At 42.7% G+C, this 71,225-nt stretch overlaps 3 protein-coding genes across 6 annotated transcripts in view; 2 read left to right on the top strand and 1 right to left on the bottom strand.

Annotated features, from left to right (window-relative positions):
• LOC311488833 (uncharacterized protein) overlaps positions 1-3,869 on the bottom strand; it is a 7,726-nt gene extending 3,857 nt beyond the window's left edge. For both annotated transcript variants that reach the window (XM_084545684.1, XM_084545685.1), the window contains exons 1-2: positions 2,522-3,869; positions 660-1,302 (exon numbers count right to left, since the gene is read on the bottom strand). In XM_084545684.1, the coding sequence (XP_084401810.1) occupies positions 763-1,302; positions 2,522-3,499 (1,518 nt within the window). In that variant the 5' untranslated portion in view covers positions 3,500-3,869 and the 3' untranslated portion in view covers positions 660-762. The remainder of the gene's footprint in view (positions 1-659; positions 1,303-2,521) is intronic.
• A 20,218-nt stretch (positions 3,870-24,087) lies between these two features.
• On the top strand, positions 24,088-51,067 carry LOC311489541 (myosin IXb). Of its 3 annotated transcripts, none has more exons than XM_084546667.1 (41): positions 24,088-24,645; positions 24,863-25,681; positions 30,387-30,481; positions 30,679-30,741; positions 30,941-31,040; positions 32,250-32,350; positions 33,926-34,049; positions 34,283-34,372; positions 34,783-34,899; positions 35,148-35,282; positions 35,563-35,684; positions 36,755-36,896; positions 37,238-37,427; positions 37,943-38,006; positions 38,124-38,216; positions 38,337-38,376; positions 38,493-38,615; positions 40,028-40,108; positions 40,205-40,315; positions 40,450-40,572; positions 40,921-41,070; positions 41,417-41,556; positions 42,478-42,816; positions 42,988-43,069; positions 43,306-43,503; positions 44,435-44,535; positions 44,629-44,702; positions 45,093-45,289; positions 46,052-46,159; positions 46,275-46,445; positions 46,526-46,558; positions 46,652-46,763; positions 46,860-46,933; positions 47,041-47,233; positions 47,779-47,907; positions 48,249-48,354; positions 48,431-48,562; positions 48,675-48,798; positions 49,351-49,442; positions 49,534-49,670; positions 50,034-50,172. In XM_084546667.1, the coding sequence occupies exons 2-40, from the start codon at positions 24,923-24,925 to the stop codon at positions 49,664-49,666; spliced, it is 5,361 nt and encodes a 1,786-aa protein (XP_084402793.1). In that variant the 5' UTR covers positions 24,088-24,645; positions 24,863-24,922; the 3' UTR covers positions 49,667-49,670; positions 50,034-50,172. The 3 variants fall into 3 exon arrangements, with proteins under 3 accessions (XP_084402793.1, XP_084402791.1, XP_084402792.1); XM_084546665.1 differs by having other exon boundaries at positions 24,089-24,645; positions 49,534-49,658; positions 50,034-51,067; XM_084546666.1 differs by lacking the exon at positions 43,306-43,503 and having other exon boundaries at positions 24,089-24,645; positions 49,534-49,658; positions 50,034-51,067.
• A 1,317-nt stretch (positions 51,068-52,384) lies between these two features.
• On the top strand, positions 52,385-69,278 carry mfsd14a2 (major facilitator superfamily domain containing 14A2). The gene is made up of 12 exons (XM_084546677.1): positions 52,385-52,983; positions 55,822-55,917; positions 58,414-58,476; positions 59,666-59,793; positions 59,977-60,091; positions 60,213-60,431; positions 60,832-60,945; positions 62,455-62,526; positions 63,023-63,135; positions 64,610-64,707; positions 66,014-66,171; positions 66,266-69,278. Exons 1-12 carry the CDS (start codon positions 52,900-52,902, stop codon positions 66,476-66,478), a joined length of 1,473 nt encoding a protein of 490 aa, XP_084402803.1. The 5' UTR covers positions 52,385-52,899; the 3' UTR covers positions 66,479-69,278.
• Positions 69,279-71,225: the final 1,947 nt, after the last annotated feature.

Raw genomic sequence — 71,225 nt, 5'->3', positions numbered from 1 at the left:
CCAAGTCTGAGTTCCCTCGAAGTGATGACTAAAGTTACACTGCAAAAAAAAAAAAAAAGTCTGTCTAGAAAATTTTATCTCTCTTCCTTTGGATTCAAGTGATTAAAACAAAAAAACAGATCAAATAAAAAGTTTTCATCTGTTTGAAATAAACTCGACTGATTCTGAGAGTTGCGTTTTTAAACGTGTAAAAGCCAGCGACTAGTTTTGCTTTGCATGATCAGAAATCCCCCCAAAAAGTTGCTGGTAAGAGTAGAGTTTCACTTCAGTGAATCAACTTCTCTCGCCCCGTTGGCTGATTATAACCACATGTGTTGCTAAACTGAAGAATGAACGCCGCTTTCCCCGTCTCCCAGACACATTTTGCAGTGTAGAGAAGACTGGGAAATCATGTGACATCAACAATAGCAGACACATCACGCCCCCTCACCGCCGCCCACACACAGACACACACACACACACACACACACATCAAACACATACAGCTTTCTTCTTCTTTTTTTTTAACTGGGAGGGACGCTGCAATCCATTTACTGACTTTGAACACTACGCTGCCAGTAAACAAAACAAACGTCATCAGCTGCAAGCACTGACGGAAACATCAACAGTGTAAAAGGAGTTAGAGGAGGGAAGGGGGGGGTAAGAGGAAAAGTCCATACCATGAGTTGTTCCCCTGCCTGGTTCCTCTCTGACCTCCACTCACTGCAGCAGGGTCTCATGTTTCAGGCCCCCATGGCACTGGGGCAGACCACCCCCCCTCCTTTACACCATGCTGGTGCTCTGGCGGCCTCTCCCAGCGTAAGCGGGGGTCCTCACGGGCTTCGGAGGCGGGTACGGGCCCTTCCCACACCGACCGTTTTGGGGATAAGGTGGAGGCTTTTGAGTTCTTGGATTGGAGGTGCTGTTCCCTATGATGACCTGAGGGTCCAGGGTCTGTGGGCGGGGTTCCGGTCGGGTTTGGCCCGTGTGGTTGGAGTCTCTGGGTTTGTACAGGTGAGGCGGGTGGCCGTTCACGCCCGGCCTTTCGTGATCCTTGATGAGGCTGGGCGGGGTGAAGCGGCTGGTTTTGACGACCGACGCCATGTGGACGGGCGAGGGAGAGTTCGTCCTGAGGATGATGCGGTCCTCGTGGACGTGTTGCGACGCCTGGACCGAAGCAGGCTTGTGATTTGACACAGGGGCCGCCGTGAGTTCTCCCGAATGAACCGAGTCGTGAAAGTTACTAGATGACCCCCGAGTGATGGAGGGTGCCTCCTCGCTGAGGTCGATGGTGGCTGTGAGGCGATCGATCTGCTCGACCACCTGAATGATAACAGAGAGAGCAGTTAATACCACACTGCAGGTACAGTAGAGGTGCTGCTTGCATAAATATTGCATTTAGTTCAACTTTCTCCTTCTACTCCTCTGCAGTTCAGACGAAAACTCTCTCTGAAACCATCTCCACATGCCGCTTCATTTAGCAAGTACATTAAAAAAATCGTACACAGAAAAAAAAGTGTGTAGTTCAGGTATCTGTGAGCCATTTGGATTGATTCACAAGACTCAGGGAAAGTTTCCAATATTTCACCAAGAGCAAATATTAGATGCACATTTCTGCGACAGGACTTTTGTCTTTCTAAACTTTCTTCTCACATTTATCTTTTGACCCATAGACGAGGACCTGGCCCCATCTAAAAGGAAGATAAACAGTAGCTCCACCTTCAATAATAATAGCATGCTACTTACGTACATCAGTATTAGGAATGAATTAGTGAAACACATGATAATGGCTTGAATGTAGTAAATTGAGACCATTACACTTTGAGCTCTGCTACTCTAATGTGTTATTGTGCTTTTTACATTAATACTTAATCATGGTGATCTGAGTAGTCTTTCATCAGAGTGAAACTATTTTTAGTCGCTGACTGAGGCATGAATCAACAATTTAACCACCAATCACTCACATCCAAGCTGTTTTATTTTTTGTTTCTCTTTTGTTTCCAACTGTCTCACTTCACAATCATGGAGGTTTTTATTTGTCACAGTAAAATGCCGGGTCCTCGCACAGAGGCATTCAGCCGTGAATCAAAGCCAGTTTACAGCTGCATGCAAAATGGATACTGTAAGAGCAAGGCATAATTTAGTAACAGTCTCAAGCCAGGCTTTTTAATGTGCCGGCCGGAACGCTGCCAATTTCGGCAGCGTTCTGCAAAAGGTCAGTGCAAACCGTTCTCAATCAGTAAGAGATGATGAGTGAGTCCCAAACAATGCAGTCAGCATACACACACACACACACACACACACGCGCGCGTACACACACACAGACACACGGCCTGTGTCAAACTGTTCTGCGCTGTCGCTCATTTTGTCAGCATCAGAGCTGCGTGTTAATCGTTATAAATGTCACGGTATCCGGGGCTGAACTGATTAAAAAAAAATAAAAAAATGTCTGGGACATCTGCACCAGAACCAGACCTCATGATCAGACACCTCCTCATGCACACGTTAGGATTAAATGTCTGTAATAACAGGCCGGGCCTACCTCTTTCATCTCGACGTGAACTTGCTTCAAACCCCCCAACACGTCCTCCAGATCTGTCACCACCTGTCGGATCTGATCCCTCACAGAATCCTGCCTCCTCTTCTGCGTCGCCACCTCCAGTCCCTGGCGCTGGTGGTCATCGCTGGCTGTCGGGTTGGAGCTCTCTGCACTGGTGATGCTGGAGGAAGGGACGATAGACGCCTTCCGTCTGCTCTGGCTCAAGTGCTTCTGTGGGACTTCAGTGGGGAAGAAGCCTTTATGAGAGCCACCGCATCCGTTAAATCCCTCCTGTGATCCACCCTTGGGTCTGCCCCAGTCCTGATGGCTATCTCTTTCCTCCCCACAGTGGCCGTTCGGCACGAGCAAATGCCCCGGCAGGATATTGTGCAGCTCCAAATGATATTTCTCAGAGGTGCATCCACAGCCTTCCTCCTCATCCACAGAGACGTACCTGACTGTCCTCTTGTGTCTGTAGCCCTGACCTTTGACCTGAAGATGAGGGAGAGGATGTGGTATCCCAGTGTTAAAGGGGTGTGCCCGGGTGTCGCTGGGCACCACACAGCCACACTGTTCTGTGACACATGAATAGTGTCTCACCCCAGGCTCCGGTGGGTAGTTCCACTGGGCAGGGTCCAGCTCCCAGGGGAAGACTTGGCTCAAGTCATCCGACTGGCCGTAAGGGCCCAACCCCGCAAACACAGGCCTCCTCTGTGGGCTGCGACGACCGCTTCTCTCGGCTCTGTCCACTGCGAAAGCTCTGCCTCCTGCGTCTTTAACCCGAGGAGCCTGGGTGTCTCTCCTGCCGTCCAGTGATGGGTGGTCCGTGTGTCTGGCTGATGCTGGTTCGTAACCCAGCCCACCATGATGGCCGTAGGGCTTCTGATAGTGGACGCAGTGCTGGCAGGGGCAGGGGCCGGTGGCGTTGCTGTGCTGAAGAAATCGGTGGTGTCCCGTTGTTTGTGCGCCTTCTGTGTACATGTCCAAAGACGTCCAGAGACTTGTGTAGAAAACGCCTTAGAAAACAACTGGTTTCCTCCCCTCCCAGCTCTCTCCAGCCCAGTCATTCACTCGCTCTGTTTTCCTCATCTGCTTCTTCCCACAAGAAAACTTTTCTCCGGTTCTTTTTTTTTTTTTTTTTTTTTGCTCTCTACCCAAGACTTCTCCCTCCCCTTCCTTCCTGTCTGTTGTTTCCCTTCTTCTTCTTCTTCCCTCCTGTAGTTGTTAATCTCTGCGTCCGTACTTTCCCCAGACCCTCTTTCTCCTACTTCTCCTAACTTTTCCCCTTCTCCCTCCTCACCCTGTAGCCCTCTCTCCTACACGGGGCCCCTCTCCACCTCCCTCCCTCTCTGTCTCTCTCTTTCTACCTCTCCCGCCTCGTTGTTCTGTCTCATTTGCTGCTGCAGGCTTCCACTCTCTCTCTCTCTCTCTCTCTCTCTCTCTCTCTCTCTGGCAGTGTACTTCCCGTTTCCTCCCCTACCCTCCCCTCCCCTCCCCTCTCCCGCTCTCCTCTCTTTCTCCACCTCTTACTCCGTCTCTTGCCTCTGGTATATTCTCTCACATAGTCGACTGTACCTGAATTTGAGAATTCCTTCTTTCCCCGCTACCTGTAAATCCAGCCGCTTTGAGAGACTCCTCCGATAAAGGACTCCATATGGGTTTTCTGTCTCTCAGAGAGTGCGTGAAAGAGTCCCGGCTCCAGTGCTGAGCTCATTAGCCCAACTCAAGCCTTTGCACTCTGCAATTAAACGCTGCCTGGGATTCCTCGGCCAGAGACTAAGAGAGAGGAGGGGAGGGGAGGAGAGAAGCACAGGGGGAGGAGGGGTTTCTAACAAACACAGACAGGGGAGTAGACAGCACTCTGAGTCAAGGAGACAGAGCCTATGCCTTTATACAACTCACTTTTCTCTACCTCTCGTTCCAACATTGTCCTCCCCTCTTTTGTCCTTTGTCACTCCTGTCATCGCCACTCCATCATTGTCTCACGTAAAGTGACTTCACCTCAACAGATGAGCACAGCGTCACTCTGCTGAGGAAACCACAGGCGGTATAGCAGCTCAGGAGGGAAGTACGAGTTCCTGTCAAGTCATACAATACCGTTTAAATGCCATTTGAATGGCACGCTGTCAGAAATGTGTCCAAACGATGTTATATTTGTCATCTGTTTTTATTTTAGATCAGTCCCTTCTCACCGCCGATAACCATAATCTCCAGATGAATGGGACCAAAGGGGGAAAAAAAAATAACAGAATAAAATTAGAAAGGCAGGATGAGCAATCAAGATCTCTTCCTCTCTCTCCAAAATAGCATAACGCGTCTCTTTGTCCGCAGCGGCTGAAGACAGCTGAGCGGTTATTTCCAACGAAAATAAATGGAGCGTTGGAAACAATGGGTTGTAAAAAAGAACTACTGAGAATAAAAGCAGAGTAAGATGAAGGGGATTCATCCGTCCCAGCAGGAGGATGAGCAGTCCATCCACAGCTGCCGGGAAGGATTGTTGTTTCTAGATGAAATGCAGCTAGGATGACTTTATCTTAATGTACATATACATAATCCTACAGGACGTGTCACTGCATGCACAAACTGTTTATATATTTACACCATGCACTATTTAAGATAAAGTTGTTAGAGTTGCTCTTGGTGCTGTAGCTGAGTAGTTGCTGGTGAGTAAGAAATCTTCTGGAAATCGCTTATTAAATTTTTAATGTGCTAAACCTGAAATCAAACCCAACACACAGCTTATAAACTTGACACGGTGGACAAACTAGAGGAAGCAGTACTTTATTTAAACATCCAGCATTTACAGAGCAACGTGTGTTTATTTGTTTGTGGCCACCTACTGAATATGAGTCCAGTAGTGGCTCTCATGTTTGCTCTGGTTTGGTCTCCACCAAGCAACGAATGGAGCCAACTCAAAGTGAAAGAAAACTACAGTTCCCCAAATAGCCCCTTGAGGCAACCACCATAGGCCACTATCTACCCAACTTTAGGTCTCTGTAGCCGTTCATTCATGACACGTTTAAAATTAATTATTATAGTGAAGGGCGAGCTACTTCGATTGACAGGTAGGTGCAAGTTGCTGGCTGTCACCTGCCTCTACGCCCATATTTGAATTTGTTCAGGCACCACTGTCTCCACCAAATCCTGGCTCAATAGTAAAATAAAGTGCTTTATTTTGTCATTATACAACGCACATGGTTACATTACATGGTTGGATGGAGGGTTAGTCCTGAGCCGCTGCGACCGCACACGCCGTCACTGTGGGCCAACTTCACCCGGCGCCTAGCACCCATGTTTTTGATGATGGGAGGAAACCGGAGTGCCCGGAGAAAACCCACGCAAACACGGGAGAACATGCAAACTCCACACAGAAAGGCCCTGAGAAACGAACCCTCTCCGTCCCTGTTAGGCACCAGCGCTACCCACTGTTCCCCTGTGCCATTTAGTGGCTAAATGTTCTGCTATATCCACCAGCTAGTTGCAAACATTGCCAGTCTCTTCACTGTGAGAACCCCCTCTCACATGCAAGTAACCTTGTTGATTATAAACCTTATTGATGAAATTTTAATAGCTGCATTAAATATCTAGAAGTATTGGTTTTTATGTTTTGGTTTCTATAACTAGTTACTGATTTGCACCATGTCCCACAGTGGCCCACTGCAGGATCTTGGCCTTTTCGCATCTATGCTCTCAAACTTTTTCTTTTTCACATTCTCCTCAACCACCCATATTAGCAAAGTCGCAATATTTACACCTGAGAGGCAGGTTTTGGGATGTTTTCCACGCACTGCACCTTCAGCTCTATCCGTCTCATACATATGCATCCGTGCAATCCAGACAGAAAAGACAGAAAAAGTCGATAAGGGGAGAAAGAGCAACATCTCTGCTTGTCATCTTAATCCCAGTATTTCTCAGGGGGCTCCTCGGGCAGATCCCCGTCTGTGAGCTGCAAAAGGAATATCAAAGCTTGTAGTTGTCACACTCTCTGCAACCGTACACATAGTAGGTAGGTGTAGTTTATGTGTGCGTGTTGCCTCGGAAAGTTCCCCAGCTTGTGCGGCTCTTACGTCACAGTGTTTTTTCTCAGGCGGCCTGTGACCGGAGGGCGACCACGGGGTGGAGAATAAGAGCAGCGCTTCACCAGCTCTTCCACTCTGAACTCTCCTGTCTTCGCCACGGTCAAGATGACCTAATTAGCCCATATGAATGCTTCTGACTGAGTCTATAACAAGAGCTCAATATGGTGTTGGGGAAGTGTCAGATGGCGTGTGGCCCATTTACCCTTCTGCTCGCGAACAGACCGAGATATTACCAGCGCACAATATGGGAAGTGTTTTTAATGCACTAGTGTGAGAAGAGAGGCTGTATGTGATATGATTAATGTTTTGTCTGTGTACTTGTACTCTACAGGACAGTTTTAGCCTCATTAAACTAGCTGCCAGTGTTTTGTATTGATTTCAAATTCTTTTTAATTACCTAAAAGCTCCAGAGTACATTGCTGAATGTTTAAAGCCTCATTGTCCCTCGGGAAGTTTTGCAATCATCAGAATACGGTCAATAACCAACCTCTAAATGAAGCCAGAGCAGAAGGAGATAGATCTTTTATGGGCCACCTTATCATATCGAGTAGAATAGCGAATCTCATTTGTGTAGTTTGGGCTTTTTCCTCGATCGATAGTTGATAAGTGTCTAAAAACATTCTCCTTTTATAAGTTGAGGCTGCAATGTGTGATTTCCTCATTATGGGGCTTCTGTGTACTTCCGTGTGTGAAATGCACTATAAAAATAATCACCCCTGCAGTCCTTATAATGTATATGTCAACAGTTCAACCCCATCTGAGGACACTGGCTACAAGTCACCTCCTGCTTTCATCCCTTAATTTCCAATCTATTCCTGTTATTAACAAAATAAATGGAAGCAAATGTTGAAATTAAATCAGTTTACTGCGTTTTAGCTTCCTAATATAAAGCCATGGACATGTTAGACTGCAGGAGAAAAAGGCTTCCCGCCCTCATGGTGCACACATATCTTCAAAGGCGATAGGTGAAAGTTTGTATACTCGTGCTGATATACGTTTCTGTATCGTGAAGCTTTTGACCGTATCACATCATCGGCAACAGCAGATGGAGTTCATCCCGTTCTCGTAAACGCACACACAAAAAAAATGAAATCTGAACGTTTCCGTGTCCGCAAGAAAACAAACTCCATCTGCAGAGGCGGCGATCACGGGTGCTCGAGCTCCGGCGCAGCTGCTAAATGGACCGTGTGGTTCCATTGTTTTCTCAATTGCCGTTCCCAAGGTCAGGAATGAACTTTGGACCTATTATTTCCATACCATACTTACTTTTACTTTTTCTTTTCATTTTAGCCCAAAGGAAATGCCGGAATGGCGGCAAATACCACAACACTGGCAACGTATCGAGTTAAATAAGGAATCTGACCAAACTAAATGAAAAGGAGATTCAATTTAAGCGTTTAAAGGTCAATGTCAAGCACTAGTTTTCCTCATTCAGTTACAATAAACCCCATAGTAACACAGAAATAGAAATTTTATAGTTTTAAGCTGATTTAACTCCATCTCTTCTCAGAGGAGTTAGAGTAGCACATCAGAGCTGTGAGGTTTTGACAGTGATGCGTGTCATTTTCTGAAAGCACCACTCCCTCACCTGTTATTGCTCCATCTGGATGCAGGTGTACATGAGTTCTATACAGATATCAGGATGTGTGAAGGCTTCAGAGGCAACATTTTCTAAATACAGACGTTCATTCATTCATTTTCTGTGACATCTTGTCCTCTGGAGGGTCACGGGGGAAAGGTTGGAGCCTATCCCAGCTGTCACAGGGCGAGAGGCGGGGTACACCCTGGACAGGTCGCCAGTCTATCGCAGGGCTAACACAGAGAGACAGACAACCATTCACACTCACAACTACGGCCAATTTAGAATCACCAGTTAACCTAATGAGCCTGACTTTGGACGGTGGGAGGAAGCTGGAGTACCTGGAGAGAACCAACACAGGGAGAACATGCAAACTCTAATCGATAATAATAATAATAATAAAAAAAGGTAGATATGGGTTGTTCCCTCTCTCTGAACAGACACAGCTGTGTGCCCTATTTAAGACTAAAATCAGTTCATTCATGCAGCAGCTTGAAACAGTGCTTCAATGTACACTGAATGTATAAAATATGAGGAGCAGCAGCGAGACATTGCAGTTTCGTGCTTTTTCTCTCCAACCACCTCCTCCTTCTGCTACAGCTTTAATAAAGATATTTGTTTTCGTGCTATTTAAAATGGGGAGAAAAAATAAAAGGCCGAGCCCACTGCGTGCTTTAATGAGGAAGAACAGTGCTCCTGCGTCTGCGGATGAGGTCAGTCTAATTTCTCTCCTATTGAGACAAGATTGTTGCGTTTTCAGAGGAGCCACCATCAGCATGAAAAAGAGAAAAAAAAAATCCCATCTAGCCTTGAAATGTGATTGAAATTTTTTATGGCAAGAAACTGAATAATGCGCGGCTAGTGACGTATGTAAAATGTCTAAAAATGGCACGATTCATTCTTAATCATGCAGCTTCCTCAAGGTGTCTAAGCGTCCAACAATCCTTTAAAGCAGGGCTGGATCCACTTAGACAAGAGAAAGTGGCCAAAAGAAACTAACGTCAGCTGAAGTCAGGAGTGATGTCTCCACCTCGAGACAGTGACTAGTGACGGTGTTGGAGCCTATTTTACAGAATGCCAAGTTAGATCTAAACATGGAGTGAGGTCATATCTTATATCAGCGTTCGCCGTGTTCGTGCACGTCCTGCTTTTAGGGAACACAATGGTTACGTTGTTCCAAAGAGGATTATAAAACAATTCCTATTTCCAAGCCAGGAAACCAAACTGCACCGTGGTGCCACTAAAACGCTGCGTCATCCTATTCATTCATGAGATAAGAAGTTATTCTCGGTTCTGGGATGACATTGAAAGCGGAGAGATACGGCGTTCTCGTTTTTAAAAGGACGAGAACGCAAATCCCTGATTCTTTGTCCAAGGCTGGAAAATTTAAACATTTATTTATGCATTTTCCCTTTTCCCTCATTAGAATAAGAATTCAATTCATAAGCTTTAAGTCCTTGAGATGAGTTCCCGTGTTCAGTTATTATTACATGTCACTTATTTCGCAATACACTGCACAGTCGGTGGATCTGTGCAGACCGTAAAAGACCTCAGGGTGCCGTGGCTAATTTGTCTTTATGTGCTGAGCATCAAGGACACCACACGGGAGTCAGCTGTTAAGACATGGCCTAAAAACCAAACGACAAAGGCAGAAAGAAGCACTAATGGACGGGATAATGACCGAGGAGAGCGAGGGTTGCCTTGAGAAGCACAGCTGAGGTGGCACACAGAAAGCTGTTGCCATGGCTGACGGTAAGAAAATGGGAACAAAATGACTAATTTTGCCCCGTTGGCGTGAGACTGCGCTTGCCGTGGGGACAAAGTGCAGAGTGGGAGAAAAGGGCTTGTGTTTACCTGGCTCTTAAATGGTGACGAGGGGGAAGAACAGACGGGGGTAGGGCACGGGAGGGGAGCTTTATCAGCTCTGCACTGGCAGCACATAAAGGACATGGTGCCGCAAAGACCAGTTCATATGAGGGGGTCAACCACACTAGACTACTTCCTCATAAATCTAAAATTAAAAACATTTTCATGGATGAGACAGAGATCACTCTGGAAATCCTTTTGCAGCAAGTATTTATAAATCTAATCCTTGCACTTTATGTTTGAGGACCACTACATGTAGATCATTTAATTGCCTAAGTTTAAAAAAAAAAAAAAAATATGCTCTAGGAGTGGATAAAGACACCCATGCTGGGAGGTTGATGAGGCTGTATGTGTCGCAGAGCCTCGAGCCAAATGACAATGTCAGCATGTTAATATGCTCCCAGTGACAATGCTGACTTTTGCAGAATGTTGAACCATGCCCACCAGCTTAATTTAACATGTTAGCACGGCCGGTAATTGACACTGATGGAGGCCGCTTGGTTGGTCGAACACGGGGACATTAAACTGCGCGGAGTGTGCCACCATCCCTAGAGTCTGCACCTCACATTATTACGAAAACACGTCACTAGTGCAGCTAAAAAAAATAAATCAACTCAAGATCCTCTCTGACATAAACAAGTTCAAAATGTCAAGAAGTGTTTACCAGTACAGACGCAAAGTCTGCAACCCTGTCTGTATAAAAAATTCAACAGTCTGGCTCTTAGCATCACAGTATTTTACATGGGAAGTAAACAGTGACATGAAAGCCTGGCCTGGCGTCGTCTCACAGACAGGGACTCTGAATCCAAAAAGAGGAGCGGGCTGTCGGACTTCTTTTCACTCAGATCCGACCAGCAGTAGTAACATACACCGACCCAGATAAGCCCGAATCACATTGTTCATTAAACGGTGCCACGCCGCAGCCTTTGGTCATTAGTCCGGTGCTGATAATTTTGAAATGAACCCCTGCCATAATCCATCAACTGCACGAGTACAACATTTAATTAAAGGCCGGCAGAAGCATTTGGATCCTTTACAAAAGACGAAGTTAGAAGTAAGAGCAGCCTATTGGCAGGCTTCCACATATTGAAATGGAAGATATCCAGGTATTGGGGGAATTAGAAGCTTGTAGAATGGATATAATTACTGCAAACATCCTTACTGTAATACACATTAAGCAGTCTCTAGTTCATGTGTAACTATTATTGTCTTCCAGGCCTCCCGCAGTTTTAACGTGGTTTCAGTTCACGGCCGTCCCTTCGCTCAAGAGTGATCTCTCACGACTGCCTGCAAACACTTGTTGACTCTATTTTTCCCAGAGCCGTTCAGAGGTTTGCATTTCAAAACAATCAAGATCCGGAGAAAAGTCAGAGTTGTTGGTGAAAAGAGGGAAGTGTGGAAAGCGCTAGCTTTTAACGCCAACTGTGAAGCCTCCAGAACTTCACATCCTCCCATTAAAGATGAACAGTAATGCACTTTAAAGCGGAGCACCGAGGGCGAAATCAAAGCTGAGCTCAGCTTGACAGCCTCTCATCTACTGTGTTTAGATTCACATGTGTTATGATAATACTTGAAGATAACGAGTTTATGTCACAATCATTTGTTTCTTCAGACTTAACAGGCATAAAAATAGTATATAACTCCATGTGAGTGCGGTTCAAGTGGCTTTTTTTTTTATTGTGCAGATAATGGGAATGTAGGGCAGATGGTGAACAAAACTCCTCTTGTGATGAACTGTGGAGCTATTGAGAGCAATAGTTTCTTGGTGAGACCATTCCTTGGTCCACGACTAATCTGAGGAGAAGCGTGCCAACATGGATCAGGGATCATTAAAAAGGGACGGTGACCTCTTTAGAGAAAGTTTTAAACACGTCCCCATCTAACCTCACAGCTATAAGCGCTACTGATGGTCAGTGACGGTGTTAAAAGAGCTTTAATTCTGAATAAAGACGGACGGTCTTTAGAGACAGGACCTCAGCTGAACCAGCTCCAGGAACAGCCAAGTCTGGGAGAGCGGTTTAACACACTGTGCTGACGCAACGTTCAGTCTTGGCTAGGGCTACGCGACCTCTCCTATTTTGCTAAGTGGCAGTGTCTCATTTAGAGCTGCAGCTCTCATATAGCATTGTCTGAGAGAGATGAGTCTGTTTTTGTCCTGTAAATCACTGTCAGAGCTGCAGAGGAGATCATACAGGGAGCTTTCAAGGCTCAGGTTCAGTTCCAGACTAATAAACTCCTTCAGATTGAAGCAGTAATTCTCTAGAAGCAAAGACAAGACTTTACTTGACAGCGTGGCGTGTCCTCAAAGAGCGGGTCTCATGTGATCACGTAGCAGGATTAGCCGATCAGAGGCTTTTTCAGAATAAGCCTTGTCCTACTGTTTATTTACTCTGTTCTCAGTGATCTGCAAATGCATATATGATTTTAATTTCATTTCACAGGGAATTTGTGAAAGCACCGATTAATGTGCAAAATGAAAATCAAACACAATTTCTCGCGGCGTAAGAAAATTGAAAGCGGTGGAAGTAATTCTGATCATCGTCGATGCGGGACACCAAAGAAAACACACAGTAAGCCTAATTTAGTGATTAACGGACGGTGTGGATATTAGGAAGAGTTGTGGTGTCAGGCCACACACAGTTTCTCCCAAATCAAATGACTTGTAGCTTGGACATATGCAAACATTGAATATTAAACTGTCTACTTGCGTATAAAAGAAAAAGAATAAAAATGCCAAAAGGAGAAAATTGTGCGTTTCGAGAGCGTCATTTCAAATGCATGAAAATCGTCTCTTTTTCTGTCATTGTGCACCAGCTGCTGGCTCCAGTCAGAACAATGCCTTTGCCAAGAGTTTCTGGATGAAATGGCTTGTAGTTAAGAGTCACATTTCCTGCAGCATATAGACCCATTTCAGCGCTGGTTTGAGAGATTTCAATCGTCCCAATCGTTCCTTCCTTTGCGGTAAATCTCTTTTTAAAATAGGTCTTTTGAGTGTTGACATCACAGGTCACAATACATCCAATGTTTGCTGTATTCTTGCTGAAAAAATGACTAAATGAGTTGGGAGAATTGAACACAGTGCAATGAAGCTACTGAGGAGGAACTCACTGCTACAAAAAAAAGGTGCAAACATCGATGAGACAGCTAAATAGCATATCGATCTCTAAAGACAATAATTGTCATTAAATGGTGCATAATAAGTATTTCTAGCACACCTTTACCTAGCTCCAAGGTGCATGGAGGAGGGAAAGAAATATGAAGTGGACAAAACATGGAACAACTTTATTAGAAAGGCGCTGACCATCTTTAAGGGTAATTACTGTTTTTTACAACCTGGACCTTATTTCTGGCATAAAATACAATTGTTTACTCACCCATATAACTTTGGTGTCATTTAGAGTCGTTCAGAAGATATTTAGATCCAGCGGAGCGACGCGTATATCCATATAGGGGGAGTGACTGGGGCACCGAAACGCTGCCTCTAAATAACGCATTATCTGCCGCGAAACTAGTTAATTTCACCAATATTTTGTTATGATACGCTAGTGCTATTCCACGTTGAGTCCGGAGTTACCTGTTATCATCATTCGGGGTCTGTAGATTGACCTACTAACTTCTGACCTGGATGATGTCATCTCTGAGCGCCGCGCTTGTTTACCTGTAAGTTGCTACTGCTAGTTTTTTGCAACATGGCTGAATATTTTTCCAATTCTGAGGTTGTGGACGACATCTTGTTTATGACAGGCGTCCTTACCGCTTTGAGCCAGAGTATACGGATGAGGAGCTCGTTGAAAGGAGGATGCAGAGGCAGGGAGAGGAACAGCTGGCCTAAGAACAACAAACTGCTGCACGTCCGTGAATAGATAACAGGTAGCTCCGGACTCAACGGGAAATAGCACTAGCTTATCATGACAAAATATTGGTGAAATGAACGAGTTTTGTGGCAGATAATGCGTTATTTAGAGGCAGCGTTTCGGTGCCCCAGTCACTCTCACTATATTGATATACGCGGCGCTCCGCTGGATCTAAATATCTTCCGAAAGGACTCCAAATGACACCAAAGTTATATGGGTGAGTAAATGACTGTATTTTATGCCAGAAATAAGGTCCAGGTTGTAAAAAACAGTAATTCCCTCTTAAAGGACAACTCTGGTGCAAAATAAACCTGGGGTTAATAACACATGTGTACCGAGTTCGACCGTTCTCTGGTATTTGTTTTCATGCATTTGTTTTGTTAGTCAAATGTGACCAGTTTTCTTGCAAACCGCTAATTAGCGTATAACGCTAGCCTTCGGGCACACTTACACATAAAAAGAAATCGCTATTTCTATACCACTAACAAGGCTCACAATATCACCACACTTACACGGTAGCATAACTAGGGTCTCTACATGTAAACCGAAGCATTGAGAACTTTGCAAGTATACAGGCAGTTTATTAAAAAAGGAACACAGTACCGTTCATGTCTGGCTCGCATATCCAGGCGGGCGCCATCTTGGGGAAACTGAACTCTCTTCGTTCAGTGCTTCTCTATGCTCTCAGTGCTTTCTTCCGGCAAACAGACAGTTCAGTTTCCCCCAGTGACAAACAACAAAATAAACACATTTAACTGTGAACGAACTGACAAAAGACTAAAGGATAGGCAGGACCGTATCTACGCATGAGAAATAATGTGGGAGCGAGACACAGGTGAGACCGAAAATCCAAACAAGATTACAGCAAAACTCGATCTCAGGCCTGGAGTTGTGTGCTTTATGATCTGTGGAGCTGCATACTACTCATCTGTGGTCATGGCCTTGTCAAGCAGCCCAGTCTTCATAGCCTGCAGATCCACCCTCCTACCTGAAGGCATCATTCTCCGACCTGCCTTCATTTGCAAACTACTTACATCAGCTATATCTTGTATTTGTGTGATGATCAGATACTTCATGTACACTTTAGTCAGATATATCTTTATCTCGTTCCTCTTGCTGCTCTCTTTTCTCTCGTTATCTGTCTCTACCGGCCCAGGCCTCAAGCAGATGGGTCCCTTCCATATGAGCTGGGTTCCCCTCAAGGTTTCTTCTTGTTAAAGGGGAGTTGTTCCTCGCTACTGTCGCCTTCGTACAGTTTCTGTTATTGTTGAAACTTAATGACATGTAATACTGTGACACAGTCGTCTGGATCTGGGGCGGAAACTCACGTATGTGTGTATGCGTGTTTCCTGCTGGTTTTAAATAGTAAAGGTCTTCGGTCTCTTGTACACAAATTGCAAAACAGGCACCAATAATGTTTGTCTAATGTTGCTTCTCGTCCTACAATAGACTGTCGACCAGTCCAGGGTGTACCGCGCCTCTCGCCCAATGACAGCTGGGATAGCGACCCCCGCGACCCTCCAGAGGACAAGTGGTTACAGAAAATGAATGAATGAATGAACATATGTGTCTCAGATATGAAAACTTTCCACGTAACACTTGACTTGATCTTTGACTTTTGGACCTACATGTTGTTATCTCAAGTTCTAAGAAGATGTGACGGACATTTTCCAGCTCTTTCTGATGTTTTTTTTCTGAACCACTTGATTAACTGACAGATTAACTGATTATCAGTATAACTAATTAATATTCACGGAGATAATATCTTGTCTCCTACCGAGGCTTCAGTGAAACTCACAGGAAACTGACTTCGCTATCAGCTCATCAAAACCTCAGCCCAGACTTCCACGGTGTATTTTTATCATCATCTCCGTTTTAGAGCTTCACTTAAAATTTACTGGCTATAATTAGCGCGTCTGCATTTCCTGTGTGACACCACTCGTACCGCAGAGAGGAGAGTTGGAGCTTGACTTGACAGCTCGGTATGCACAAATGCCACTGACCCCGCCAAACGCCGAGAGGGTTAAAGGTCGCACGGCCATTTTCAACATATGTTGTTTTGGGGTTTTGTAGACAGCTGGATGCCTACTGATGAGGGTCAGGGATATCAGGAGTGTTCTGCAGCTACAAACTAAGTAAATAAATATTAATTCAATCTCTTGCAGAACTTTAAAATATATATATATTTAACCCTGCAGGCATGAAATTGATTGAAATGATCTCTTGTGCCCCTGAAACAGATTCTCATCATGATCAATAGGTGGCACTCATGATCCTTGACAGTTCTGCAAGGTCTGTAGCTGAGTCGATAACAAATCAAATTTTCTCTTCACATATTTCACTATTTTCAGCCTCTTTTCATTAAAAATATATTTTAAATTTGGTAATATTTTTGAATAATTCCAATCAGAAATTCTGTTGCTTTGCTATTTTATTATGCGAGTCTGAATGATCCCACGGAGCAAAACAACCTTTTCTGTCACAATACGCCGTCCGTCTCTGTCCTTCATTTTAATTCCCATTCCTGGCAGCTGAAACTCTTATTCAGACATTTATCACCTCCAGATTTGATTAATGCAACAGCACCCTCTACGGCGCGTCCTGCAAAGTCCTGCAGTGCATCCAAAAACCTGCTGGCTGAGTGCTCTCTCTCTTTCTCTTTCGCTCCAGCTCTATTACATTACTCTCGCCCCCCCGCCCCACCAAAAATGCCCGTTGGCTTTGCAGATAGACTCTCTCCGCAATATCGGTGGCCTTTTTGACTCTATCACACACCTTCCCTCCTGAGCGGCGCCAAAGTCCAGGGCCTCGATGCCAGGACAGAAAACACTCATCTCTCTCATCTCCCACCTTTAGTCAAACTATTAGCGGTGCTCTTTTCTCTGACATAGGGATCGTTTCGCTTCTTAAAGTCTGATTTGTTCATCCTTTTTTGGTGAATGTCAGATATTTCATCGAAGGAGACCAATTGTCATAACCTTAAAAAAGGCTACCCATCATACATTAGGATGCCAATAAATAGTCAGTATTTCCGGTGGAGATTACACAGGTTTAGAAATCCGAATCGCATAATGATATGAGGCTTTATAGGTTTGTTGGACATCAAAGCAGTTAAAGTCCTCCAGCCGTAGCTGCACATAATGGACAGTCAGGCTTCTCGGAGCCAGCTAGCCCATTAGCCCGGGCTAATGCACCCAGGACTCCCCGCCATGCGCTGCCCATCACTCCAGACTGGATCTGGTTTCACACAGAAACCGCCTCATCTCTTTGTGCTCGGGGGCAACTCTCGCTCCAAAACAACGACCCCCTGAGAAACCGGCTGGATATGATACAGAGAATGTGCTCTTTCTCGCCCCTACTAATACGTTTGTATGTATGTGTGTGTGGTAGCTGAGGTTACAAGGTCAGATAAAGGTCTAGAAGAGGATCGAGTCAAGTAAAACGACAGGACAAAATATATCCATAAGATGTTTTACTCCGACAAATTGTGAAGTGCAGAACTTGTGCGGAAACATATCAGATTCCTGTTTCTCCTCAAAATGTAAAGTGGATATCAGCTCAATTAGAGTGTGAAATTGTTTTTTCACCATGTCTGTGATCTTGGGTTTCACAGCTCTGTCTTGCTAAATGGGCCGGGTGCATTAGGGGCCAGAGAGCGGCGCGCTGCAGAGTGCTCTTAAAAGGCGAGGGGAGAAAAACAACTCAAGACAGGCGGCCTGGTTTTTCAGCCCCGCCGCAGCGGGACAGTGACATGTAGCAGCCATGTATGGTAGCGCCGCGTATCGGGTTTCAGCCGTCAAATCAAAACAATCATCCTGATGGAGAGGGGGCAGAATGTACACGGAGGGTGTGGTGACTGATATGTGAGGGGTAAAGTTTTCCAGTTCCTCTGCTTTGTTACAAACTGGATAGAGTTTGCAGAACAAACGGGACAGAAAGGAAGAAAAGGAAACACGTAATTATGCAATATAGTTTTACATTTTTTCTGAATAATTTATCTATTTTTACTCACCTATATTACAGAGTCTGATCTTATGGAACTTATGGAAGTCAAAGGTTGTTGTTCTATATTTTTTGGTCATCCCAAAAGGATGTTGTTAGTGGGGGACTTTGGGTCCTATGGGTTGAGGGGAGGGGCCTTTGTGGATCATCCCACAGATACTTGATCAGTTTGGGATCTAGTGAATTTGGAGGCCAGGTCAACACCTTGTGCTGTTCTTCATGTTTGTTTTTTTTAGTTGTTCCTAAAGCGTTTTTGTGTGTATGTCAGGCTGCATCCTGCTTGGGGATGGCTGCTGCCATCAAGGAGTGTCATTGCTATGGGGTGGGGGTGCCTGGTCTGGTCTAGGTGGGTGCTCTAAGTAACATCCACACGAATGAATGCCAGGTCCAAAAGTTTCCCAGCAGAACACTGTATTGTCACAAGTTATTCACCTGTTAGTGGCTTTAATGTTGTGGCTGATCGGAGTATGTGTGTGGCTGACTCTATATAAACTACAGTGGCCATGCTGATGCTGTTTTTAAATGAATGCGAATTAATATGAGAGTTATTCTAATTGCGAGATTGCTTCTTGTAAACACTGTTTACGTTCAAGATCACATTTGACTGATTCATTGACGTGATGATTGAGAAATGAGGGAAATGAGCTACAATAGAACACTTAGGCAATACTTCAATTCATTGTCATGTCATTATTGCATTCAATCACTTGCAATTGCATCTAATTTATTTGACTGACCTTCGTGTATACTATAAACCATTTATGGGGCTTTGCAAACTCCTCTAAAACTGCTATGAATGTAACACGCTGTTTACTTTGTTATATAACACTTGCGCTAATGAAATGAAGTTGTTGTACTTCAACTTCCTGCTCAGAAACCCACATTTCTCTCTCACTTCCACCATAACAAGAGTGACTCATCACGCTGAAGCAAATACGCCGATAGTGCTACCAGCAGGGTGTGTAAATTCCACACCTGTCCCATCATCATCCTCCTCCTCCTCCTCCTCCTCCCTCGCCGCGTCCCTCCCCTCTCCCCTTTCCCTCCCTTTCCTCCTTTGTGCCTTCTCTCTTTTCACACATGCCCCCCACCCCACCACCACCACCACCACCACCACCACTTCCACCACTTCGTTCACCCACACCTCACACTCTGAACAGCTTGAGGAGCAGAAAGCAGCGCTGTTTTGCTAAGAACATGGAACAGCAAACAGAGAAACAAGCGGAGAGGGAGCGGGGTTTAAACACACAGAGGGGCCTCCGTGTGTTTCCCCACATGCAGGTAAGTGGAGATTCACGTCTCTAACAGGCGCTTACAGATCAGTGAGGGTTGATGTCTTGATGTTTGGTCAACAGAGGAGTCATGAAAGATGGGCTGCAACAAATCCACACCATGTAATCTTAAGTCTTGAATGCATTTTCTTTGTCTTATAGCTAAAATACAGTAAAGACTAGTTTTGATTGTGCCACTACCTCCATCATTTTTACCATAACAACTCCTCAGTGTGTTACCTTGTTCATTCCTCTGGAAGAAACCACTGACATGAGCAGAGCCAGCTTTGGAGAAGCTGAATAAAATCACGCGTGAAAGTGATAGTAGAGGCTTTGTTATCCTGCTTATTTAATCCCTAGATGGTTCATCACACTTTTTTCTCCACAGCCGAGGAGGAGGAGGTGGCGGGATGACAAAGGCTGCAGCTGTCTTTTCTTCTCCCAAACAGGGTGAAAAATGACATAATGGCAGTCAAGCTCAGGTAACTTCGCATGGACACCGATACCCTTGAAAGTAATCCAGCTATCGGGTTGTGTGCAAGATTTGTGCCTCGGCGAAAGTGAAATCCGAGTCATTTTGACCGTGATCTTGACTTTATTTGGGTAACGATAGTGAAGAAGTGATAAAGAATTTACAAAAAAATTCACGAGACCATGTGTCACATTTCGATAAAGAGTGAATCTTTTAATATCGATTGAGATTCTTGTCTTTGTAACACGCTCACAGCGAGCCTCCAGATGGACGCAGCACAAACATGAGAGTAAGTTGTTTTCCACCGGGCGCTGATGTCATGACACCACTGTTTGGGCGGACTAGCAGTTTATTCTGAAAACTGAGCCCGTGTCCCGAGGCTCTGGCGAACTATACGAGTACAAACGATAGAGGCAGCCGGGGAAGGATGAAATATAGCCATCGTGTGAAAAGAGAAAGCTGATATATGCGATTGAAGTTCATAAAACTTTATATTTACATGTACTTTGTTAAACTTTCAAGGATTCTGCTGCACAAGGATGAACTTTGAATCAGCTTTGACCATCAACTGTTTCTTGTTTCTTCCGTACAATTGCTTAAGCACGATACTGGTGTACTTCACTTACACTACCTTCACCTCAAGGGAGAATATGAATCGTTTGACTCCAGTTTTAGTACATTTATCTGCATGAAAGTAATTACAAATTCTGCTTTTATGATATCTTGTCTGCAACATTTACTAATGATCCAGGAATATCTTTAATTTAAAACTCCGTGGTTGCTCTTTGTTGTTATTAGTCTGCAAGTTGCATAAGTCAAATTTTTAATGAAGGACTTTTACTTGCAGTTGAGCATTTTTCTAAATTGTTTTAATCCTATTTAAATGACTGAATACTTATTCCGCCGCTGCCTTTAAGGAGTGATGTGAGGCCGTTTTGCTCATTAACATGCAAGAGCTGTTCAGTGAAAGCTTTTAAAAAGTAAACTGTGGCCTAACTCTTTGGCCAGCCGCTCATCTTATGTCATATTAGTGGCTTGTGTAATTTATTAACACTAATACAGTTTGTTTTCACGAGCAGATTACCCCCGTCTCTGTGCCCGCAGTGAGACTGGTTTTCTCATTTGGATAAATCACGGCGAGGGAGCAGCCGGGGGTTTACGCCGCCGCAGACATTATTACTTCCACAGGGCCGAGCGTAATTGCAGACTCGAAACTAATCCACGATCTTCACGAGAAAATAAGTTGCTCAAGTTTTTCTTTTTTTTCTCGCAGATTGGGACGCACACATGGGACGCTCAGATTGCCTCCTCCAGATGCCGCTCTGCTGGGATGACTTTTCTGAAGATGCAGAACTTAGCTCATTAGTGAGCATTGAGCCAAAACGGAATTGTTCACAGTGGCTAAGTTCAGTGTCTGACATGAAAGAATGAGCTCCTCCGCATACCTGAGAGGCTCGGCCGTCCCCAAAACAAGAGAGGGGTGAAGGAGGGATGATGCACAAGTACAAAAAAAAAAAAAAAAAGCACGTGTACTGTAAAACAAGGAGGAATGCTGTAAATGTTCTTGCGTGTCCAGACAAACTACCACGCCTCTTCTGATTTATTAGTTAGTTTTATGAAGAAAAGGAGAAAAAAACAGGCCTCAATCAGTTTCAGGGTATTTTTTTAACTCTGTATATGTGCGTTTTGGATGCAATTATCGCTTATATTTGTTGAAACTTTGAATATAAAGATGATTTTGAGTGACTACACATATGACTGATGTGCCAAACATGCCCTGTCTTTGCTTTGCAGACTTTAAAATAGAGCCACGACTTAACTTTCAATCATTTTGTGATAATGAGGCAGTTTCCAGGTTGTGTACTCATGTGCCTACTGAACTGGATTCAGTGTGTCTTTGCAAAACTGGCTCAGTCCAGCAGGAACAAGAGTGACACCTAATAAGACATCAGCAGCGACGATCGTCATTAAAATGATCATAACTAACGCACACCGGAAATTACTGCAAATGTTTTAATCACCACATCTGTGTGTGTGTGTGTCCCAATTTGTCTTCTTGTGTGGGTGAAGCTGGCTGCCTCTGCAGGTAGTCGTTATCAACAGCAGCTGATTTGTGCTGAGTAACACTTTGCCTCGTCTCTCTTCATTCCTCACGCGATAATAAGCTGTCAGGGTGTCTGCAGGCTTCCTCGCCAAAACCTGGGACACAGCGGCTCGACACCTCTGCAGTCATTATATACCTGAATGGCCAGGCACTGTATTAGCATAAGCAAAGCCGATCATCATAGGACATGCTATTGATTTTGGGTGTCCTCAGTTGTCGAGGTGCTTGTGTGAACAATTACTCTTCACCTTGAGCCATCTTCCTGTGGATGCAGAAATCTGCAGGGGTGTGCAAAAATGTATACAGCCGGCCCCCTCCCCCCCCCAAAAAAAGAAAGAAAATCTGAGTTATATATATATATATAAAATATCGTATTGATTTTTAGCTGTGTATCTGTGGTGCACAACTCAGCCGTGAGAGACTATTAAAGGACGGATTTTAATCATTACCTGTGATGTTTTTGCTCTTTCACCGAGTCATTTACAGTCACCTGAGGGTGTAAAGTGCATCTTAAATAGTTCTACCTCTCTCTTTCCGTGACTCTGTGGTTAACAGCAAGTTTAAGAAAAAAACTGGTGCATATTCGTGCATGAGAGATGAAACAGTCAGTCTGAGAGTAGCAGCAGCGATTCATTAACTCTGATTTAGATGTGATGATAAAACTTTGCAAAAAAATACCAGATCTTACATTACAAACAGCTTATTTTGCTTAAAGCTGCGATGCTTTCACATCACAGGCAAATTTGAGCTTTAATTATATCACCATTAAGGTAAACGCAGACACATCTGTGACAAAGTTTGTTCTAGATTTGGTTAATTTGCATAATCATGCACATGTCTGGCTTTTACCACATCCCACACTTCTGCAAAATAGATCAAACATAATGCAAAAACAGCTGTCTCTCACGGGCTCATACTGATTGTACAGTATCGGTCTTCACTAATTCTTTACCTGAGTTATTTACCTGAAGTTTTTTTTGCCAACACAGGACGTTTTAGCACCTCTACACACCACACGTTGTTTAAAATAAGATTATTTTACACCAAAAAGCTTTAAAATTGGTTTTAAAGCATTGATGCCTCGTAGCGAGGAGGTTCTGGGTTCGAAACAATCTGGGGCCTTTCTGTGTGGAGTTTGCATGTTCTCCCTGTGCCTGTGTGGGTTCTCTCCGTCCAAAGACATGCTCGTTAGGTTAATTGGTGAATCTAAATCGGCCGTAGGTATGTGAGTGTGAATATTAAATGTATATTAAGTGGCAGCTACAGAATAACAACTATATCTGTGAAGGTTCTCAGTCATCCAGGTCATGGTATATCCAAAAAACAGGTTTAAAAAAAGGAACTGGACATGTAGAGTTTTTTGAGAAGACTCATCCGAGTAGGGAAACGTGAGTGGTGAAACGTCTTCTCAAAAAACTCTACAAGTCCAGTTGCCTTTTTTAAACCTTTTTAGGACTAACAACTATAGAAATGACTGCTTTTGTTAATAAAACTTTATATAAGTCGCTAGATAAAGTTTACTGCAATCTCTCATTTCCAGCTTCTTGACTGAAGCGAAAGGAGCAAAACTGTTGAGTAAGTAAAACTCATTAAAACCACACAGTGGAATAAACAGCTAAATACACTCAAAATAGAGAAAAGTTCCCCTGTGCAACAGATTGGATCCTGTCAGTGTTACATTACATTTAATCATTTGATGAACAACACTGATGCAGCGATGTTTAAGAAGACTACTTTACATATTTAAAGGAAATAAAGCCTTTACATGGGAGATTTAAAGGCTCAGTTATCTTCTCAACACCAAAAAAAAGACCTTTTGCAGGTATTATAAACCAAATAGTATTAAAATTAACCCTGAATTTGACAGTATGACAGAGTAAAATGTGTGTTTTGTTTCTGTAGTTTTAAATATTAAATCTTCTCAGTAAAGCTGTCAAATTCAAATACAAGTATGTACTTAGAGTGGTAAGAGAACAAGGTGTATCTCAAAAGATGTGCATTCACTTGCCAATCCTTTAGGCACACTAGTGAATGGACTCTGATATAAATCTTATCTTCATAAAGGCTTTCAGGTTTTTTCAGCATTTGTTTAAAATAACAGAGAGCTGTTGATTTAATTCTGGAGGCTGTGGCTTGTAATACTTTTGAATTGCAACCCCATTTTATAAATATAATAAAAAAAATATATAAATAACAAAGTCCCCCTGTTTAAGGTAGGATTTAATGCAGGGTTATAATAGTAATATACATTTGTTGTCACTAGTGTTCCTAATGTTTTGGCGTGTATATTCGATGGGCTGTAATACCTCAGCTGTTCGCTGTGCGTCGCTCAAACCCCGCCGCTCACCTGCAGCAACAAATTAGGTCAATTAAACTGCTCACTCTCTATTAACTTCTCGTCAGTTGTGTCGAAAGTGTCACCTTCTTCTCTTACCATATTCTGCATTTGTTTTCTCTCCTGCTGCGACTGAAGAGCGCTCACATTTTTATTTTTTTTTCCTGCGGGTCAGTGAAGGGGAAACAATTCATTTATTTCCACCGCGTCTTCGACGGGTGTGTTGTAGTCGATGTGTGGAGAAATGTAGGAAGTAACGTTAACTCTCCGATCAGGACACGACGAGGAGACGTTAATCTTTCAATTTCTCCTAAGAAGCCGTGATTTTCCCGGAGCGTTGACGACGCCGAACTGTTTTTGAATCACTTTTTCATTCTTTTAAAGTCGCTGTAAGTAGTTTCTTTGCTCACCTTTTTTTGGGACGCACAGGTGAAGAAACTTTTTTTTTTTTTTTTTTTTTTTAATTCCTTAACTTTGTCACTGGAGTTCGTTAGCGGCCGGAGCTGTGGGGGGATCTTCTTCTTCTGTGGTTTTAAAAGATGAATTGAGTGGGTTTGCTTGAAAGGTGAGACTTTTTTTTTGACATGTTGGTCCTGGATGTTCATAATTTGTCACCTAAGTGGGTTTATATGTCAGGATTTAAGTTAGGAATGACAGGAAATGTGGATTACAGTTGATAAAGTAGTTTCGATATTAACATGATAAGGCGGGTGAGGTTTCTTTTTACATTAAGCTGTATTTTTAACGCCTTTTACAATGTTTTTGATTGTGTGTTGCCACAGTGGGTGCAGGCAGAGAGCTGGGGCAGTGAGTTATGCTGAAGCCCGTCTCAGAGTATCAGGATGAGCACTACAGATGGAAAGGATGGAGAAGCCCGCGTTGTGCAGATCTACCCCAGGCTGTGGCAGGACACCGCTGCCTACTGTCCCCAGCAGGTCAGCGCAGGCGACACGGCGAAGGCGGTCATCCATAACACCATTGTCGCCCTGGGCCTGGACTCCAGCCAGACGTACTGCCTGCTGGAGGTGAGGGAGAGCGGCGGCGAGGAGAGGCCGCTGGAGGCTGATGACCGCCCCTTTGAGCGGGTCCTGCTGTGGCCCCCAGAGACGCAGAAGTGGCACCCTCAGAGCCGCGGATACTATTTCATTCTGCAGCAGACTAACAAGGGAGGGAACCAGTTAGGAACCTGCAAAGAGGACCATGATAACCTCTGTAACCTGTCCACTGTCACAGAGGAAAGTGTCGTGGAGGCTTTACGCCAGCGCTTCTACAAGCACAAAATCTACACGTACGCCGGCAACATCCTCATTGCTGTCAATCCCAATAAGTTCCTACCTGTTTACTACAACCCCAAGTACGTCAAGATGTACGAGAACCAGCCACTGGGCAAGCTGAGCCCTCATATATTCGCCATAGCCGACGTGGCCTTCCGCGCCATGCTGAACAGGCAGGCCAACCAGTGCATTGTGATCTCTGGTGAAAGTGGCTCAGGCAAGACTGAGAGCAGCAGCTATCTCATCCACTGCCTGACCGCACTCAGCCAGAAGAAGTACTCCAGCGGCCTGGAACGGACCATCCTCGGGGCCGGGCCGGTGTTAGAGGTAGGTGGCAAGAAGTGAAACCACACACATCAAAAGCCTGGCGTAAGCGGTCCACGCTGCGAACCCTGGTGTGGCAATATGATCTGTGTCAGAGGGTTAGTGTGACACAGATGTCAGAGAAATCCTCTGACACAGATGGAAGATTTCACAACGTTGTGGTTTTTGTTTTGTTTTTTTGCAACAAATCTGCAAATCAGACAAGAGTAGGTTTGATGTTAGAGTTTCTAAAATAATTGCCGGCACAGTTAATGCTAGTTTAACAAAAACCGTCTTTGCTCTATTTTTTTTATAAAAGAAAAAGTTGCCGCAAAAAACATGAGTACTTGCACTGCCCATTGTACAGAGAAGACAATCTGAAGTTTTTTTTCTTGTCTGAATAACAGACTAAAGATTAAATATGATACCAAACGGACAAATTACCAATTTCCTGTCGTGGGAAATTATTTTTGGTTGCTGCTGCTCAGATCTAATCACAAGTCTTGCTATGAAGAAAGCATTCTGGTTTAGCCTTCTTTCTTTTTTTTTTTTTAATTGAAAAAACGTTGCTGTATTTCCAGTTGTGACACCGCCAAGAGCTAACTCACATCAGTTTAGATGCCACGACCAGTCCTTATCTTGATAAGTGCAAAGCACCTTCTACTGCAGTCTGCATAAAGTGACATGGACCAAAAATGGTGGATCTTCACTCATGCTGGTGTGAGTTCACTGATCACCAGACACATGTTTGTGTCTCTGTAGTTCATAGAGCCACTAGAAACAGCACATTCTCCTCTCATATCCTGTTTTTTTAAGTCACGGTAATCACTTCTGTGCAAAAACAGAAATTTGCAAACTAAGAAACCACTCCCTCGTGCGCAGAACTTCCTCCCGCGTTTGGATCTCACATTTACTAAAACCAAAGAAGCACCAGAGTCTGTCGGCCGGGAATTCACTCCCTTTTGATGTGTTAGTTCGTGTCTGTGGCTGTCGGCATCAGCGGCGGCGGCGCGCTACAGTAGCAGTGTCTATAAGTAACAGGAGGAGGCGTTTGCCCACATTTCCCCCCTCGCTTTCTGTTTCACTCATCTGTTACACAATCGCACAATGTGTTTCGAGTGACAACTGACATGAAACCAGGCCAAATTCTTTTTAAGAGAAATTTCCCGCCTCTTTGGAACGTATCAGACTTTCTGTTTTATTTGGGAAAGTTTTTTTTTGCTTTAGAGAACAGATTAACACTTTGGGGGTATTAGTTCTGCACACCGCTCTTCTCTTTGCACCGTTGAAATCGATTTAAGCTGCTGTAGTGTACCAGAAAGTAGGTGTGGAATTCTTCTTCAAATTTGCTCGTGCTTTATCTCTGTATCAATACAGCCACTGACCTTTTTACACAAAGGATCTCGGCCCACTCTACTCTCAGCTACTTATGACACGAAAACCCTTGGGGCCACCCTTTCGTTAGGCAGTGACTAAATATGGATTCTGCTTTCCTCTCTGAACTAGTCCAGCAAGTTTCTTCTTAAAATTGGCTACAGCTTTAGTTTTCCTATTAACTCAACTTACTGGCCTGAGGCTTTTAAGGAAACAAAGATTTAGCACAAGATGGTTTTTTTTTTTTTTTTTAGTACTTTGAAAATGGGGAACAATCCTCCTGAAGAAAAACAGCTGGCTTCAATTTTAACCAAAGGAGGCCATACAGTTCACCAAGTGTTTATAGCAAGAAAAAAAAAATCACTGCTATAATAACAAGGATTAGTCTAGCATTGTTAATCTGTTGCTTCTGGGTTTTTTTATTTTTTTTCTCAACGTGGGATTTCCTTTTGTGTTCATGAGTCATGACTTGTTCCTTTTTATCTGGAATCAAGAAAAGAAAATGCATTTTTACTTCCTTTTTTAATTTCTATGTTATCTCACTTGACATCAAGAGAAGACACTCATATTCACTGCCCAAAAAAAAGTAATTAATTAAGATATTATGGCGATATTAAAACTGCGTTGCTTGGTTTTAAAATCAGAGAAAAACAAAATGTGTGCGGCCAATATCCAGCAGGTAACGGGACCGTGCCATTATTCAGTCGTGACTGACTGAATGACGGAGTGAGTGGTTGTCAGTGGGGGCGGCTTGTGTTGTTCGTTGTTGGTGATCAGGAAGCTGAACGGGGGGAATGTGCAGGGCGTTGTCTTTGAGGGAACACCAGCTAGAGAGAGAGAGAGAGAGAGAGAGAGAAGAGAAACAGGAACGTGTCAGAACAGGCTCAGCAAGGTCTGCTGGCAAAGCTACTCAACAAAGTATAAATCAGCTCCGCTCTCCCTCTCTCGCTGCTTAAGCCCCTTTTGTTACAAAGGCATTCTTTCTCTGCTCCCTTTTCGCTCAGCTGGGTTTAATTCAGGGAAAGTGGATTCTTTTCAGTTTAATATTTGAAACCATTCTCTACTACTTTTTTTTTATTGTTTGGCCCGAATCTTTTTCAGTATTCAGAATCCCACTTTAATCAATTATTTATTGCAAAGTCAGGAACTATCGCATGATCTTAACCCAACAAGTCGTAAAGGTTTCCAGGATATGCAAGAACTGTACATTAGTGTTGCCTTTTTCTTCTTAATTATGGTATTATTTATTTAACCTATTTCTACGTCAGTGGGGTTGAACTTCAAAGTTGACCTACAATACTCCCATTCAAACCAGTAGTAAACAGGTCCGTACACATATTATCCACACACGTGAATTGAAAACACCATAGTAAGTCAATGAAAGAGTCACTGGAAGATGTGAGTAATAGACATCAGTCAGCCATGAACTCCTCGGTGATCTCGTCAAACTTGAAACTTGTTTAGTCTGAATTCTATGAAAAACGTGAAGACATTTAAGTTCCAGTCGTATAATACACACAAAAATAAAACTGGGCATCCTTAAGGCCGACTTTTCTGGTGGCGGGCTGTCGGTGAGCGTCTGTAGCTTGGACACTGTTGGCAGTAGTCGGACCCTTGTTGCTGCCTTTTCTTCAGGTTCAGTGTCGGTCAAAGAGATCTCTCTGATTGGTTGTTTTTTCTTAGCGAACCAACGCACAAGAAGAGAAACGGTTTGTAAACGGTTTCCCAGCTTTCCCAGACTCCCAGATAGTAGTAGCTTCTCCAGTTTCCCAATAGACGTGTCACACAGATGCAGAACGTACTATAAGTTCCAGCTGGTCTTAGGCTGTAAGTCTTTGCTGTGTTCAAGTGAGGTGACGCCACAGTCGGCCTTTGTTGACAGTGTGTCCCCGGCTATAACCACTAATGTTTATGACGTTTGGTTTCTAAATAGGTACATAAAACTTTCATACTTTAATCAAATGTTTGTTCTCTATAATGTCTTGAAGTGTAATATCATAGCTCATTTGGCTAACATCAAACCTGTGTACCTTTAGCTTTGGCATTTCCTTCTTTGACAACTTTGTGTGCTAAACTGTGGTGATGACCTTCACGTTTCTGTGTCCCGGCAAACACCTGTTTCTCTCTTCACGCCACATGCCATCTGCGCTTTTCTCTTCCACGTGTTTTTCATTTCTGAAAAGAAAAAAAAAAAGTACAGGTTATTTGTATAAATCTGATAGATAAGGAATTTAAACGCTCGCTGGATCTGAACATTCCTGTGTTTCAAAGCTGCCAACGTGTGATCAGTAAAGTCTAGCGTCTGCTCAGGCATTGCCCCGGCCTGTCAGGACACGACCCTCTCGATGGAATGAAGTAGGACACCTTTTTAGAGGCTGACACGGGCTCAGTTAGGACTCTTCTTTTGTCTCTCAGAAAGATAAAATCTCAGAAGGTAGAAACTGATCTTCAGTCAGCAGCAGGAACTAATGCGTGCTATAAAAAGTGCAGTGTATGCCACAGTGACTTTGACTCGGTGGTGATCTCACCCTTTACTCTAGGGTTGCAAGAAACAATTATCTTTATCAGGACCAGTTTCTGTTTTTTTCTAGATTTTGTTTTTCAGTTTATTGTTTAGGCTAGAAGACGAAGGCGTATCATGTTTTTGCATGAACCAAAGGGAAAGTTGCTTGTGTTTCCCGAGTCCCGGTCGAAACACGAACGTATTTAATTTATAGTAACACGAAACAGAAAAAGTTTGAGTTTTAGAAACTGAGAACTTGTAATACTTTTCTGTCTTTCAGCCTTGCTTGAGCTGAAAAGGTTACCACTTATGTGACACTGCACAGAGACCCAGTCAAGAAGGAACAGTGCTAAGTGCCAATAAAACTTCACTGTGTTTATTCAGAGGCTTTATTGGCAAATGGACAAAAGACAGCTTCCCTCAGCTACTTATTTCTGTACTAATAGCCATGTCATCAAGCGTGATAGTCTCCTCCTTAAACTGCTGATTAAAACACTGACTCAGACAAATTCACCGATGCAGTCGATCCTGATGTTGTAGTTGAATTGTGACCACTGATCACCTGAAGCTGAACTGCTTTGATAAATGCAGACAAAATGCACATTAAGTATTGCGTCTCTGCTTTTACATTAAGAGACTATTATAGGAGTAACTGAATGTGCATCTACAACACAACAAGTTCATGATCTGACCAGCTTGTTGCGACATAAGGTTGCTGACAGATACAGGCCCCCTGACATCCACAAACCAAAACGATTTGCATAATAGCGGCGTGTGGATGCCATTGTATTGCATTTACTAATTTGTCTTGTTTATTTTGGCAAAACCTATGTTCCTCGTATTTCTAAACAGGCCTTCGGCAACGCCAAGACTGCAGAGAACAACAACTCCAGTCGCTTCGGGAAGTTTATCCAGCTCAACTACTTGGAAAGTGGCGTCATCCGAGGGTGAGGCGTCACCTTTTAGTTTTCCTCGCCATCCTTCTCTTGTGCTATTAGTAAATCTGCAGCACAGTGAACTGTTTATCTGCGTGGATATATTTAGTTTGTGTATGAGTTAATTTTTCTTCCAGTGTCATAATTGGACGCCCATTCCAAGGCTTCACAGGTTGTGTTGACATTCTCCTGTTGTGTGTATCTTGCAGGGCAGTTATTGAGAAGTACCTGCTGGAAAAGTGCCGCCTGGTGTCCCGAGATAAGAGTGAGAGGTATAATTAAGACTCAAACAGATGGCTTTTCAAATCCCCACAGTAACGCTCCTAACTCATAAAAATAATTAAGAATCTAGGCATGGAAATTCAACTCCACTTACACACAATTTCACCAGTTTGTCTATTGAATGTTGACATCTAATAAACGCCAGTGCAGGCAAACAACACTGAGTACTATGTGACCTCTGACCTGCAGGAACTACCACGTTTTTTACTATCTGCTGAAGGGTGCGTCCAAAGACGAGCAGGAGGAGTTTCATCTCTTAAAGCCACAGGATTATCTCTACCTCAAGCAGGTACTTTGATCCACACACTTTGCAGCAGCAGTGATAGAGGAACGGGAGAACTGGCATGATCAGTAATTTGCTGTTATCAATTGGGGGGGAAATAACTGTTGTAGTTGAACAGATCCACAGGGTCCTGGACGTGCTCAATAGTAAAGTCTAGCATGTCAAACGTCAGCTATGACTAAACATAAAACTGTAAAACTGCACTCTACCTTGCTTTAAAACCGCAAAACCACATTAAGTTAAGAATTGTGACCTATTTAAGACCACATCTTTATTAAGGTCTCAGTATTTATGCTGACAGTGTTACCCATCACATCCTGTTTATGTATGGAAACGTTTGCTGTGACTTTGCAACATGCACCACCTGCACTATCAGCAGCCTTCTTCCTCATATCACAGTGGCTTTATACATTGCCTGGCCAAAGAAATGTCGCCACCTGGATTTAACTAGGCAAATAGGTACGAGCCTCCTATTGGATAATGACTGCGTGGGCCATTATCTTTCAACTGGCAACAAGTTACTGAATCCCAACTGATGCAACGAGTGGCTTCTCATTTCTTAAACGACCATGTTGAAAAACCACGTCCCGTGGTCGTGGAAAAGATGTTAGCACTGATCGGCAAAACATTAAAACCACTGACAGGAGAACTAAATTACATCTTGTGACAATTCAGTGTTCTGCTGGGAAACATTTGGACCTGGCATTCATTCATGTAGATGTTACTTAGACATGTAGCACCCACCTAGACCAGACCAGACCAGACACCCCCACCCCATAGCAATGACACTCCTTGATGGCAGCAGACATCCCCAGCAGGACGCAGCCTGACACAGACACACACACAAAAATATAGTTTAGAAACAATTTTAAAAAAACCTGAAGAACAGCACAAGGTGTTGACCTGGCCTCCAAATTCACTAGACCCCAAACTGATCGAGTATCTGTGGGCTGCACTGGAACAAGCCTGATGATGTATGTATTTCTTGCACGCACAAATTCACGTGCAGCATGACGTACAGCCAGTATCACCGGATTAAACCATGTGTTTGTATGTCTCTGATTATACAAAAGGATTCAGAAACTACCCTATTAAATGAATGCCACCCATCATTACTTGCATTGTTTGTTCAAAATCTAGTACAACGTTGTTTAACTTCAATGATTGTACTTATGTGTCACCTCTCTCTTTGTATCTTCTCTGCCTGTTCTGCAGGAAGATCTCCATTTAGACAATGAGGAGAAATTTGGGCAGGAGTACAAGAGGCTCCATCAAGCAATGGAGATGGTTGGCTTCCTGGCCTCCACCAAGAAACAGTATGTATGGTTGTTATGACGAGCAACACAACTGGAGTAAAACTAACCAGTGTAGCCAGACACATTGAGAGAAAATGTTAACAGGAGGAGTTTCTGTTTAAAAAAAATGTGTGTCTGATTGGAAAAAGTTTGCAAATAATAATTGGTTTCCTTTCCTGCAGAGAAAGGTTTAGACTACTGGTGTAAATTATTGCCTAAATTCTCCCTCAGTGGTTCTTCGCAGAGCGTGGAGGAAGCTTAGATTTACAGAAATATTTTCCAGCCACCTTCTTTTCACTGTGCAGTAGGCGAGCGGTGTGTAATTCAACTGAAAACTGTCGAAGAGTTTCTGCTTTCTATACTCGTGTCAGTAGCACGTCAGAGCTTGTCCAGTCAAGCAGGGGAAAAATGCAGCAGCTGTGTTGGTAAGCGCCTGACACCCTCAGGGCACAGAGTGCACTTAAAAGCACCAGTAACGTAGCTTGTAATCTCTTCAGCGTGGTAATAAACATAACAGGAATAACGTCAAAGTAAACCAATCTTTTTATCATATCTTAAGTTTACAGTAGGTTGGACTAACTCATTAGCTCTTGCACTTTGCATGGGCCGCTCATTTAGGCTAGATTGATGGTAACTGCTTTGAACTACACCCCTAGATGTCCATGAAGGCAACGCTCATATATTTACAACATCACAGCAGTGTTTAGCCCTTGCTGGTTGACTCATTTTATCACATTATCTATGGCACGAAGAGAAGATGAGATGTAAATGAGGCGCCAAAAGAGACATGTGAGAGCGTGATAAGAGTTAACAAACTGCATGAACGTTTTGGAGGATGTAGTTTGTAGTGCTGTTAAACTGGATTTAATTTAACATAACAGAGTTTCTGGTGCTTAGCCAAGTCCACTGACTAAAATGGGTTTATCAAAATAATAGAAACATGTGTCAGTGCAACACAACATATTCAACGGTCTTACAAACCGCAGCCTCCAAAATGAAAACACAGTCACAATCAGCAGCTCTCTGTTGTTTTAAACAAATGCTGAATTTGTTTATGTCCTCCATGAAGCCAGGACTGTTTCATTGGAATGTATTTGTTTTGAAAGTGAGTATATGCAAAATACAGTATGTGAAAGTGTCAGGTTTGTTGCTTTATTTAAACTTGAGCCGAGCAAGTTTGTATTTGTTTAGCTTTCTCTGACCCAGTAGAAAAAGTTGTATTTCTGGCGTGAATTCACCTGCTACCACGGTGCACGGAGGAGGAGAGGAAATTATAGAAAGGTCACAACTCCACCAGTAAATGGAACAACTTTATTAGACCAACATGTTTTGGCTTGTGGCTTTTATCAGGGCCACTGCTTTCTCTGACCAAAAACCACCTTCTCACATAGCTACTGTAGAGATACTTAAACCTCTTGTTCAGTTAAAAAAATGTCCAAATTAGTCAAAAACATTTTCATTTTATTTATCAGACTGATGTCTAATCCTCATCTCTATTTTGGTTGCTTGCTAGGTGTGTTAATTTCCCCCCTAAAAACCACTTAATGCAGTCTGTTTGCGTGTGTTTGTCTTTGTGTGCGTATTTTCACTCTGCAGCATATTTTCCATGCTCTCTGCCATCCTGCTCTTGGGAAATGTGACGTTCACACTGTCAGAGAAAACTCAGGTCCTGGAGGCCGGACCTGCTGAAGTTCTGACTGCTCTGTCCGACCTGTTGAAGGTATATTCATAAACGTTCGATCACACATACAGTGCCACCAAACACCGCTGTACTATAATATGTTGAATAGAAATTATCTGTTGATCTCTAGAGGTGTGTCAGTTGACATGAAAACACTGTATTTGTTACTCCGTGACCAGAGGATGTTTACAGTAGTGTATAGTTGATATTTTTTGAGATAAATAATTTGTGTTGTATTGAAGAATTGTCTCTGTATTTCCTTTTATTTCTAGGTGAAAAGGGAACTGCTGGTGGTGGCTTTGACCAAGAGGAGACTAGTGACTGCCAACTCCACTGTGGTTTCACAGTATACACTACAAGAGGTATAATGTGATAACAGGGCTTTAATCAGTATCCCTTAAACTCATATTATTATATTTTACATGGGGACATATTGAGCTGACTCCGTCTTCCTCCCACCGTCCAAAGACATGCTTGTTAGATTAATTGGTGATTCTAATTTGGCCATAGGTGTGAATGGTCGCCTGTCTATCTGTGTTAGCCCTGCGATAGATTGGCGAGCTGTCCAGGGTGTACCCCGCCTCTCGCCCAATGACAGCTGGCATAAGCTTCAGCAACCCCGCCACCCTCCAGAGGACAAAATGAATGAATGAAAAAATATTTAGCCAGTTGTGTTTCTTGTGTTTGTACACTAAATTTGAGATTTAGTTTCTGTCAAAGTTTAATTTGCAATGTTTGGTGTTTTTTTTTTATTTTTTTTTGTTTGTTTTAGGCCACCACAATGCGGGACTCCATGGCCAAATCTTTATACAGCGCTCTCTTTGACTGGGTCGTCCTTCACATCAACCACGCCATGCTCAATAGGCGAGACATGGAGGAGTCCGTCTCTGTGAGTCACGGGATTCATTTCGGGGCTGCAGTGTTAAATAAACAACTGCAAGAAGGACCATGACAGCCTCAGAAGACAACTCTTCTCTCTTTCATGAGCTTTTAAGAACATTTTTGAAGATATAAAATGTGCTTCATACCATTGTTTCATTATTTGGCAGTAGTAGCGCGCAGCATTGATACAGATTTTACCGTCACGTGTCGAGCATGCAGCCTGTGAATTGTTCCCGTTGCTGTTCTGTGTTTTAGTGTTTGTCCATTGGCATCCTGGATATGTTTGGGTTTGAGAACCTCCAGATGAACAGTTTTGAGCAGCTGTGCATCAACTACACCAATGAGAAGCTGCAGTGTTACATCAACCAGAACATCTTCAGGCTTGAGCAAGTAGGTGTATTTAAACAGCAGGATATATCTTTCATTTTCATTATATTATTGATTAACTCTTGCCTCAGATAAAACTTTAAACTCATCTCACATTTTCTTCGTTTAAATTTGCAGCATTATAGACAGAAGAGCTGTGCTATTTTATTTTTCATGTGTCAGTTTTTCTGTTGCTTACTCACAACCTTCACCTGTTTACCTGTTACTTAATCTGTTGCTGCATCCGTGACTCAAACTGACTTACTTCTCTGACTGACACGATTATGTTAAAAATAAATTCCAGGAAGAGTACGCGTCACAGGGCATCGCCTGGCAAAACATTGACTTCACTGACAACAGTGGCTGCATTCAGCTGATCAGCAGGCAGTCAGTCGGCGTCTTCGACCTGCTGGATGAGGAGAGCAAGTAGGTGAACAGTGATTGCAACACGATTTCTGTCATCAAGTTGCAATTGTGTACACACAAACAAAAGGAATGTGTTTACATTTTCAAAAGGAGCTCTTCCCTTAGCGTTTCTAAGCGCTATATGCACATTTAGTAATAGTAATATGCTATAGTGTGGTCATGTATATTATATTCAGAACAGTTGTAGCTGCTCCTATGAAAACATTTTTATAATATCATTAAACACCAGCTTCTGCTTATGTGTGTCCACAAGCAGAGTTAAAATGAATACTTCTTATTCTGTATCATTTGCTTCAGGAAAAAACTGCAGTCTGAGCTGGCTTCAATTAATACTGGTTAATGCAATATGGTTAGTTTTACAGGGAACTCAACTCTTATATCTGAGCGCCATCATATATACACTATATATAACATTATGACCACTGACAGGAGAAGTAACTAACATTGACCACCTTGTGACAATACAATGTTCTGCTGGGAAACTTTTGGACCTGGCATTCATTCGTGTAGATGTAGCACCCATCTAGGTCAGACCAGGCACCCCCACCCCATAACAATGACACTCCTTGATGGCAGCAGCCATCCCCAGCAGGATGCAGCCTGACACAGACACACACACAAAAACCGTTAAGGAAAAACTCAAAAAACATGAAAAACAGCACAAGGTGTTGACCTGGCCTCCAAATTCACTAGATTCCAAACTGATCGAGTATCTGTGGGATGATTCACAGAGGCTCCTCCCCTCAACCCATAGGACCCAAAGGCCCCCACTAGCAACATCCTGTTGCCAGACACCACAGGACACCCTCAGAAGGCCCATGTCCATTGTCTGATGAGTCACGAGTCAGTCATGAGTTTTGGAGGCACAAGGGAGATTTACGCAATATTAGAATATAACTTTATCCGTGATCGGTTTCTAACAGTTAAAGATGATAAACATTTCTTTCCTACCTTTAACAGTTTGTCAGTATGTTTAGTCATTTCTGTTGAATATATAATCTATTCTTACTCATGTCAGTCTTATGTTTGTCCCCAAATATCACGTTCTGACCCTTTATCTGTGTCTTTAGCCTCCCTCAGGCCACAGACGCAGCCCTGTTGGACAAGTTAAAGGACCAGCATCAGGACAACCCATTCTTTGTACCCTCTCTAAATACAGAGCTGACTTTTGTCATCCGACACTTTGCTGGGAGAGTTAAATACCACATCAAGGTGGAGTATAATTCCCACAGTGCGAACATCTGCAAAAGATTTCCTTCCTACATTCGAAATTTGGTGAATGTACTTTCCATCATTCAGCTCAAAGTCTGTGTCATGCTGTGGTGTCGGCAGTAGCCTTCACAGATAAGCCAGTGTGGGAAAAAACGTGGAGAATCTCTAACCAAGTGAATGATTAATTCCTGTCAAGAATACTGGGAACATATTGGAAGGTTTATACATAATGTGAATACGCGTAAATGCAATTGAATGTTTGTGGGGAACTAGAGCCTCTCAATCATATAAGTGTTGCATGAATATACAGGTATATTATTTATTTGTTTTTTGTTCTGCAGGGTTTCACACAGAAAAACACAGAGCACATGCGCCCTGACGTCGTGTCACTCTTACGTAGCAGCAGGCGCTCGTTCCTGCATCACTTGGTTGCATCCAGCCCCCAAGCACTGTTCAGATGGGGAGTTCTCAGAGCGACCATCCGCATCCTCACGATATTTAAGAAAATGGGACGCCAGCGTGCGGAAATGGGTAGGTACCTCTTTACTTAACACGACATATCTAGAAGTCATTTGAGATGAGCCTTCGTGTTTGTAGTGTAGAGGATAGTGGTAAACTCCACGTACATGTATCATATCCATCTTCTCCTTTTCTTTCTTTTTAAAACAATGCATAGATTTAACTTGAACATGGACAGAGTTTTCTGTTCTTGTGTTTTGATCATCACCTCTGCTGACTTCACTTGAAAAAAGAAAACCAATTAGCACCATCTAGTGGACTGGGAAAAGCACCAAAAAGTTATTTATAAAATAAAAGATATCCGTGTATTGAGTCAGTTCATTAAGCCATGTAATTTCACTCAGCTATATCATTGTTCTCCCTCCCTCCCTTATTATCGAGCTTTTAAAAAGATTATACACGTGTCGTTGAAGAGATGGCCGTTGCTCTTGTGTGTTGAGTAGCAAACCCTTTTGTTTCCTGAATGACTCATCTGAGATATGCTCTGATTATAATTAACAAATAACCTGCTGAACTGTCACCAATAGCTACAAAACGAGGCTCCCGCAAGTCCCTCAGAGAGATTAAACTGAGCTGCAGCGCTATGGGCAGGTAAATGAAGTACACAACTGCATTCATGGCAGCAGCTGGAGTTATATTTGTGCTGCAGAATGAATCAGACACCCCTCTTGATGGGATCCAATTAAAACCCCTCTCTGATTTTTACAGAGAGGGCTCTCCTCTGGATTTCTCCTTTGATCGCTCTGATGAACATCCCCTTGAAGTATTTGAGGACATCTTTGCCAGTTTTGAACAGAGGAAGTAAGTGGGCCTTGTGTCCTTTGTTAAACGCACATAGCTATAATGTGCAGCTTTAAACTTTCTGTTTTCAGAGCGCTGTGTTTTATGGAGACAATTTATTTTTTCCTGTGTTTTCTGCAGGAAAAAAAGAGGCAGCCGACGGAAGCAGCTCATTCCAAAGGTGAAGTAATCTTGAGATGAATCTATTTAACATACATCTGCACATCCAAACCTTCTTTTTTTGCTTTTTGAGTGTCTCACATTCGCGCCCTTGATTTATTATGTTTCATCAAACAGAACCTCATGGATTTGCGTTCACTCCAACATATTGTTGGTCTTACGGAGCACGACCGAACCAGCAAATCCATCTTCCACCCTTACTGGAGAACCAAGCTCCCTACAGTTAGCGCTCAGTTTCAGGTTTGTCTTCTGTGTAACTTTGCTGAATTGTGTTGTTCTCTTTCATGATACCAAACTCCACATGTGGTAAATTGTAACGTCGTTCTAAAAAAATGAATTACTGGCTTTGTGTTTGACGCTTATTTTTACCAGCTGATGTAAAGACAGTAAAATCAATCAATCAATAATAATTTTATTGCCATATCAACACAGTTGATTGGAATTTGTCTTGGTGCCATTCCAGTTAAAAAGGCAATACATACATACACAGAACATACAGTACATAAAAACAATCACATAGACAATCATTCAAACCAATAAAAAGCTGTAAAATTTAAAACTTGTGGTATTTCAACTTCCCAATAAAGTGGCTTATGCAGTTCAGTAAAGTGCATTTAAAAGAGGTCATTTAGGAGCATTAAGGAGCCTAATAGTGGCAGGGTAGGTACTATTACAGAAACGGGATGTTTTACCCCTAAGGCTTTGAACTCTCCTACCAGAGGGCAGTAGTTTGAAGAGGTACCTGGCAGGGTGGGAGGGGTCATCCAGTACTTTCCGGGCTTTATGGCTGGCCCGAGTGGCGTAGATAGAAGCTACAGATGGGATTGCATGTCCAATGATTTTGGATGCAGAACGCACCACCTTCTCCAACTGCTTCCTCTCTGAAGAGGTGGTGTTACCGTACCAGACAGTAATGGAAAAGGCTAGCACACTTTCCACTGTAGCTCTGTAAAATTGGAGCATTGCATCCCTAGCTACCCCAAACTTCCTAAGCCGGCGCAGAAAGTGGATGCCTCTGGTGGGCTTTGCTTATGATGAGGTTGGTGTTGACCTCCCACTTTAGGGACTGACATATGGTGGTGCCAAGGAATTTAAAACTGGACACTCTCTCCACTGCCTGGTCATCGATGATCAGAGGGGAGTGAACTAACCTATTTTTCCTGAAATCTATGATTAGTTCCTTTGTCTTGTTGACATTTAAAAATAGGTTGTTCCCCTTACACCATACCTCTAAGGCTGCCACCTCAGATCTGTAGTCTGACTCGCAGTTGTTACCGATCAGTCCTACAACTATTGTGTCATCAGCATATTTAAAGATTTTAACATTGTCAGTTATTTGACTAGTTATTTTAAAGATATGAAGGCTTATCTAAATTTCACACATTCATTTCTTTCTATTTTCTTATTTGTCTTCAGTTGATATTTAAGCTTTTGCTGGTAGTGACTTTAGTCCTAGTCTAGTTTGTTAAAATATCTATCCCACTCTTTATGCTCAGTGCTCATATGAGATTAAAGTATTTGTTGTGTAACCATATTGATCTTGAACATGTTTACTACCTGTGTAACTCTTCATTTTGTGGATAAAGAATAATATTAATAATATCTTTACTTATATATTTTAATGATTTGCGCTGCGCTCATGTATCCCACAGGCATCCCTTAAAGCCCTGATGCAGACAGTTGAAAAATCTGAGCCGTTCTTCATTTTCTGCGTTCGTGCCAATGCTGAAAAGGTAATGTCATCTGTGTAGCATCATGCTGGTAAATTTAGTCTGACATGTTTGACTTAATAACTCAGTTTGGGAATGGTTTTCTTGTTGCTTTTACAGAAGGAGCTGACCTTTGATGATGAACTTGTACTGCAGCAAATCAAGAACACGGGCATACTGCAAATGATTCACATCCAGAAGTCTGGCTACAGCGCCAAATACACATTTAAGGTGGAGACTCCTTAAATAACATATCTGTATATTAATATACTCCAGTTAACAGTGACAACTAAACTAAATCCTGTGCTTCTCATTAAGATCTGTTTAATCTGAACTTTCTGACATGGTTTTCCTCTTGGCGACAGGAATTCGTTGAGAAGTTCAGGATGTTGCTTCCAGAAGGAACCACGGCAACTCCAGAGCACATAACCAAACTTTTTGAGAGGATGAAACTGGATAAGACCACCTACCAAATAGGAAGGACCAAGGTTAATCCCCATATCACTATATCAGTATCAGTTCCCACATCCTGTACCCATGTCTCTATTGTTAGTTGTTGGATTAAACTGTCGACCAGATGACGTGCAGGAATTCTGTTAACATTAAAATGCCTCCTTGGGTAAATGTTTATATTATCTACCACGGGAGAGAGTTGTCATTAATCAGAGGACGCTGTCACTTAACAATAACACATTGTAGATTTCCACCATTTATATAAAGTAATAAAAACACCTAAAAGCCACAAAAGCAGTAACGCAAGTACTACGGTGTAATAAAGAATGAACTGTGTAAATGAGCTTTCATCCTGACTCATGCTCTCCTTTCCATCTGCTCAGGTTTTCCTTAAAGAAAAGGAACGGCAACTTCTTCAAGACACTCTAAACAAAGTAGTCATGCGCCACATCATCACTCTGCAGCGCTGGTTCCGGTCTTCTCTGATAAGGATGCACTTTCTGCAAAAGAAAGACGCCACGATGCTCATACAGGTAAAGTTTATTTCATTATAGTGACTGCTGAATAATAAAGCAGAGCTGTGGTTGATAGTGTGACATTTCCAGTTCACCCACACAATCACACATCAATGCACTGCCTAAATGTGTGATAAAGTCGTGGACTACACATTCACACACACCTCACGAGGGAAAATTTCTTCACTCGCTGAAACGTCATACTGAGTGTAATTTGTTGGGCGCTCATGCCTCAGGCTCTCAGCGCCTTTGGCTTGCCCGCTCATTGCCCCGGCAAAAATAAGAAATGTGTCCAAAGTCCAAGAACAAATAAGGAGCATGAGAAGAGAATAAAGCTGCATAAAGAGCATTTTTGCTGTTTCAGAGGAGCTGGCGTGAGTTTTACGAAAAACAAAACCGAGCTGCTACGGTGATCCAGACGGCCTGGAGGAGTTCCCTGATATTACCAGAGAACGAACATGAGGAGAATGAAGGGGAGACGAAAGGCCGCCCTGGACGAGACAGGTACACATGCTACCGTAACTACACTGCTTCTATTGTAGGAGAACCAGCTCTTGTATTTTTTTGAATGTGCATTTTAGGAATCTTAAACCTTTTTAAGAAAATGTGCAAGTAAACCTACACGAATAGAAGTGAGTGTAGGCTCCAGGAGATATTCACTGTCATTTAAAGAATAAATATAGGATCTCAGTTGTTAACACGTGTACGTGCAGCTTGCAAGGTTGCTGTCTTTACATAAGTCAAATGAATGTTAATCCAATAAACACATTATTTATCTTTGAAACAACCATTTAAAGCTACAGAAATGTTAAACTATTTAAACCTGCAAGTTATGGCAGCGTTAATATCAAACCTGTAAAGGGCCTTTACTGAACCATTGCACATTACACCGATGGATTTCAAGCCCCTCTTTAATTTGATGGTGTGTTTTAATGCTCTTAATGGCATTAGGCCTGACCATCTGGCAGTGAGTGTTGTGTTCAGGGGCAAGTAGAATAACATTCAAATACAGCTTTATGAGCCAATAACTGTTTTAAGCACACGTGAATGAAAGAGAGAAGATTTAGCAGGACACGGTGCTTATAAAAAGTCAATCATTTGATGTGTTTGTTGCTTACAAGAAGCTGTATTTATATGTTTTTAATTAATTGGCATTGCGTTGTAGAATTCAATTTTCTTGTAGATTTTTTAATTTTATATTGAGTATGATTAAATATATAAATGCTATACAAATGCTATATTTGTGATAAGCTGCAACGGGGCAATATTGTCTCTGGTTTTAAGCAGGAGCTAAGACTATTATGTAATTCTTTGCATATCAGGTAAAACCAGATTTCATACAGATAAACACAAATATTAGCTTGTACGCTGTAGAGATGGTCTCAGCCTTGATACCAGTCTGATGTAATATCTATGCCATAACAGCTTGACAAAGAAAGATTTGAGGAGGCAGAAGAACGTGGAGTTGAGCCCCAACAGGAGCCAGCAGCCTGACTCGACAACACCGAGGGACAGGAGCAAGGAGAAACGAGAAGGCCGAGGGTCCCCTCCGCCCCTCAACAGGCCCCTCTCCCTCCCTATAGGCCCTAAAGTTGGCATTGACTTTCACTCCGGCAGCCCCTCTATGGGCAGCACGCTTCAGCGCTACAAAGATGGAGACATCAAGGAGAAGGCTGTGAGGTGGAAGGAAAGACAGAGCGAAGGTGAACCGACTGATGAATCAAGTCCTGAAATACGCAGAAGATACAGGAAAGAGGAGTTTCAGTAAGTGCTGCTGCTTCTAGGTTCATCATCGGCCACAACAATTAGCTCTGCCAGTTTTATGTTTCAACAATTTAAATGTATGTTTCTGTTTTTGTGTCTACTTCTCAATGAAAGTGTTTTATCTAAGTCCCACAATAGTCCTAGTAAGGGCTTTGCTTTTATTTCTTCCAGCCTTAAAGGGAAGTCAATGTCTGCTGATGAACTGTCCAGGAATAGCTCTTCAGGATCTGATAGCTCAACTTCTGTCAATAAGGTAACACTTGTCCTTGTGTTATTACATTATCCAAAGCAGATTCCATCTTTAATTTTTCTTCTCATAGAGTTGTCGTCAGTGTCCTGTACAGCATAAATGTTGGTGTCTCAAACTGCTGTAGTTGTGTGTACTGTAAACCTCTGCTAGGCTGACAAACATGTGCATGAAGGCTCCTTACGCATTAGTCAGAGGAGGCCTCCCAGTCTGTGCCTCATCATTTTTCCTGGCCCGATTAGGTCAGGGTGCGTTTCCGCAAGCCGAACAGACGCAAGCGGCGTTTAGCCTACGCCCGCAGTGGGTTGGTGATAAACTTTGCTGGCTCCAAGGAGAGCGAGTACTGGAGCTTTCCGCTGCCTCCCATCAGCCCCCTTGTGCCCGGCATGAAGAGCTCAGCCAGTAGCGTGGATGTCCGGGCCCTCAAATCCCAGGTCAAGGTACTGACCGGAGGGATATTTCAACTGACCACAACTCTCCTTTGCATGCACGCCTCGCATGTGTATGTCCCAAATGGACTGATTGGATAGGTTGCATTGTTCTGGGACTTCTCATTTGTGCTATGCAGCCCCGGACATGAACATGAGCTGTTGCTTTCACACACAAAGGAAATATTAAAGCGCATTTCCGAAGCTGATTTCTCACCCCCTTTTTTTATTTTTATTTGTCTCGTCACACAAATGTGCAGGAGGTCAGCATGTACAGGGCAGACTCAGAAAATGGGACTGTCAATGTGTAAAAATGTTATCACTGTGTCTTCAATTATACCTCATTTACACTCATTATAACCACTAATGTTATTATGTTATTTTTGATTTATTACGGCTAATAATTATACACAACTGACCTTAGTGACATGGAGTCCAGGTTATGGCAAAAATGTATTATTGTAGCTCTTCAAATAATGTAATTATTACTGGTATATTGTTAATTAATCTCTACAGAGCCAGTCGAATCTATTCATGAATGTATAAACCTGTGAAATCTGATTTTTTTTAACCTTGAATTTGGCAATTAAATCGTACTAACATGTGTTAGCACAAATAATATATTTAATAATGTAGGAGTAACACAAACTAATTCAAGGAAAAACAGGTCAAGGTTTAGCTGGTGGCAGGAGACTTTGCATGACGAGTAATAATGGTGACGGACTGTCGTTACTGTGGTGCTATTTAATCATGTTCATGGGGTGCGGTTTGGTGGTGGAGGTGCTGTGGGAATCCTTTTGGAAGCTACAGGTGCAGGCGCGGCCGGTGGGGAAAGAGGACTAACTCTGTCACCTGGGGGTATCAGAACATCTTTGGTTTCCAGGGTTTCTTGTCTGCAAGTTTAGTGGTTTAACTTGCAGAATATTTGTGTTTTTAACTGCAGAAACCATCAGAGCCGGATGGCTCAAGGTACAGCCTTCCACCCAGGACCTCCAATGAGGACTTGGGACAACAGGACCAGTCACCTCTCACAACCCCAGAGAGGTAAAAGCCATCACTCAGTTAATTCATTAAAAAACGATTTAGAATTGAATGTTTTTGATATGAAATTTACACGTGTTGCCTTCTTTCTCACAGGAATTGGTTTCTTGGTAAATTCCTGAAGAAGCGGGCCACCAAAAACACTGGTGACTCTCCAGTGGAAAAAAATGGTAACCGAGAGTTTAAATCATATACACATATTCCAGTGTATATGATTTAATACTAATAATTTAGTTAATGAAACTTTTTAGGGCAGATTGTAGGTTGTAAACGCCAGATGTTATAACAAATATTTTGTAACAAGTTGTGGAGGAAAGAGGAATATGATGTCATTGCTTTTTGGTCTGGTTAACAGACCTCTTCTCTTTGCTGCCATCTGGAGACTGTTTGCTCATCAACAAGCAATATCTTAAAAGTGACATGATAAAAAGATATTTTACAAAACATCCCTATTTTTTGAAGATAGTGTTTAGAGTCTATATCTGTACTAGTAAATGTTTAACCTTCTTATTCACATGTCATCTTCACATGTGACTAATAGTAATAATGATCTATCACAGTGCTACCAGCAGTCACCTTGTCCAGATACAATCCACATCCTTACCACCAGCGAAATTCAAGCGGCGGGAGGGTCGATCGTAACCCCACCATCCGAATCAGCCGGGCCACTCGGGCGCTGCAGTGTGACGCATCTCTGGACCGGGAGATCACCGACTCCAAGGAGCTACGAAACCTGGACGAGTTCCTGGGCAATCAGGTGAGATCGACACGAATTACGTTTCAGGTCAAAATGAGATCGATAAATAAATAATTTATTATACTAATTTATCATTTACATGTTAGTATGGCGTAGTTTATCAAATATAATCCTTCAATTAAATTCAAACATACGGGCCAGGGTCCTTTACGCCCCTAGAGTGGTTGTAGCACATAGTTGTCTGCCGGCAAGTCTTTCACAATAACAGCACTGTTGAGCATTGGAGGGTTTCCACTGATTGTAAAAGCTAATTTGAAACAGTTAACCCTTTATGGGGCGAGGAACCATATTTGGTAACCTCCACACAGCTTTTAAATTGCTGTGCCTCTCAGTGAGGTTTAGAAGCATGTGGTTTTCACTCGACCAATCGGTAAACATCAAGGCAACATGCTCAGGTCAAGGTCCACCTCTGCATGAACGCTGAGCATAACTGCTTTATTAGGTACCATGAAGAAATAGTGGCCTATGCATATGTTGACAAGTGCCTGAATTCACACGTATTTCAATGAGTGCCATATAAAGGGTTAAAGGAGGTGTTCAGCTTGTATTAAAACCGATGGATTTTTAAGCATTTTTGAAAAGAAGTCATTGAAGTTTTACAGAACAAATAATTAGATATTATTCCAGTTTTCTTGGGGCTCAGTGGTAGGGGCCTGTTGTTTCATGTCATATTCGTTCTCCCTTCTTTCTCCCCTCCCCTAAGACAAAAATGCCCCCGAAAAGGTTCCACTTGTTCTTAAGTTTACTCACCTTTGTCATCAGGTGAATGAGCTGCGATCGAGAGTAAAAGAGTTGTCGCGAACAGAGAGCATTTTCCTCACAGCCACCATGGAGTTCAGAGAGACCATTAAAGGCATGTACTCTGTCCAGGTCAGTAAATTTTAAATCTTCATGTAGAAGAGGAACATGATATTCATTTTTCCTTCTTTTTAAATTAAAAAAAAATGTATAACTGTACTTCTTTTGGGCGCTTTGTGACCAACAGAAGCCTAATATTGGCTATAAAGATCTGATGAAGGGCTACCATAACAAAGTGAACTCACTTGCTGGACCCAAGGAGAAAACAGAAGTCTCTCTGGTGGTCAATCTCTTCCAGTCTGTGTTGGACGGCTTCATCAGGGGGGAAATAAAACGAGTGGAGTCTGATCCAGTCAAGGTAAATTCAATACTTTCAGTCGATCTGAGAATATAAGTTACAAGACTCGGTCATGTATCTCACTTCTGTTTTTTTCTCAGAATACAAAGAAGAAGAGGAAAAAGGATAAATGTGTAAGTTGAAGATTTTTATCCATTAAGTTTATTCCGTTTTGAACGTAACTAAATAATAATCCCTGTGTGTTTCTGTACTTCTTGCGTCTCCAGTTTGATAGTCCTCTGGATCACCTGTTCAGCACGTACCAGGTGAACATTATGCAGTCGTGTGACTTGTGTGGCTCCTACATCTGGGGAATGGAGAAAGCCTACAAGTGCAGTGGTGAGTTCAAAGAGCTGCAAGACCACAAAATGTATTACTTTAAATGCCTTTATAAGAAGTGAGATATATCAAATTGAACCCTTTCTTTCGTGTTAGCTTGCCAGTTGATATGCCACAAGAAATGCCTAAACAAAATCATCACAGACTGCTCGACGCGTTGTGCCAGGATGGTAAGAGCTGACGTGTTTAAATCAAATATTTTCCTCTAAAATCACTCGATGTCTAAAGACTCTTTACATCTCTTCCTGTGTGTTCCTCTTGTCTTTCCATGTGATAGGATGACAGTGTGCCGGGCTCCCTTCACTTTGGGGTCCAGGTGTGTGTCCTCACCAGTCAAGCCAACCCCGTGCCCAAAGTGGTGGAGTTGTTGCTGATGCACGTGGAGCTAAACGGCCTCTACACTGAGGGGATTTACCGCAAGTCGGGCTCAGCCTGTCGGGCGAGGGAGCTCCACCAGCTTCTGCAGACGAGTAAGAAATTCTTTGCACTCCAGCTGACACTTGAAATGCACAATAGGTGGGAGGGAGGACTGCTAACATCCATGCATTCAACAATTTTTGTCCGTTTATCCAAAGTTGAGTTGCGGTGACGAAACCACAAAGGAAACAAATTTTTGTATCCAAGGTGCCGTTCTTTCGGTCACTAGTTTGTCAGCTTTGGAAGTGTTGAACCATAGATGAACTTAGAACTCAGGCTCCTCTTCACATCAATGGTCTTGTCCTACCTGTATCACTGCTAATACCCCGTACTTCCACCTGTCCATATCTCACTCTATTTTGCTGCTTGAACTCCTTCTCTTGGGACACCTCACCTAAACCCCAAACTTTGAGGAGCTAGGATAGCGCTAAGTTTGGAGAAAATTACATTATTTTATGTCTTTAGTAAGTATAGATAGATAGAAAATCTAATTGTATTGCCAAATCTTGTGTCATATAACTGTACAGACTAAAATATGTTTTCAAATACTAACAAAATAAACTTAATTTTCCTTCTGTGTGTTCTGTTTCACCTTCAGATCCTGAGGACGCATGTTTAGAGAACTACCCCATCCATACCGTCACAGGTCTCGTTAAACGCTGGCTCAGAGAGCTGCCCGACCCCCTCATGACCTTTTCCCTCTACAATGACTTTCTGCACGCAGTGGGTGAGTAGATGTTCCTGAGTATTGATAGTATTTTAATTTTTAGTGCGTAGATTGTTGTTTTGCGTTGCATACTTGTATTTCTGTTGATTGAGCTAAATGATTTTGATGAACAAGCCTTGAGATAGACTGGCGACCTGTCCAGGGTGTAACCCGCCTCTTGCCTGATGCCAGTGGGGGTTATTTTAGATGACAAATTAGATGGAGTTGTGTGTGTTTTAATGTGTAATAGTTGCTACTGTGTGATTTTCTGAAATCTGCTTCTGCTTCTTTAGTTTCAAATGTAAAATTATACTATACTTGATATTTAAAATTGATTGATCTCCGTGTTTCTTCACCCCCAGAGCTACCAGAGAAATCTGAAAGAATAAGGGCTGTATACCAAAAGGTTGATGAACTTCCTCCTGCTAATTACAACACTTTAGAGCGGATTATCTTCCACCTTGTCAGGTAGGTGGATCTTTTAATTTTTTCTTTCTTTGTATAATAAACGTTTGCTGAGATTATCGACCTGTGTGTCTTTTAGAGTTGCGAAGGAGGAAGAGCACAATAAGATGACGCCGAGTTCCCTTGCCATTGTGTTTGCCCCCTGCATCCTGCGTTCACCCGACGCCGATGACCCGTTCCTCGGTATGAAGGACGTGTCCAAGACTACGCTGTGAGTGCTCGCGCTGCACACTGCTGTATCTCTGCACCATCACCTTCTGTGTGCCTTTGTTAGACATTGTACGTATTTCTAAAGACGGGACTGTTGACTGTGTTGTTTGCAGCTGTGTGGAGATCCTGATCTCTGAGCAGTTCAGGCGCTACAGAGAGAAAATGCAAAATATCCAGGAGCTGGAATATGCAGAGGCCCTGGCTGTCAATCAGCTCAAACTGAAGAGACAAAACACGGTAAGAGCTCGCTAGAGGGACAAAGGAAGACGGAACATGAAACAACACCAGGGTCAAACGGCGTCTGTGTGGCTGGAGGATTACAAAGATACATATAGCATCAAGACAGCCCAGACCACAACAAAGAGGAAATGTTTACTCACACACGGAAACATGTATTGAACACTCTTGTCGAAACCTTCCTGATTGTTTGCCTCTTTTATCAGTTAGTATCAGTTACTTATTGTATATTCAGACTGTGTTATGCATTCACATATGGGATATGTATACACCAAGCATTGTTTAATCCTCATTGTAACGGTGTCCATAACATGAAAGTGACGTTTACATTGAGTATTGGTATCGTGTGTATTCAAACCACTGGCTGGAGTGTGTCACATCACATACATCAGCATCCTTGAACCGCTCATTAAATGTTGCTCAAAACTATTTGATAGTGCGAAGAAAGGTCAGAGACTCCTCAAGATATCTGCAAGAAGGCAAAAACGCCGTAACCGTTTTTGCTTCTAAATGACAAATAGACTGCTAACCCTTTTTCTGGTCGGTGCACAGGTCGTTGAAAAGCCTTCAGAGCCTCCGCAGCAAATAGATCCTGATGAAGAGATGACGCTCATAGAGAGAATTAAGTCCATCAAGCAAGAAAAGTGAGTTGAAATGGTTTAATTACAGCTAAGCTAACTTTGCGAGTGCTTTTGAGCTCAGATGAGTAGTAACATCTCACGCTGTCATTTACAGGACGAACCTGGCGTTAGGGCTGCCTGACCTGGAGCAGGAGAACTCTGACAATGAGAACCTGGACTCCTCGTCATCGATGAGCTCCGAGAGCCTAGATGAACGACTGGGCAGCGTGGATTCGGAAGGTCAGTAAGGAGGTATGGCACTTCAACCGTCATCTGGGCTTAAGAAGACAACTTGCTAATAAAGTTGATGCTGTCAAAGTTTGGAGGTCATTTGGACTCCTTACGACAGAAACATTTGCTGCTCATTGGTACGTTTTTTTGTCTTTGCATGGCCTTGGGGAGAGAGAATCTGAGCATGTGAACAGATCTTGATATTGACAAACACTTTTGGACAACACTGGAGGACACATCATACCAAATAGCCTTTTCCAACCACACTAAACTATCCACCACAGCTTCATTTGAAGCTCTTGCGCAGGTCTGCACTGGTTCTTTGTTGTCCTACCAAGGTCATACCAGAATGTTTATTTTTTTTTCTGATGTTTCTGTTTCAAGGAAAGGTGACCATGCAGATGAAAACCCAGAAACCCGAGTGCCCGCGTAAACCTCCAGACCTTGTGCCGAGAGTCAGAAGTCTCATGGCTCAGTCAGACAATGAGCAGAGAGAGCTCACATCAGGACAACAGACAGATGTTGCCCTGTCCATGTGCTTCCTGCCCAGCCAGGACCCCCCCTCCCCAGCCAACAAGCCTCAGGTCAACAGGAAGACTTTGAACGGGAGCTATGACGACCTGGACATCCCATACATCGATGAGGACAACGAAGAAGAGCAAGACAATTTGCAATGATTTTGAATATTCCCAAGTTTGTGTTAATAGAAGCAAAAAAAATAATAATTGCACTTTGTTTTATAGACTTTGCCATTTGTCCATGCTGCTATGGAAACAAAGTGCTTTGAGAATTTATATGTGTATATAATGGGAAATAATGCTGACCTCCTTCAGGGATTTTATATCAGGTCTGGAGAGACTACTCATCATTATATCAGTCTGTGATTTTTTTAACATGTCAGAATTGTACAGTACACATTTTTACAAAGCGCAAATATTGTGAGACGAGTTCTGTAGAAGAAAACGGCACAACATGACGAGAAGCAATCAAGTATACAGCTGTCTCTTTTAGTAATGATTGATACTGTGAGCTCGACTGTTGTGGTAGTAATGGGAGTTTATTGTGTTTGTGGAATGAAAATATATCATAATATTGTATATAGAGTGTTTCACCATTGTACAGATTTGGATGTTTGGGCTGACGTTGAGTGCACCTTCAGAAACCATTAGTCTTGTGTTTTCTTCCATTTTCTTGTGATATATATATACACAACTGTGACTGGTCATTGATTCAGTATACAGGAATTGCTGCCTTTTATTTGCCTTGACTGACTATCTTAGTTCACGCCACCAAGTCAACATCTGTTGATGCATTCAGTTTTTTTTTATTTGCATGTCTGTTGTGGGAATAATGCAAATTGGTGAACATCTTCCAAGTCTGACTCATGTCCCGAACTGAAATAAACAACCAATTTTCAAGACCTGTCGCAACGTGGACTGCACTAGACCTCTAAAGTTGTGCTGCCGTATCTAGCAGCAGATCCTTTAAGTCCAGCAAGTTGTGAGGTGGAGCCGCCATGGATCTAACATGTGCTCTGTCCACTACTGATGTTCATGCGCTCATTGTAGGGGCTTCCAGCAGTGGACAGAGGTGAACATGGGAACCCTGACTGGTCTGCAGCTAAACAGCCCCATACAAAACCAACTGTGATGTTTTCTGTCAGAACGAGCACTAACTCATCAGCAGTTTGGGCTACAGTAGCTTGTCTGTTGGTTTCAACTGCACGGACAAGCATTCTTTCCCCACGTGCATCAATGCGCCTCAACCGCCACTGACCCTCTTTCGGTTACCATTTTACCTTCCTTGGACCACTTTTGAGACAAGAGCTGCAGCTTTGGGGACGCTCTGACCCAGTTGTGTAGCCATCAACAATTGGCCCCTGTCAAAGTCACTCAAATTCTTCTACTTTCCCATTTTTTTCCTTCTTTTAGCATCAACTTTTAGGACAAAATATATAAATAGATCCCACTCACTGACAGGTGCCATGACAACGAGATAAAATGTGTTATTCACTTAATCAGTGATTGTAATGTTATGGCTGATACAGTATGTGTCTAGTTAAAGCAAAATTAACAGAAAATTACAATAAATTTAGCATTTAAATTAGTAATCGATTTATTTAAAATAGTTTACCTTGTGGGATGTGGATTGTGTACGACACAAAATGTAATAAGTAATCCTCGTTCATTTTTAAGACATTAATCCAAAGATTACGAAACAATGAAAAACATTTATAGGCTGATGGCAAGTGCAACATGTTCAATCTTTTTAAAAATTACTTTCACTTGATCAGAAAAAAATCCCCCTTTTTTGTCATCCCAGATACATCTGGAATATTTTTCTTGAAGGCCAAATCTTCAGTTACTGTTTTGTTTTTAGGGAATCGCAGTAAATGTGTTACAGCTGCGCATACTGTGGCAGATTTCCAACACGAAAGGTTTTGTTTTGAATCATTGCTCAACACATACTTTTCACAGAAGACTCAAACTTTTTTGTCCATTCTCATCCAAGTGATGAGGATTTATATGCACCGTTAATGACACATAAAGGAACACACAAACAAAATATTGACATATTTAAGCCGTCTGCCAAACATATTTATACTTGAAAATACAAAGAAGAAAAGACAAACTGAAAGACTTTTAGGTTGCCATTGTTTAGAATAAGTGTGGCATTCATTAATGTTAGATTAATTTAGATTTAGTGCATTGTAATGTAATTTTAAGTTAAATCTAGTGTGCTTTTAAGAGATCGAGCTCTGGGTGTGGTTACTGGATGTGGACGCTTGATAAAACATTTACAATAATAAGCCATATGCTGTTACTGCATCATGCCAAGTAGATTCGTGGAAGGAGCCGAACATCTTGTTCACTTTCTTCATAAACACAGACGCTCTCCTTATAAGGGATTTCCTCTTTGTTACCCGCGGTGTGATGCTCACAAATCATCATGTTCGGATCAATGGCACCAACGTTTCCTCGGCCAATCAGAGGCCACGTTTGGTTTTGTGCTTGTATTAGATAGCCAATCACTGGCGCGTATTGCGTCGGAAGGGCGGGGCAGTATTCGGTTCCGGAAGACGGCCGGAGTGAGGTGGGGATGAGAAATCATCATTCAGTTAGCTCACTGCTAGCTGCCTGGAGCCGTCTGCCGGAGTGTGATGAGCTTAGTAGCCGAAATTAGTACACTGTTTTACTTTTGATAGGCGCAACGATGACCCTTTGACATCAAGAATGGACATAAGTTAACAATGACGGGGGAGAAAAAGAAGAAAAAGCGGCTGAACCGCAGCATTCTTCTGGCAAAGAAAATTATAATAAAAGATGGAGGAAGTGTGAGTTAAATATTTATTTATGTTCGTTAACTTAGCTTACAGTGAGCTACACTGGATCCCTTCCACTGATTTTAGCGAGTTGTTTGTTTTGTGAAAACGTAGCGGTCAACGCGGCGTTTCTTTCTGGCTGTCAGTCTTCGATGGTTACAGCACGTAATGTTAACCGTTAACGCTAGCTTGGTGTTGAAGGGACCACCTAGCTAACAGGCTAACGTGCTAGCACAGCTAGCTACGAGTTAGCATCGCTACGTTAGCGGCCTACGTTAGCCAGCCGTTTACACGTCAGCTCAGGTAGCGCTAGCTGGCTAATGACAACTTTAGCTATGTTTTTCTTAATCGACTATCTTGCCGGCGTATTTTAATCACACCTGATGTAACATTATCTACCCTAAGTGTGTATTCAGTGTCAACGGAACCTCATGTTTGTTTTAAAAATGTGTGTAAGCTGCTTGTTACAGGCTCAAACGGTGGCTAGCTTAAAATTAGCCCACTAGCATATGTGTCTAATTAGGTCTATTTTTACCTTGTTGCAATAAACATATGTTTAGCTAGTTTTAAGCTACCGCTCGTGCTACTTGGCTACTAAGACACACATTAATGTAGTTTGTGAGACAACAAATGCCAGTATTTGTCCTTAGTGTAATTCATAAATGGGCGAAGACATTTAAACACCGGGTTTTGGTGATAGTGGTTTGAAAACAAGCTAGCAAGCTACGTTTAAGTCATTCCAGGTATAAACACCGACTGTAGCTGCTGACGCTGACACCAACCCCGTAGAAAAAACACTATATATCACTATAACATTAGCTCTTTGGGGTTTGGTGCTAATAGGCTGTTAAGTGTCATTCAGGGCCAGTTGTTTCTTACTCATTTATTCTCCCATTTCTGGTTTATTAACACTTACAAAACAGTTCTGATGCATCCGTGATATAATCAGTTTACCAGGAAGCCTCACATTTCCCTCACTAGTTTGATAAAGCAGTCACATCACTATCCTGTCAGGGCTTCATTTTGATCATATAGATGGTGATTGCACTGAATTAGGCTGCTGGCAAAGAGTGTTGGGATTGTTATACAGCGAGGCATCAGTGCTGGTTATGTAATCAGTTGGACAGTAATGGAAATCTATATGAAGACACATTGTGGTGAACATAATGAGGGCTGTTGTTTTCTCTAAGTAATTGTCACGGCATCCTGAATAGAGCATGTTGGCCCTGAACATCTCCACATCTGACACGATGGGGCTCTGCTCCAATCAAGCTCTTTGTTCATATCGTTGCTGTTGCTTTCGGTGGATGCAGCCTTTAAGATTTCACTTTAAACATCTAGCCACGGCAAATAACATCTTTTGATTCTCATTTGGCGACAACACACTGTCATCGCTAAGCGCGTAGCTGGTCATCAGTTCACTTAGAGGAAGTTGCAACATCTATACAACGCGTTGTTCCTCATTTTTATCAGTGCAGCAGGTGGCGTGGCTATAGACCTGCAGTGGAACAAACTTTTCTGATTTGCTCCCCCCAAGCCGGCCTCTCGTCTGCTTTTCTGCAACGCCGTCTCCCTCTCCATGTGGGGAAACGATAAACCACGTGTGCGAGTAAACTAGAAGCTAGTGTCTTTAAATGGGATTATAACACCTCGGTGTGTTTTCTGCCAAACATCCTGCTCAGCATCCAGCGCTCACCACAACATCGCACTTTCCAGATTTATATAGGTTTTACAGTGAAGTGACTTCCTCTTCGTGGGGAGCAGGTTTTCTGAGAGATAATAGGGATGTATATTTGTGTTTCACTCATCACAGATATAGGTCTACGTTTTTAGCATGGCCTAGTAAACTATAGCACCAAATATCTCACCTGTTAAATTAATGTGCGTAATCTTAATCTTTTGTTAATGAGCTTCAAATTATATTTTTAAAATATAGGTCTCAAGAAATTGGCAACACACTAACATGACGTAGCACTACTATGAATATCTTGGTGAAATGAGACCTCTTGATTGGCATTCTGCTCATATACTTGCAATTAATACCGCTGATAATCAGAAGCAGATTGTGCAGATGCCATGTACACTGCTTAACCGTGTTGTCTAACTCTCATTAATTACCTAATCCCGTCATAATTACTCCACGATAGAGCCACGCTGCTGGACATGCTTTCAAATGAGATTTCTACACTACACACGCATTGAAAACCTCACGAATTAAAATAGATACAAAGCAACGTGTGGGAGGTTAAATGTGGCTGTTCGGGTTAAGAAACAAACGGTGGCAGAATCAGAATCAGAAGAGGTATACCTTTATTTTTTGCATCAGTAGAAAACTTAACCTGCGTGTTAAGATTTTCATAATTTTCTGCAGCGTGCAGTTAATGAACGTTAATGCAGTTTGCGACTTAAGGCTGTGAATCATTTCAGTTGCTTGTTACTCAATGCTTCCCTAACTCCGTTTGTTGATAGAGTATATATATTTGACATTTGGTTGTAAATTTACCAATAAATACGTAATTTGTTGCTGTGGGTAGTTTTAATAGTTTCACACAGGAAATGTTAAATTCTAATATGATAGGCAGTTTGTTTATTACCACTTTCAACACCGTACTAGCAATATTTCCCTTACGACAAACGAAAGTCCTTACTAAGTAAGTTTCACATTCTTACCCAAGTATGGGTTGTCCCACAGGATCAGGCTATGAGGCGTTATGTAATTAGGCAAATGCTCTCTTGAAATAGTTTCCAGTTAAAGTTTTGATCTGTTAATGCGTCACCATTAACAGGCGCTTTGCCTGTTGACGTCTTTATTTGTCAGCTAACCACTTTCCCGTCTCTGTCTCCATCTAGCCTCAGGGAATCGGTGAGCCCAGCGTTTACCACGCCGTGGTGGTCATCTTCCTGGAGTTTTTCGCTTGGGGTCTCCTCACCACCCCAATGCTCACGGTAAGCACGGACACACACTGTTACGTAAACTGACAGCACACTTTGTAATATATTTATACGCCTGCCCTTTTCTCCTTTGAAAACCTCGCCAAAGAGTGGCTTTTCCCTCTTCTCGGACCATCAGTGTCTATGAATAATTGAATCGCTAATCAGTGTTGCGAAGGCTGTGGGTCATGCCGTTTTGTTTTTCTGTGCATGAGTGTTGGCAGATGTTTTGCCAGGCGCTAATGAACTGAGAAATATGAAAAGGGCATCAAACAGTGGTATTGTCTGAGCACCCGTTCTTTGTTGGAGAGGCTTATCAGGGGTCACTGGTTTGTGTTGTCAGCCCACAGCACAGATGCTGGCCAGGCAAACCACGGCACACATTCACCTCGGTGCATAGTGTGTTGCATAGCGTAAGTATTTTCTACAGGCAGTTCAAGCAGCTTCATTAATAAGAATTTCGCTTTAAAACGTTTCCACCAGAAACGACAGATTCACATTTACTTAACAATATGTCCTTTTCAAGTGAAGTGCAAAGACGAATTACAACAATGATATCCACTATTTCTTGACAATATAGATTTTTCATTCTTCTCACTGTAGCTTTCAACTAAACTCTCTTTTTTCCGTACACGTGTTTCCCTTTGAACATAAAATGACTTTCGGGAGAAACTGGTATCTCATCTCAAACAAATGATGAGTAAACATCTGTGAGCCACATGATGTGAACCAGACGGGCTTATGCAATGCATTCTCTCAACAGTCTCCTGTCTGAAGAGGTGGTTGTGTACGTAACTGTTAAGCATTAATTACTGGGGGGGTTGTTGCCCTCACGATCCCTGGGCGGAGGCAGGATTAGCATTTCGGACTAATCAGAAGCCGCCCGAAGATGAGAGGGACTGCTTCACTGCTCCCGATGAGCGCACTGCTTCATTAGTACCCAGCAGCAACAGTCTTCGCTGAGCATTCAAAGTCTGTGTGTGTGTGTGTTGGGCAACTGACTCCCAGAGGAAGGAGAGGGGATTCTTCGCCATGCCATGAGCTTTCCCTCTGTACCCCTGAACAATAACCAGACCTTGTTGTTGAGTGCCAGCTCCACATGTCCTGAATCAAACTAAACCTTTGTGTTCCCACACTGGTGTCAATGACATTTACACGCAATACCTGCTGCACGCTGACGTAATGGACTTTGAACTCAACGTTCTGTGGATTTTAACTATCACAATACCCCATGAATCACTTTCTCTTCCGCATTTCCACAAAGATAAAGCATTATAGCAATACATCTTCACTTTACTGGGGTTCTTAGTGTCCCGTTTGTTGGACTGCGGCTGTCAACAGAGCATACACACAACACAAAGCTTGTCTGTATTTGTGTTTTAATGGGTTTATGATAAAATACACTCACTTGCCAGTTCATTGGGTACACTGGTGGTAACTGTTGATTCAGCTGTGTTTTCATTTTGGAGGCTGTGGCTTGTAATAATATTAAAATGTGTATAACAATCATGAAGGGGGATATAGTGCAGGACTGGTAGATTAGAAGACACCTCATTAGTCTACATAATGTTTGGCAAATGAGTGTACATTTATTTCAATAATCCACATAGCAAACATTTTATTAGGTAAATATTTTTAACCCGTTTGCAGCGGTCAAACTCTGTCTGATACCTGACTCCAAATTCTCAACATTTTTGACAATTTACGAAAATATTTAGAAAACTGGTCAGTCTTGAGAAGGTATGTGGTGTCCAGGCACTTTGTAGTATGCAAAGAATATTTGCTAACGGCAGATTTCCTGCAAAACTGTCTAGAAACATGCAACCGGAGCCAACATGGTCTAATTTATATTACAGGGTCCTTCTAGCCAAATTATATCAAAGTTGAACGCAGCTGTAAAACCTCTCTGTCAGATTTACCTGGGGAATAATATGTTACGCAACAGATAAAAGTATTGAGTCGTCCGGTCTCTTAACATGAACGACTCCTTTAGCCGTAACAGCACTTAAAGCAAATCAGAACCGTGTTGCTCCTTTGGTTTTTGGAAAGTATTTGGGTCACTTGACTGCTTAAACAGATGAGTGTGGGCTTATCTGTCAGGCGTAAACAAAACAACGCTGAGTTTACACTCTTTCACCCGCCGATGAATTAGTTAGTGCTAAAACGTGTTCAGGAAAACTCACTGTGGAAACCGAGCGGGATCACCCAGAGGAAGTCGCCTGCAGCCTTTGTAACCATTGTGCATCTATAAATTTAACAGGATTTAGCACTCGCATGAGGAATGTCGACCATGTTTATGTGTAGAATTATATAGGCCTTTAAATAAGTCATGTTGCCGCAACCCTGGCCTATTTACAGGTGGTTTCTGGTTGAATTTATGTTTTTAAATTATTTGTATAATGCACTGACACTTTTTTTGCCTTCTAGCTTTAGTTTAACATTGTACGTCACCGTTTCCAGCTTGATGCAGACTGTGTGGGTAAAGTGGCTTTATCTGTGTTTGTTCCCCAGGTATTACGCCAGACATTCCCCCAACACACATTCCTGATGAATGGACTTATTCATGGAGTGAAGGTAAGAGACGGCGTCGGCACACAAACGGAACGACTTGCTTCTGTGTGCTCTCGTTATCATCGTGACGATATATATAAGCGCAAATTGACAGAACACAGCCCTGCGTATGGGTTTTGCGTTATCTTTTTATTTACAGTTTTAAAGGCGTTTTATCATCAACAATATTTAATACATGTACTTGTCTTGTCACTCAGAGCTGTACAGTACGGCACACCTGTGACAGTATAGCTGTTGTTGCTAGCGTCCTTCTTCAGCGCTGGTTTGTCTCGCTTCTGTTTGCTCATGGAAGATTTGCAGAGCATGTGAGCTCTTGTTCAGCTCTTGTAATGCAGCTATGTGTTAACACCTGCAGGCTGCCCAGTAACTGTGGCAGGTTCCCCAGCTAGCCCACCCTTGCAGCAGCTAGTCAAATTAGGGAGGGGGGAGGAGGGGGTGTCTGCAGAAGGGTTGCAAAGAAATGTTTTGTATTAAAAAGTCAATGAGCAACCACAAGAAACTACTGATTATGACAATTACATGTCAATGCAGGAAAAAAAAAACGCATGGTGAGATAATAATTGTGTGGTTGCAAACACTCAACAAGTTTCTCCTGTCATCTGAGGAACAACATTCAAAGATCAACATTTGTTCGTACATGTCTGTCAGATGCCACCAGACTAGTTTCCCGGTGTCTATGGCTCTAGTTTTGACTGACTTTCACGAGAGGCCAGCTCTGTACGATGGTTTGTAGCTCTTCCTAGCCTCCCAGATAACACTAGCTCTTCTGGTTTCCTGGAAGAGTCCTTTCCTTCCATGTAAGCCTGGAGCGCATGTGCCAGTTGGCCGTTCGTTAGCTGTAGTGCAACTTTTTGGTCCAGACACAGGCAACGCGAGGGAAACGTCACAGTCGACCTTCGTTGCCATTTGTTCTTTAATGCTTATTTTGTGTGTTTGTACCTTTTAGAGTCTTAATTATTGTTTTATTTGTCAGGTCTCAAACATAAAATTGTTCAGTTTTAGATGTGTGGCTGTTAATTTATCTTCTTAAGTCATACAGATAGTTTCAGCTTTAGTTCATGGGTTGATAATTGCAGCTTTGAAAACTTGACTGTGTTGACTGTGTCCCTGTAAATTTATGGGTTGTAAATTCTGTCAGGTGACCCGTTACTCCCCTGACACGTCTCTCTCTCTGTCTCTCCTCGCGCTACAGGGCCTATTATCGTTTCTGAGTGCTCCTCTGATTGGAGCGTTGTCAGACGTATGGGGACGCAAGTCCTTCTTGCTGCTAACTGTCTTCTTCACATGTGCGCCCATTCCACTGATGAAGATCAGCCCGTGGTGAGTGAAAATGCCGACTACAAGTTTTACCTTGCTGAAATGAAACACCTATCACTGAAATAATGAACAGTCCCAAAAATTACGAATATTCATCTTTAAACAAAGACTTAAAACGTAACAAGGTTTAGTTTTATCACCTTTAGTTTGTCTGTGCTCTCAAGATAAACTGTCTTCTTCTTTCAGGTGGTACTTCGCGGTCATCTCCATGTCTGGTGTCTTTGCCGTCACCTTCTCTGTGATCTTTGCCTACGTGGCGGACATCACACAAGAGCATGAGAGGAGCACAGCATACGGTTTGGTGAGGACACTATTTAATAAAACACATGGGAGTGCTCTTCACTAGAGAGTTAAAGCACTCGACTGATTGAAAGAAGCTGTCTGTCACTTCTCACTTCACTTCTCTTTCACCCTCCCCTCAGGTATCGGCTACTTTTGCAGCCAGCCTGGTTACCAGCCCGGCCATCGGCGCATACCTGTCTGTGGCCTACGGCGACACCTTGGTGGTGATCCTGGCCACGGCCATCGCCTTGCTAGACATTTGCTTCATCCTGGTGGCCGTACCAGAGTCGCTGCCAGAGAAGATGAGGCCAGCATCATGGGGAGCTCCCATCTCCTGGGAACAGGCAGATCCCTTCGCTGTGAGTTAAAACAAAATAGTCTTTGTTAGTCAGTGTCAGTCAGTTATGTCCCAGTATTATGCACAGGTTGATTCATCAGTCTTTAGTCTCATGATTTATATTTATTTGTGTTTATATTTCTTATTTATTTCATGATCAGTGTCAGATTAATGCAGAGCTGATACAGGTACCCACCCTGTCATTCAAAGAGAGTTACTTTGGTATAGATACAGAGTCTGTGTAATTAAATTTAATTAATTTTGGACTTCATCGCTATCACAGTTAAAATGAGGTTATCAGAGAACTTTGGACATGAGGGCTGCTGTTGTTGTTGTTGTTGCTTAAGTTTTATTGAATAATGGAAACTTGATTATGTCTGCATGTGTTGAACAAACTCTTCTTCTCTCTTCTTCTGTGTTAGTCTCTGCGTAAAGTGGGCCAGGACTCCACGGTGCTGCTCATCTGTATCACAGTGTTTCTCTCCTACCTCCCCGAGGCCGGCCAGTATTCCAGCTTCTTCCTCTATCTTAAACAGGTAACACGCCACATTCCTCGCTTACTTTTTCTAGAAACACCTAAAAAAATTAAACAAAAACTACGTTCTTTAGACACATCTTACACCGAACGGCCCTCATGTTATGAAAAATATGGTCCTGACTATCTTCCATTATCATGGCACTTGTCAGTGGGTGGAAAATTTTAGGCAGCAAGTGAACATTTTGTTCTGAAAGGAGCAGGAAAAATTGTGCAACTTTGACATGGGACAAAAAGCATGGCTAGTCAGCTTGAAATAGAGTCAGATGCTGTGACTGGATCAGACTGGTTGTGGGTTGTTCCTGGTCTGCACCTATCAAAAGTGGTCCAAAAGGCACAGGGGTGAACCGGTGGCAGAGTTATGGGCGGCCATGGCTCACTGATGCATGTGGGGGGTGAATGCTAACCCTTCAGAAGGGAAAAAAGTTAATGTTGTTTACCTGGTCAACATGTGGCACCAGGATGCACAGACCCTTCTTGCCATTGCTGTTGGGGTGTGGTTAGTCTGCAACAATGTCCAGGTGGTAGTAAGTATCCAAGTAACATCCACCAAGATGCTAAGACCCATGTTTCCCAGAAGAACATCACATTGTAATGAGATCATCATTTGTGGTGTATGTGTTTGTTTAACGGATTTAAAATTTCTACTGTATTCCTTTGTTTGAGTAACATTTAGTTTGTTAAGAAGGATGACAAAATGTTGTATTTATTTGTGCAGGAACTATGTGACAGCTTCATACTTATGCCGTTCGTGTATCTAAATAAAATTGCCGCCGGGAAGCTCGGGGAATAAATCCCAGTACAGCTGAGGGGAAAACTGTCGACCACACACTCCCACCGACGTTGCTCCAAGACTGGATGAGCAGGTTTGCTGAGCAGCCTGTTTCAGCGCAAGAATAAGTCATTAGGCGTCTGGACAAAATGCTACCGCAGGAAAACCAATCCATATTTACGCACATGTAGCCAGAAGTAGACAGCTTCGGTCATTACGCTGCGTTAGCATCTGGGAACGGCTTAACATCTGAGGAGGTGTGATCCCCCCTGGAGCTGAGGATTGTTCAGTTTGTGTAAACACTTTCAGATGAACCAGTCGGGCAGGTCCGTCCCACGCAAGCCCCTACTTCTCCGCAACCACCTTGAAAAAGAGAAGTGAAGTAGTTTTGGATCGTTGGGATAACGTTACTCGCCACACCTTACGTCCCCTTTACACCCACGGTTGCGATCGCATATCTGTTCACGTCCTTTGTCATAAATTAAACACACCTGTGCTCCGAGGATAGAAGCGGATAAAGGGCAGCACGTTTGGCCTACATACACAAGCAGGGTAATGAGCTCTCTCACCTCTTGTGTGAAGCAAGGAGTAAACGTTGCATGTTTACAAAAGATCACAAACAAACCCCCTTCCTCCATTGTGTCAGGTGTAAAACGGCTGAAGCCTTTGTGTTGAGATATGTGCTCGTCTCTGAACGTCGTGTCCTCACTTGTTTTGCGAACTCCCTCTCACCCTCAGGTAATACGCTTCTCCTCCGAGACGGTGGCCGCCTTCATCGCTGTTGTCGGCATCCTCTCAATACTAGCTCAGGTAATTCGAAAAATACTTCTCGTCTGTTTAATCTACATGTATAACTGAGACATAATGTTTTTATTGTTGTTGTATCTAAGTATTTTAATTTGCCGCTAATTATTTTCAGTCGTGTTTTGTCTATAAAATGTGGAAATATAGTGAAAAATGACTCTCACAATGTCATCAAATGTCAAAATACATATTTATTTTTTAAACAATTATTCTTCATCACGTAACACATTCACACAAAGAAAATGATGACACTAAAACCAGTATAAAAATGGTGATTAAAATAATGATAGTTTAGAAAAACAGTAATCTAAGAAACACTAAATAAATAAAACAAGATGCAGGATCAAAACTTTACTGATACTACACTTATTCTTTCTGTAATTAATAAATCATGATTTTACGTCATAAACAACTAAAGACAGAAATCAATTGAATTGTTTTTAAACCTGTTGTCACTTTATTAAATTAATAATTCATGTGTTTGTAACTTGTCTCTGTTTAGACGGTGGTGTTGGGCATCCTGATGCGCTCCATAGGGAATAAGAACACAATCCTGCTGGGCCTCGGCTTCCAGATCCTCCAGCTGGCGTGGTACGGCTTCGGGTCTCAGCCCTGGTCAGTAACTGATACACACACACACCCTTGCGCCTCCCCCCCAACCCTAACCCTTTTATTAAATATACACAGGACTCTAGATTAACAAGACTTTCCTACTGGAGGAAAACACGAGCATTTCTGACTTCTAACGGGTCATTTAATTATCTTTTTGATTCAATTTAATCATTCCTGCACTTCCCCCGCCGGTACACACAGTGTATAGACAGAGTTCAGATTCAAAAGTTTGGCTCCACCTCACAGCACATAGTAGTGATGCAATAATAAAATGTAATCATTCATACAAAACAGTTTCAAAACAAAGGAGGACGTTTTGTTTTGACACATCATTTCCTGTGGCGTGTTGCAAGAGCGTAATGTCTCAGTGTCTTCAAAGCACAGTCAGCAAATATTTCACAGGTTAGGCATGGTGGAGCGTATTTATCCGTCTTTATTTTCACTTAGAAATGATCAAAAGCGCCATTATTTACTCAAATTATATTCTCAAGAACTTGATCAAATCTGTTTGTAAATTAATAATAATTCAAATGTGCTTTGCTGTTTGGTGCGAGGTTCTAGCCTTTTATTAAATACAGATGCTATTTTGTTTTTATATAGATGCTGTACGTACATTTTATTAGATGATTAAAATACATGTGTGCTGTTTGTGCACTAGAATTCATCATTTTCTGTCGTCACTGCCCCGACAAACCACTAGAGGGGAGTATAGCCTTAAGCAAAGGTGACGTTGAGTCTGTTTAAAGGCAACTAAATGTTTTTACCCTTTGACTGAAATGATTATTTTTCAGCATAAGCATTTCACCAGTTTGGAAATTTGAGAGTCTGTGATTCTGTGCCTTTAAAAGCTTGATTCTTGAAAATTAAAAGCAGTACAACCAGTGGTTTTTCTTGTTTTGTTTTTGATTTGCTTGAAGGCGCAAATGCAAAGAAGGGTTATAAAACAAAGCAGCAACAACAACACCACATGTAAGACACACGATCACTTTCATTTCTCGTGAAGTGAGATCATAGCAGCTTGAGTTTCTCTTGTTGTTTTTTGGCCTGGAGGAGAAGACCAGCGACCATAATATCTATTGATTGTGAAAGAAAACATTCACAACATGTCTCCTCGCTGCTCCTCTCTCCTTTGTACATACCCCTGGAAATTGAGTTAAACAAAGGTTAAGTTGCCCAAATTTTATATATTAGGGGGAGACTCTTATCCTATCCTTGTCCGCAGAGAGGTAAAGAACAGACTTGTTTACATCCAGTGTCTACCAGTCTACCTCTGAAATAATCAAAACAAAAACAACCTGATTTAAAGCTTTGATATTTTGCATTGTTCTAAATATTCTTCATCCTAATAACCTTTAACTGACCTTCAAAGGTATCTGTGAATCCAGTTTTTGAAAGGTTAAATGGGATTTTGTTTGTATCCCTAACACGTGTGTGTGTGTCTCTGTGTGTGTGTGTGTGTGTGTGTTGCCGGTTGCAGGATGATGTGGGCAGCTGGAGCCGTTGCAGCCATGTCCAGCATCACTTTCCCCGCCATCAGCGCCATCGTGTCCCGCAATGCAGACCCCGACCAGCAAGGTGAGTTTTGTCAAATGTCGGTCGGACCTGGCATCAGTTGTTAAAACCCGTTAGCAAACACCAACGCTTAAACAAATCCTTCCTTACAAGGCTTTACGTGTACAAGCTGGCAAAATTAGTTTTGGTTGTGGAGGGAGGTCGGAGTACATTTCAAAACAATTACACTTCAAACTAAAATTTATTTTACTTTCAGAGATTTGTGGTATTTTTCACAATATTTTACCTCTAGTTTCACATCGTCACTTTGCTCTCCTGTGTCGTCACACTTTTTAAATACAATCACCTCTCAGGCCTGACGGTGTTCTCACAGTAGCATGTTTTGGTATCTCCCTTGTATGTGGACAAATCTCATTGTATGAACATGTAAAAAATTACCCTTGCAAAAGATTCTCCGCTCGCAAGATTTCTAAATCTTAAAAGTCGTTCTGGGGATGTTATGAATCGTTATCAGATCTTTTAAATGAAGTCGGAAAATCAGCCACTCCACCTTCACGTCAGATAGAGCCAGTTGAGGTGGAGAATGAACCAACACTCACTAGAGCAGGGGTGTCAATCTCATTTTAGTTCAGGGGCCACATACAGCCCAGTTTGATGTCAAGGGGCCGGACCAATAACACGATAGCGTATTTACCTATAAATAACGACAACCCCAAATGTTTCCCGAAACCTCACATTTCTTAAAAAAAAACAAGAAATGCAATTTCTGTTTAGTTCTAGGTCTCAGTTGTTATGTCCACAAATATGTATGAACCCTTGGAATAGCAGTTACTTTTATTGGAAAAATTGCAGTTAATGTCTTTAGTGAAATTTTTGCACTTCGCAAATTCATCCCGCGGGCCAGACTAGACCCTCTGGCGGGCCGGTTTTGGCCCCCGGGCCGTATGTTTGACACATATGCACTAGAGGGATTACGTATCTCATCTGGGCTAGGAACGCCTCGGGACCCTTGATGGAGAGCTAGAAAACATTGCTAGGGGCGGGACGTCTGGAATACAATGCTTAACCTGTTGTCACCTAGACCTGACTTTGGATAGTCAGACAGAAATGGATGAACAGGTTATAAATCTACTGAGAATCCGATGAAGCCTTCACTGACCGTTTTTGATGCTAGGTGCCAGACTCTGTTTTGGGTTTGTGTTTGCAAGCACTGCTCACTGAAATATACATGCACCAGTGTAAGAGATTAAATGATTAATGCCTCGCTGCTGTCAAGGAGCCGCCGCGCTGATGTTTTCTTGTTGGCTTTAACCTTGTCTGTGTGTAAAACCACAAGCAGCAGCTCAAAACACGCGTGTCTGATTTGCAGGAGTCGTCCAGGGGATGATAACTGGGATCCGTGGCCTCTGTAACGGTTTGGGTCCTGCTCTTTACGGCTTCGTCTTCTACCTGTTCCACGTGGAGCTGACCGACACGGATGCCTCTGAGAAAGGTGGCAAGCTCAACATGGCCAACCCCACAGATGAGGTGTGTATCATTTAAGAATTAAAAATAAATAAATAAATAAATAAAGCCATCAATGTTTGAGCGCTCTTCTGAATTTCCTGCCTCTTCTCTGCAGAGTGCCATCATCCCAGGACCTCCGTTCCTCTTCGGGGCGTGCTCGGTGCTGCTGTCTCTGCTGGTGGCCCTGTTCATCCCGGAGCACACGGGGCCCGGCATGAGGCCCGGCGCCTACAAGAAGCACAGTAACGGGGCACAGAGCCACTCGCACAGCCCTCAGGGCAGCGGGGCGGAGGGCAAGGAGCCGCTGCTGGAGGACAGTAGCGTATAACCTCAGCTAAGGGGGGCAGACTCCCTCGCTCCACCCTAAAAGCCCCAGCACACATGGACACACGGACACACACATTTTACCACATGGACACACACTCAGGCACACATCAGACTCGAGTGCCGTGAAGAGGCGTCTGTGTCCACAGCACAAAAGTGGGCACTCCTTCCCTCGCAGCCCCCTTTTCTTTTTTTGAAGGCAGGGCTTGGTGAGGACCCTCTAAAGACCCTGTAGGAAGAGAAGCGTGTGTTGATTAGTTTTTGGGCTGCAGTGGAAAGGCGTGTGTGTGACTTGGCTGAGCTGGACTCCAGTCTTTGGTTTTTTCTAAAGCTAAACAGAGTGGAGTCTACAGCAGCCTGCCCCCTCCTCTTCCTCCTCGTCGTCCTCCTCCTGGTGCAAATCAGAACAAATTGATTTTTTGGTTAAGCGTGTGAGTGGGGTACATCTCAAACGTTACTAAATCCCTGTGTGACATCTTGATATTCCTCTTTTAGTTATTCAAGTGGCAACTTTGTTTGTCCGGCGAGAGTGTAACAAACAGTTAGTTGAGCACTTGTGTAACGCTCTCTCACAAGCTAACTTCTGTCCCGAGGCTCGGGCCGTTGCGACTGCGGCTCAGTCAAAGCATCCGAGAAGGGAACACAGTCTTTCCTCTGTGTTTACAGCAGCGTCCGGTGGTAACCTGCGAGGGGGAGTCTCCGCCTCATCTCCGTTAGGACGGTCAGCCGGTTCAGATACGAGACGCTTTGTTAGGACCACACTTTGTTTAAATATCACACTTCTTACAGAGAGAGGTGTAGGAGAGAGACTACTTTACTAGCGGAAACTGTTTTTTCAATGTTTACTTGCCATTCTCTAGATGAGTAGTACAGTTTGGGTTGTATATTTTTCTCTGTTCAAACTGAAGGCTAGTTGTGCTTCGAGTTTTTATTCAAGAAACAAATGTTGCCTTGAAGTGACTTAAGATAAATATATATAGAGACATTACGTAACCTGTATGAAGACCGAGGTCTGAGAAGGCTCTGTAATCTTACGCTATTGCTCCCATCGGAGCCATTACACACTTTTTATTCCTTTCTACTCATGCCCTTCCTGTTTCTTTGTTTCCCCGACACTTATCAGCATCAGGGGTCGAGGCTTACAGGAGCACGGTTTTATTTTTAAAAAGCCTCCGGACCGCTCTGAGCTGGAGCGTCGCCATCAGCGAGCCAGTGCTGGCGCTTTGAATTAATATCATTAGGTGCAACACGATATCAGTCACACTGCTGCGGTAGAAGATTCAAAGGTTAAGTGCGATGTAGTGTGGGGGATAATGATTTCAACAGTTGTAATTGGCCAAGATGCGCAACGATTTCACGTATTCCCAGGCGTTTAAGCTGCCGCGCAAGACGGTTTAAGAAGACGGACGTTTCTGAAATTGACAAATTAAAGTCAGACTTTTCAATAAGAAGCAGTTTTTAGCTTTAGCTGCTTGCTAACTTATGTTTATTAATAGGCTGCAGATCCAGACTAGGTCTATAAATGTGAAACTGCGCCACCTATAGGAGGAAAACCAAGAGTTGCAGTAGTTTAAAGGTAGAAATCTTGATGTCGCCCCCTACAGGCAAGGACAGGAACATCTGCTCTGAAAGCTGTAGTGATCCCATAATTCATTACTTTATATGATCTACATAACAAATTAAATTTAAATTAAATCCAAACGCATCCGCAACAACCCCAAGAAAGGGCAAGAAGTTTTGTTTTGTTTTGTTTTTCCTGCCAGTAGGTGGCGCAGATCAACTTGCAGGTCTCGTTTCGTTACTCCAGCGTCAGTGACACTGTGTTCCCTTCGTTCACATACCACTTTAGCGTCAGGCAAAAAGTATCTTTGGACAGTTTTCTTTATAAATGCCTCTACTAGCTAACGGTGGGTTTCACGCTGTTTAACATCTTTCTCAACTGAAATGTGCGTCATATAATTTGTGCCAAATTTTTTTTTCATTTTCTACTGTGTGTGTGTGTGTGTGTTTTTTTGATTTTTGTTGTCGTTTTCTTTTGTCTTAATTTCTTTGGCTGAAGATTTAAATTTAAATTTTTTAAAGCTTCAGTCGTTTTTGTAGGACTCTCTTTCTCCGCATCGTTGCTAAGTCATCCCAGAACGCCCATCTGTCTGATTTCAGTCTCGGCCTTCATTTAATAACAAGCATTTCACGGCTGTTACTCTCATCCATTAAGCTTAATTTTATTTTGTTTTGTTTATTTTCCCAGATTGTCAAATGTTCCAAGTCGAAGCTGTACATGTTGACCACTTGTCAAAGTTTTATGATTTTAGAGGGGGTCTTACTACACAGGAGGTCCGCTAGCATTCAATTCATTTCATTTATATATATATATTTGTTAATTTAGCATTAATTGAACCAACATACAAATTCAGATCCTACATAAATTGGTAAGATTCTGCACCAGCCCCACGTGCACTCGCCTCCAAGCAGACGACTGTAGATGTACAAACGTCACCTGTACGTACAGAAAAAATGTATATATTTATTGCTCAAGGAGACGGCCACCTCTTGGTCTATTTGGTTGTATGGTGCAATTATTATTATTATTATTATTATTATTATTATTAATAAATATTTCTCAAGACTTTACCTGCTAGCCACTCCTGTTTTTAGTACGATGTGGTTTGTGGCCTGAACCCCCCTCTCTGTGTGCCTAAAATTAGCCAAGAAATGAGTATGGCAACGTAAGTAAACGGTGGTTATTATGTAAATATGGGAAACCAATGACAAACTATTTATTAAAGGTTTATTGTACAATGAAATGTTTCAGTGTGACTCTGTAGGTTCTTGGGTGGTTGTTAACCTAGCGATCGGGTTGTGTCCTAGCGTTCGAGAGCAGGACGTCCTCCATTAAATCCCATTAGTCCTCACTATAAACAGTTAGCACTCCTGTTAGCTTTTACTTACCGCTAACAGTTCTCGTCTTTTTACTTAATGATTTAACTTTGTTTGTTGTTTGCTCAGTAATCCCGCGCTTTAGAGCTTTGCAGAAGATCTAATGCGTTCCTCCACCTACACAAACGGTGCACAGCGTACTCATGCATGGGCCAAAGCTTATTTACTTTGTGCGGTTCGATGCTTTCTTTGTTCAAGCCACATGGAGGCAGTAGTCAGGTCCCAGAAGGCCTTACCGCTGAACACACGTGTACTCACATTGAATTATTCATCATAAATGTCCCCAAACTGTGATCTAACATGAGAAGGAACTCTTTGTTTATTGGGTAGAGGTGTTGTTTTAAAGTTTATTATGTTGACCCAATACTGTATTTTAACCATAAAGCTTATTATGTTAAAACACAAGGCCTTATTTTGGTCAGCTTTGCCTTTGTCACTGAACCAATTGAATCCAAGTCCCTGTTCTTTAAACTCATTTTAATGTACACGTTACTTAAACATGTAGCACACACCTAGACCAGACCAGGGACCCCCACCCCATAGCAATGACACTCCTTGATGGCAGCAGCCACACAAAGTTGAGGGACACACACAAAAACAGTTTAGGAACAACTAAAAAAAACATGAAAACAGAACAAGGTGTTGACCTGGCCTCCAAATTCACTAGATCCCAAACTGATCAAGTGGGATGATCCACAGATCCTCAGAAGGCCCATGTCCATTCTCTGATGAGCCACAACTGTTTTGGAGGCACAAAGGAGACCTACACAGTATTAGGAACGTGGTCATAATGTTATGCCTGATCGGTGTATAGTCAAATAACCAGAAGATGGGTAAACTGTGGTCGTAGAGGGATGGACATGTTGATCATCCCTATCCCCTCACACCATTAACGCCACCAGATTGAACCGTTGATACAAGGCAGAGAGGACCCATGTCATGTCCAGTTAGATCATCAGTTTCTGAAATACAACCATGATGCAAAGACACTGTTCAAAGTCATTTAAATCACATTTCTTCCCCATTCTGATGCACGCTCTGAACTCCAGCAGATTGCTTTATGCACTAAGTTGCTGCCATTTGTTTGGTTGATTAGATATTTTGCTTAACAAGCAATTGAACGGGCGTGCCTAATAAAGTGGCCAGTGAGTGCACGTTTCATTTCATGATCTGGTGTCATTCCCCACTTTGGTTGGTTCATATTTTTCTGGCATATGTTCTGGCTCGAACTTGTCACCCGTCGTCTCCATAACGGGATGTTTCCCCCCCGTACATTTCGCAGGGTGACGTGTCCGTGCAGGCCGCCTCGCTTCCTCTTCCTCGTATCTGCAAGAATATGATGATGTGCGCACTAGTGTCCACGTGGAGCGGCAGGTGTTGTGTGGTTTTAACCTGGGATAAAAGAGATAATAATAAGACTCTTAGGCATAATCCATGCCCATTGTTTACCGACAGGCCCTCTAACGGCGCCGGGGCACTGCGGTGGATTTGGTTACGCCCGACTCATCAGCACATGGGGTCTCACTTTGAGCGTCGATAATCACAGACTACTGTGGGCTTCAGTAAATCACCTCACAGCTGTTTTTTTTTTTAATTCTGTGATGATTTTAGTTTTCTCTACATATAAAGACATCATTTTTTTAACGTAAAACCCTACAAAGAGTAAAAGGGGAATGCTTTAACTTGCGCCCTCCGGTGCTTGTAGCTACGCAGCATGTCAACAAACGGCAGGTTCCAGCTCCCAGGGAATTAGGGGCACACAGCCTTGTCAGGATTAACAGCTCTCTGGCAGGGAAAGGATCGGGCATGTTTTA

This window comes from Chelon labrosus (genome assembly GCF_963514085.1).
Source record: "Chelon labrosus genome assembly, chromosome: 6".
In the NCBI taxonomy this organism is placed as follows: Eukaryota; Metazoa; Chordata; class Actinopteri; order Mugiliformes; family Mugilidae; genus Chelon; species Chelon labrosus.
This window is presented reverse-complemented; position numbering and strand designations above follow the sequence as displayed.

Excerpts from the sequence above, each read along its gene's own strand:
- mfsd14a2 (XM_084546677.1), top strand. The coding sequence starts at position 52,900 with ATGACGGGGGAGAAAAAGAAGAAAAAGCGGCTGAACCGCAGCATTCTT. Across the intron at positions 60,092-60,212 it reads GGAGCACAGCATACGGTTTG|GTATCGGCTACTTTTGCAGC; the intron begins GTGAGGACACTA and ends CCCTCCCCTCAG. Across the intron at positions 66,172-66,265 it reads TGGCCAACCCCACAGATGAG|AGTGCCATCATCCCAGGACC; the intron begins GTGTGTATCATT and ends TCTTCTCTGCAG.
- LOC311489541 (XM_084546665.1), top strand. The coding sequence starts at position 24,923 with ATGAGCACTACAGATGGAAAGGATGGAGAAGCCCGCGTTGTGCAGATC. Across the intron at positions 35,283-35,562 it reads ACATCTTCAGGCTTGAGCAA|GAAGAGTACGCGTCACAGGG; the intron begins GTAGGTGTATTT and ends AATAAATTCCAG. Across the intron at positions 48,799-49,350 it reads AACTGAAGAGACAAAACACG|GTCGTTGAAAAGCCTTCAGA; the intron begins GTAAGAGCTCGC and ends GTCGGTGCACAG.